We start from the raw sequence: 59,040 nt of genomic DNA on the forward strand, positions 1-59,040 counted from the left end.
GTTGAGGCAGCGGCCCCATCTCATTTGTCCCCAGTCACTGCCAATGATGGGACATCTACAGGTTCCTTGGGCAGCCTCTTGCAGTGTCTCACCAGTTCCTGCAGAGCTGAGAGGAGCACAAGCTCAGCTGGAGGTGTTCATCTGCCCACACATACCTGTAAAATGCAAATGCCAACATCTGGTTTGCTCATCCCAGGATCTTTATACCATCAGTGGAGGAAAACAGCTGCTTTTAGGGAGTGCTTGTTCTACCTTTCAAAAAGGTTGGGATAAAACCAGTCAAGGTAATGGCACCACTGGCAAGGGAGTTTCTCCTTGTCAACTGCAAAGAATCATCCTGCTGGAATGTGATTTTTCTGTATCCAAGCTGGCCATCATGCTGCACCCAGGTACATCTCACCACAACTCAGAAGAACAAAAGAAATCCCTTTTTCCTCTCTCTTGGGGCACATACAGAGCTAAACTTGCTGCATGAAACCCCTCAGCTTTTACCTACATATTCTGCAGCTTAATAAATTGACTCTTAAAGTGCTTTGAGAGAGGAAAGGTGTTTTAAGAGCACAGAATGGCAATTAATATCAGATGTCAAGCTGTAACAAAGAACAACTGTGCTGCTGGTGCTTTCTTGATTAGTCAGGGCTCCCCAGGTTGCATTATCTCATTTGCAACTGTGACAGAAACGTGATACCAGCCCCTCTTTGGAAAATTAACTTTTATTTTGTTGAAGTCATGTGTTTCCAAGGATAGAGTAAAGCTCAGAAGCCATAAATCATGCCCAGATAAGAGTAATCTCAAACAGTTGTTAAGTTTGTAGCAGGATGTTGCTTGTTCTGTGATAATTGCTCAGGTTTGGAGGCAGATTTCCCATCGCCTGCCCAGACACACAGCACAGAAGGGAACGCCCTGTGCTGGCTGCAGATCTCACTGCTTGAAATACCAGCAAGTTAAGACAATTTTAATAACACTGTTCCACATCTGCCCAAATCCTACAGTGCTGCAGCCCCATGGATTTCAAGGACAGAAGACACAGAGCACAGAGACCTGCAGGCCTGTCCTGAGCTGGGCTGGGGAGCAAAGACAATGGAGATGCTGGAATGCAGAGCTCCTGAGGTGCCTCAGCTTTGCTCCTTCTCAGCACATGAGTTGTCCCATCACTGCAACTGGGAGGGTGCATGAGGATGCAGGTGAAGCTGGGATGTGGGGGATGCTGGGTTAAGGTGTGGGGAAGTTGCTCTGGGTGCAGGACCCCTGAGAAGTGCATCACTGGCCACTGCACAGATGAGTTGGGTCAGAAATAAGGCCAGGAAAAAAAGGCATGAGATGGGCAGCTGTGAGGGAAAGCTGCCTCCTCCCCAGTGCCTGGGCTGCACTTGAGAGCATCTGCCACCACACATGTCCTGGGAACTCAGGGTCCCCCTGGACCAGGCTGGCACCCCAGTCAACCCACCTTGGCATCTCCTGGGACACGAGCTGGCTGCACTCTTGCCTTGATGGTTCCCATGTAGCCTGAGAGGAGTGCAGACTAAATGGGCAGGGTCTCCATAAGTGGATGAAAAAACAGCTCCACCTCTGCAGCAGGGCAGGCATGTTCAAGTGGGCAAAGATGCTTGCAAGCAGCCCCTCTTTTTCCACAAATCATCCATGACACACAAAGGGTGAGACAAGGAGTAATCTTCTCTCCTCGCTCATCCCATCATCTCCCCACTTCGTCCCCATCACTGGCATCCCCAGCAATGACATAAACATCACTGCCAGCAAGGGTGCCACCTGGTCCAGGTGTGCTGTGCTGTGCACACAGCTGGCAACCCCTGAGCTCAGGAAATGACTCTCTGGCAATGCCAGCCCTAACAGTAAAGCCTTTTGCTGGGCATTTACCCTCCATGGCTGATTTTAGAAATGTAGAGAAGGGAAGAAGAGGTTGAGTTGCCCTTGTGAACTTTCCAAATCTCCTTTTCTCTCTGACTCCATTCCCCCCAGCTGGCAGTAGGAGGCAGAGAGACAAAGCTGCTGTGATGAGTAACTGGGCTTTCTGCATCACAGGACTGACCACCACCACCACTGGGTCCCACCCATGGCTGGCAGCACCAGCCTGCACACCCCTGGCACTCCTTATGGGATGCTATGGCAGATCAGAGGCCCACAGCCACCTGGCACAGGAGGGAGGGACAGGGCTGGGGGTGAAGGGAAGTATTTGGGCACTCCCAAGTGCCCCTTGGAGTCCAACCAGAGCAAACACTGCTGAGGTACAGAACCTCCCTCCTCCAGGCAACTGCACCAAGAGATCCAAAGCCCCTTGCTGAGGCAAACCCTGAGGAAAGGCAGCACTCCTGTGCCCTCCTCCAGCAGCAGGTGTCCATGTCTCTGTGCCCCTCATCCAGCTGCAGCCCCCTGATGGGGTCTTCTACAAAGCCTCCATACATGACCCAGCTTCAGTGTCCCACATGGAGGGTTCCTGGCTCACACCAGTGGGGAGAAGAGATGAAGAATGATCAGAGAGGACAAATCATGGAGAAGAGGGGTTGGGTTCCTCTCTGACATAAACGTGTCTCCTTACACATGGGCTCACCAAACAGGGAATTTACACAGCAAAATAAGCACAACAGATTCCCTCTTCTGCCTCTCATCCATAGGCCCCAAGGGAGACAGAGGAAACACAGCCTTTTCTTCCCTCCTACAGGTTTCCGGAAGCAGCTAAGGAGGGGGAAAGCAGGTTGTACTGTTAGGGCTGTCACTGACCCTGGACATGATGGATGCTGCAGCTGCAACAGCCACACAAACCTCTCTTCCTCTCAGGGGTGAAAGAGGCCTCTTCCATGACTGCTGCCAGGACCTCCAAGTGCAAGTAACTCACCTCAAGTATCCTATTTCCTCTGTCTTTTCTCTTCTGATTACAAGACCACTTGCCCTGACATCCCTCAGGCCAGCTTCACTCAAAGCACAGCACCAAGGGGACCCACCTGCCCTGCCCAGGGCTGGCTCCTGCCCAGCTCTGGCTATTCCTCCAGGCAGGGACTATGAAAACATCAAACTGCCCTGTGCAAAAGCAGCAAAATCCCTGCCCATGCTCCCCAGACATCTCCTCTCCCATGTCAAAGAATCATAGAATGGTTTGGGTTGGAAGGGCCCTTAAAAATCCTCTAGTTCCAACCCACCTGCCCTGTGCAGGGACACCTCCCACTAGATCAGGCTGCTCCAAGCCCCATCCAACCTGGCCTTCAACACTGCCAGGGATGGGGCATCCACAGCCTTCCTGGGCAACCTGTGCCAGTGTCTCACCACCATCACAGTAAGAAATGGTAATGTCTAAACCAAATCTACCCTCTTCCAATTTAAATGCATTTCCCCTTGCCCTATCACTCCATGCGCTTGTAAAAAGTCCCTCCCCAGTTTCCTTGTAGGCCCCATTCAGATATTGGAAGGTTGCTATAAGGTCACCTCAAAGCCTCCTTTTCTCCAGGCTGAACAACCCCAACTTCCTCAACCTTTCTTCACAGGGGAGGTGCTCCAGCCCTCTGAGCATTTTAGTGGCTCTCCTCTGGACAGGTTCCAGGAGCTCCATGTCCTTCTTATGCTGGGGACTCCAGAACTGGACACAATACTCCAGATGGGATCTCACAAGAGCAGAGGAGAGGGGGAGAATCACCTACCCTGACTGTCTGTGCTTCTTTTGATGCTGCCCAGGACCCAGTTGGCTTTCTGAGCTGTGAGAGCACACTGATGGCTCATGTTGAGCTTCTGGTCCACCCCCAAGTCCTTCTCCTCAGGGCTGTCCACATTCCTGTCTCCTCCCAACCTGTATCTGTGCCTGGGATGCCTTGACCCAGGTGAAGAACCTTGCACTTGGCCTTGTTGAACTTAATGCAGTTTGCATGAGACCACTTCTCAAACCCGTCAAGGTCTCTCTGGATGTCATCCCTTCCCTCCAGCTGTTGACTTCACCACACAGTTTGGTGTTGTCAGCAAACCTGCTGAGAGTGCACTTGATTCCACTGTCCATGTCACCGACAAAGCTGTTAAACAGCACTGGTCCAAGTACCAGCCCTTGAGGAACACCACTCCTCACACATCTCCATTTGGACACTGAGCCACTGATCACAACTCTTTGGGTGCAACCATCCAGCCGGTTCCTTATCCAATGAGTGGTCCATCCAGTGAATCCGTATTGCACCAGTTTAGAGATAAAGTTGTGTGGGACAGTGTTGAGTGCTTTGCACAGTTCCAGGTAGATGATCTCTGTTGCTCTGCCTTTGTCCACCAAGGCTGTGATCTCATCATAAAGGGCCACCAAATCAGTCAGGTAGGGCTTGCCATCAGTGCAGCCATGTTGGCTCTCACCAGCTTCCCCTTTGTTATCTCCTTGCCTTAGCAGAGCCTTCAGGAGGATCTGCTCCATGGTCTTGCCAGGCACAGAGGTGAGACTGACTGGCCTGGAGTTCTCTGGGTCTTCTTTTTTTTCCATTTTTGAAAATGGGGGTTATGTTTCCCCTTTTCCAGACAGCAGGAACTTCACCTGACTGCCATGACTTTTCAAATATGATGGACAGTGGTTTTGCAACTTCATCCACCAGTTCTTTCAGGAACTGTGGGTGAATTCCATCAGGTCCCATGGATCTGTTCACCTTCAGGTTCTTTATGTGGTCTCAAACCTCTTCAGCTACAGTGGGAGGATCTTCCCTTTCCCAGTCCCTGCCTTTGGCTTCTGTGACACAGAGGGTGTGACCAGAGTCCTTGCCAGTGAAGACAGAGGCAAAGTAGTCATTGAGTATCTCAGCCTTCTCTACATCTTGGGTGACCAGCTCTCCAGTTTCCTTCTGGAGTGGGCCCACATTTTCTCTAGTCTTCCTCTCATCATTTACACACCTATGTTACACACCTATGTCCTTTGTCCTTAACCCCCCTTGCGAGATCCAATTTTCTCTGTGCTTTTGGTTTCCTAACCTGATCTCTCACTTGTCTGACCACTTCTCTGTACTTCAGAGAAGCAAATGTTCCCTCTTTCTGTAGGACACCAACCCAGACCAGTGGAAAGAGAAGAGCTGCTTTTCTTTTGCCCTGGGGGGGAAGCCCAGGAGGACCATCTTTCCCCAGCAAGGTGTGTTTCAGTGCAAGGCTCACAATGACAGCTGTGGTGTCACCCATTAGCAGCCTGGGAATCATCTTATGGAGGTCTCAAGCACATAAATACTGCTGCATGACTGGGGAGCTGTCAGCAGGTGGGAAATGATTCAAAGCCAAAAGCGTGACTCCTGGATGCTGCTGGACTTCAGACCAGGCACAAGTACTCCATGGCTGGGACATTCAGAGGCTTAGAAACATTCCCTTCAGGGAATGCTGTATCTTAAAGCTTCAGGACTTAGACCTTCAGTGGTCACCAGAGAGCAAGGAAGGGTTGAGAGAAGATAACCTTGGGATAGCTAAGGGAAAATGTTTTCCCAACATGTGAAAGACATGCAGCAGGTCTTTCCTCACAGCGAGATCCATGTGATTTCAGCTGCAGGGAAAAGCCTGAGGACTGGAAGATACATCCAGTCACATCCCCTCCACCAGAGGGACCTTGGTACAATGAGCAGTGCAACAAAGAGCAGGATCTCACCCCCATCAGTCCTGCTCCCTGCTGTTTCCCAGCCCCAACCCTTGCACTTTAATTTCCTTCTCCTTTCTCTAGATCACAGAAAACCCTCCATAACTAAAATCATCCCCAGACCCTAACAGGCTCCCTGCCACCTCCTCCCAGGCTTCTGCAGAGCTCACTGCATGTGTCTCAGTGTTATCAGAGCTGAAAAGAAATACCTCGTACCACATTTAGCATGCATCTCCCAGAGGAAGCATCTTGACATCTGCAAATCACAGGAACTTTGTGGCCTGCACCCATAAGACCCAAACACTTAACAACAGACAGAACTTGAGCTACAATGGTGGCATCCCTGGTGATGTTACCTCAGCCCTCCCTCTTCCTCCCCATTAGGTTCATTATTAATGTCACTACAATAAATACCAGAACAAAATTGACAGCATTTGGCCACATCTCTTAAAGCATTTCCCCACTCCTCCTTCAGTCCATGTCTCTGCAGCCTCGGTTTCCATCCCTATCAGTCATCAGAGGAGATTTTAGGGACAAACCGTTTGACTATGTGAGCAGCCAGGTAATAAAAGCCATGCAGAAGTGCAGCTGTGGCATCAATGACCAGGGACAAGGTGCCTCCGATCCCAGTGGCCAGGTCTTTGAGGACAGAGGGAATGGCACAGATGGATTGGTATGGGAAAGCAGCGAGGTGAAGGGCAAACCCCACAGGGATGCAGAGGACCCTGTAGGTGAGGAATAACACATCTTGAACAATCTGCAGGCAGCCCAGGAAGATGTTGATGATGACTCTTCCCAAGTCATAGGGGATGCTGATGAGCACCAAGCTGATGGCTTTAAGGTAGGACACCACCCCGTTCCACAGGCTGTAGACTCCATCCAGAACTGTGCCACCAAGCCGCTTGATAACAAGCCACAGAAAATAAAACACAAATTTCACCAGCTCCACAAACAGGTAGATGAGGAGTTCCAGAAGTTTGATGAAAGGGGTAGCAATGATGCCAACCACTTTTCTCACCAAGCCACTGTCTTTGGCCTCCTCGTTGTCACTTGTTCCTACTTGCTCTCCAGCGCGGATCTGACTAACAGCTTGCAGTATTGCTTCTGTTTTCCCCTGGCTTCGGTTGTCTTCCCCACAGCTGCCTTTGAACAAATGAACTCCTGATAGAAGCTGCTTTTCCAGCTCTCTCACCGTGAGGTCTGCCAAGCTCTCTTCATCATTGGTTTTTTTCACTAGCCCCAGGGACCATCCATCTGGAGCATCACAGCAGGCTGCCAGCCAGAGCGTCTCTGGCACTGACACTTTGCCTTTGACTCGGACACTGGAAGGAATTGCACCTGCAAGGAGATAAAGATGATTCTGCTTGGAGCAGTGGGGGACCAGAGCTTGCTCCACCACCATCCCTATGTCTCTATGCCAGCTTTTGCTCAGAGATGGGCTCAGAGGGACAGCGTTTGTGAGCGTGTAAGTGGCCATCTGGAAATCCTCCTCATTGAGCAAGCTGGGGTTGAGCATCCCTCTCTCATAACCAGAGCCCACATAGTCTGAGGTCAGGGCTTGGTTTGCACCAAGGTTAGACACTGTGCCAACAACATCAGCTTCATGCACCATCTCATGCAGGTCATTTCCTGGATCATCTATCTGAAATGACAGGAGAGAGGAGAGTTACTGAGTGCTCTTTGCCTTCCTAGAAAGTGAAGTGTAAAATGGGTCTTGAAGAATATTTTCCATTATAACTGCTACTGCACGCTGTGACCACATCCTCCACTCCCTTTCCCTGCAGCACTTCAGAGGAGCACACAGTCTGCTTTGCAGCCTGGCCAAACACATTGCTTTAGGCTGCAAAGGATGCTTGCAGCTCTCCAGTCCAATCTGCAACACAACATGGCCTCCAGCAATCCTGCACCAAGCTGCCAACTTGTGGTTTTCTTTCTTGAAGAGTTTTTTTCAGACCAACAGATTGCTTGATTCAGGGTGACATTCTCACCACTTACGGTGGTGGTTCCTTCAGTTCATTTAAGCATCTACCATGGCACCTTAATTCAGTCCTCCAAATTATCAAATCCAAGCCATGAAAAAAACAAAAAACTATCATGGTATATTTAGAGGTCTAGAGAAGGCATTTATCTCTCACCACCAGTTGTGTAAGAAGCCAGAATGAAGCCAGGCACCATGGCAGCTGACGTGAACTTCCCTGCCTTGGACACAAGAAAGCTCCTATAGCTCTCTCAGGGCCTGTCATTAGTACTCTAAACCCCATCCTTAATGATGGTTACACCTCCTGGTGTAACAAGGGCAAGGACAGCATGACCACAGGTCCTTGATGGAATCTGTGCTACCTACTTGTGTCTGCCTGTGCTGCAGAGCTGGAGGTAGTAATTGCTGCAGCAGGAATTCATCCTGGAGCCATGCAAAGGAAGGTAATGAGCAGGAGCACCAAATGCCAGGGTGTGCTCAAGGATTTCTCAGGTGGCCACAGCTCTGTCTGCTCCTTAGGCACATCTATTGACACTGCCTGCAGCTGTCTCAGGGGATGTGCCAGATAAATTGTAATTTTCATTCCCAAATTAGAGGGTGAGCATGTCAGGAGAAGCTCAGGGGTGGCAGACAGTGTCTGGCAGTCACAGCCTCCTGTAGTCTCTGTTCCAGAGGCCATGGCCCTCAGCTCCCAGGACTGTGCTGGCCCAGTTAAACAGACTGTCCTTGTTCCTGACCTATGGATTGCTTACTGCACCACAGGATATGTACTTTGGAGACATTTATGGCAGATAATTCATTTTCTACCTTGAATCACTTCCCAGTCATCCTTCCTTGTCCCTTGGCTGTCCTGCAATGCACTGAGATGTCCAATTACATCCTTGCAACCTTGACTAGAGTTTGCATCCCCTTAATGCTGCATCACCTCGCTGCAGCGCTGTCCCAGCCTGGGCTGACAGTCGAGGTGGAAGGGCCAATCCCAGCGACTGCCAGCAGGGATCCATCACTCTCACCTTGGGATTGATCTCTGGCTGCCTCCTCCATCAGCCAAGCCCCTGCAGACCAGGGTTGGTTGGTGCCTGTGCCAACACTGCCCCTTGCAGATGCTGCATTACCCCCCTCTTCTGCTAGGAGGTCTCTTGCACTTTATTTCGAAGCAGCTGATGTTTATTGCTTCAGAGCTGGAAAAATCACAGCAAGTCCTACATGCTGATGGCACAAGTCACAGCTTTTTCTAAATACACCTCTTTAAAAAAAAAAAGACTTATCCTGTACTGTTTCTGCCTTATTCTGTGCTCCCTTTACTCAGACACCCCAAACCCACAGGGTTTGGCTGATGAGGCCAGACATTTTGCTTTCCACAAAAATCACTGTCCCTTCTTGGCCCCCCAACCCATTCTCCCTGTTCTGATGGGATGACAGAGCTGTGCCATGGCACAAGGGATGCACTCAGTGCATTTAATCCCACTGTGCAGGTGTGGAGGGAGTGGAAATGCCCCCCAGGCTGTGGCCCTTTTCAGCCTGACACCCTTCCAGACACACTCAGCCCTCCTCTCCCATGGCACCACTGCAGCCCTGTTCCTGCTTCAGGATCCTCCCACCTTGTTGGGAAGTGAAGGGAAAAGGTGGAGGATGGCAGAGCTGCCATGCCACAAGGAAATACCAAAGGCAAGTCAGCTCTGCCTCCTGGCAGAGATCCATAGCCTGCATGAAGCAGATGGTAATAAACCTCTTTTTTTCTGCTTAGGAGCTGACGCATGCAAACCTTGAGGTGCCTATCAAGAAAATATGTCTGCAGTTACCTGTTCAGCTGCAGGCTTCTGCACATACCACTGGGATTGGTTAGGTGCAATTAAAAAAGGCCATGATAAAAATGTGGCTGTGCGCTGTTCATGCATAAGACTCTGACATCACCGAGTTGAGCTTATAATAACTCATATTATGGTTTGTAATAACGCATGTGTAACTGAGGTTTTCATGCCTACTCCAGCCTCTAAGGCAAGCTGTCTCCAGCACTGCCTCTAATCTGCATTGCAAGCTCCCTGCTTCAAAAAGCTTTCAGTTTGTGTCACTGCCAAAGCATACCTGCAGCCAGAGTCAGCCACAAAGCCACCTTTCCAAATAACCTGGGAGAAATAAGGGCAAGATCCAAGCAGACAGGTAAACACCCCATTCATAGGCTGGGGATTTAAAAATAAATAATGCATCTCAACACCTGTGTAGATGTGAGCACCTAAAAATATTGGCATGTTTCATAAAGGGGGGGGTTACAGGTTCACAGAAAGGAGAGAGGGGGATTGAAAGTAATACAGCACCCAGTCATCAGGGCAGACAGCTTCCACAAAGCCTGGTTATTAACAAGGCAGGACACCCTAGCACTTCAGACCCCAGGTGAACTTCAGCTTACACCTTTGATTGCAGAGCGAATTTTTCATCAAGCCTCAGCATGGGACTCATCTGTCAGGGAGCAGGCACAGTACCTCTTATGCCAAGGTTTCTGTTGTAGGACAGTCACATGGGTGGCTCTAGAAGTACCTGTTTCTCTTGACTGTCTACACCAAGACAGATGGCAAGAGCAGCTCAGAGGTAGCTATACTATAGTTAGGCAATGCCAATCCCACCTGGCTGGTGGTAGTCATCAAATAAAAGAAAACAGAAGGTGATTCATCCAGGCAGAAAATACAACTCCAGATTTTTCCATCTCTCTCTAAGATACAGAAAGGGTCAAAACCATAGGCTTTCAGACAACCAAAATGAAATGAGGTGAAAGCCACCTACATGACTTGTTCTCAAACCCTAGAAAATCTGTGGCAGAGCAGATTTTCATACCTGACCCTGAGGGAGTCCCACTGACAACCTGCTCATCAGTCTACCCTTCCTGCTCTCTAATTTTTCATTAATTGCTGAGTTAATTTGCTGTTTCCAGCTGTCAGTTGGCAGTGGGTGGCAGTGACATTACTATCACTTCTCACCCAGTTCCTGCCTCTGTACTGCATTTTGTCATTTGTTTCTCAGGCAGACATTCCTGAGGAGGTAGGCAGGCAGGGAGGGAGCCTGTGTCCTCACCACTTATATCATTACTCAAAAAAAGGCACGTGACAACTCTGAGGCCCTCACGAGAGTGCTGAGAGGTTTTTTTATAGTGATTTCTTTCTGCTTGCTGTGTTTCTGCATCTTCATGTGCATATACATGTGCATAAGCACATGCCACTGTGTAGCTGAGCCTGCTCATACCCAGATATCCATGTCTTGGCAAGGAAATTACCCACGGAACAGGCAATGTAACCTCATGGGGCTCTGCTGCAGAGCAGGTGTTACTGTGGGTTTCCTCAGCAGCCATCTGACCTTTCCTAACCATCTGACTTAGCCCTGATAAGAACACACATTATGGATGTGAAATCTTTTTACCCCTTTCTCCTCCCAGATCTGTTGTGGCAGTGCCTGAGAGGGGTGTACATCCTTGTTTCTTGAGTTACAGGAATTTGTCATAGTCCTCATTTCTTCCCCTTACAGATTCTTCTGCCATTTGCTTTTTCCCTGTATTCTCTGTCCCAGACTGATGTTCACCCAGTGAATGGCAGAGCTGCTACCTCCCACTTCTGAAACACCTGCATTTCTGCAACAAGTGAAGGGGACCCATGAGTGTAACCTAAGGATAGACCCACAGAAACCCACGGGGGTGCTCTGGAGAAGACAAAACAACTAAAGAAAGCACCTGACCAATTATTTCTGGGGCTGCAGTAGGTTTTGGTGGCAGAAGACACAAGATCTGGGGCTCTGCAGTGCTGGCAGGGATGATGACAAAATGAGGAGTGAAGAATGATTGGGAAGGGCAGCAGAGCCAGCTGGATGGAGGTCTTGGAGAACCAAAGCTGCTGTGGAGATGCTGCTCCATGGCAGGAATGGCTTCCAAGCCTCTCTGGGCAGCTCTGGTGAGTCAGACCACAGAAAGCAGGAGGAGATATGGGGCTAGAGGTGACAAAGGGTGTCAGTAGGCAAGGTATATTGGAAAGGATTTCATCTTTGCCTCACTGCCTCCATGGTACTGGCAAAAGATCCTCAATTTTCTAGGTCCTCTTTGTGCTTTAAAAATTCATCATCCTTCCTCAATTACATAATGGCAGTCTGACAAAAAGCTGCCCTCTGTTTCAAAAGGACAAGCAGACACCCCTCATCCCCATACCTGAAGCAGAAGGAGAGCAGATCAAAAGGTCTTGGAAATCCCTGCAACTCAAGACCCAGTCCTGAGCCAAGAGAGAGTCCAAGGTGAAGACAGGGATGTAGGATCTCCTGTCTTCACTGTCTACGATCTTGTGGTTCTAGGATCTCATCACTCCACATATGGAAAATGAGCAAGGCAGCCATTCTCCTGGGATAGGAGTGAGCCTTCATTCCAGCTCCCAACCTGCTGCTGTGCCACTGCAGCTGTTCCTGCCCTGACAGAGCTCCCTGGCATTGCTGTCAATCTTTCCTCAGCTCAATAGATGGGAGGTAGCTTAATGTTTGCTAAAATACTCATCACTGCTGCTGAAAAACCTGAAACTTGGCAAAAATTAACATGAGTGGTAAAGTGTACATATCCTTTTAGAGCAGCAGCCATTATTAAGAATGTCCTTTAAATTTAGCAGCCTGAAGGACTTGCTTAAACATGCCAAGTGTCAGAGGAGACAAAAAACACTGAGGGCCTAGGAAAATTCATTTTATCCTGCACACTCCTGACTTGACTGGAGCCTGCATGCTCCAGGACATGGCAACTCATTTCCCTACCAGAATCTGCAACACAGGGACACAACAAAAAAGCTGCAGCATCAACTTGGTGAACCATGAATGGATGTTTTATTCCTGTGCACTGAAGCTAAAACACTCCTATCAACACTGCAGTCATGCTGGCAACAGGGCAAACTTCAATTTGACACTGCAATGTTTAACCCTGCTACCCACCAGCTGAGCTCCCTGCCCCTGGGAGCTGGCTGGCCAGGACAGGTACATCCTGGTGTCAAAGGCAACTTCCTGAGATTCCCCCCCCCCCCCCCAGCTTTCATTAAGAGCTCTGTGGGACAAGGAACTAATTGTTCACTCAGTTCCAAACACAAGAATAAGTTCTGTTTGTGTTAAATTAATATCAAACTAAGTTCAACAAGCAGAGCTCCTTTGCAAAATCCCATTCCCAGCTTCACCCCAGAGGAAATATTCTCCGGGAATATTTGCTTCTCAGCAAAGGAAAAGCTGACTTACCTGCGGTTCGACCAGCCAGGTCTCCTCCTTGGTTTGGGCTGGCTTTGTATACTTAAAAGCTGAATAAAGAGGGATTTTGTCCTTAGTGCTGTAAAGGGTCGCAAAACGTGGCTCTTTGTTATACTGCTGACAGATTTTCACGTGGAACTGCTCCGTAAATCCTTCGGGTGGGACTTGTCCAGGGAAGAACACGTTACACTCGGCAAAACCAGCTTCATCCTCGCCAACAACTCTGCCCTGGGAAAAGCCTGGGAAAACCGAGACGCAAAGCAAAACTACAATTGACGTCTTCATGGTCCACTCCCTGGAGCCGAGGGAAGCCCCGGCTGCCTCCGCTGGCTGCGTGAAGGGATCTGTGCTCTGAGTCCATGCAGCAGCGAGGTCAGAAAGCCTCTGGAATTCGGGTGTAGCGTGCGAGGGAAATGAAACACGAAACCAGAGCCGATCCTTTCGGGGAGGCAGCGCGTTGGGAAAGCGAACGTGCGCCGGGCTGGGCTGACAGACGCTGCGGACGCCAAGTGCCCTCAGGAGATAATGCCGAGCAACCGGGAATCATCGGGGCTCGGTGGGAAGAGGCGGAGGGAATCCTGGAGCCGTGTGGGGCTCCGGCACCGGCTGCCCAGGCTGGGGCTCAGCGCCCGCGGGGGGTGTGGTGTGGTGTGGTGTGCTGCATTGCAGCAGAGTCCCCGGCAGGAATTTTGGCTGACGCAGCCAGAAATGTTCCTGGGGCTGCCAGGGGGATGCTGCAAAGCCCGATTCCCCCTCCCGAAGCTGGAGTTAGCTGCCCTCTCCAGACGTGAGCCTGGCTAAGGGAGAAGAAGAGGGAAAGGGAAAGAGAGGAGGAGAGAGGTGGCAGGATATCGGCACTGCTGGGAAACCGCTTTGCTCCTGTTTTTCAGCTCTGTTGCTGCCAGCCCTGCGCTGCTGAGGCACCCGGGCAAGGCACGGTCCTCCCGTCGCTCCGGGAAGCGCCGAAACCCTCCCGGGGGCAGCATCACCTCTCTTGGGCTGACCCTCTCTCAGGAGAGATTAACAAGAGGCAGCAGGAAGAAGACCCTCGGATCACATACCCCCAATTAATACCCACTGCCAAGTATTTTGATCAAAACTATAGAACTATATATATATTAAAAAATCTACCTAAAGAGAATGAAATCGCTCCTCTGCGTTTCTGATCAGGACTGGGTAAAGGCTGTGTTCCTTCAGTGACTGGAAAATTGATATTTTCAGAATAGTGAGGATGCAAAGATGGAAAGGAGACTGCAGAGAAGTTCCTCAGAGTCAAGAAAATGTGTTATTCCCACTCAAGAAATTAAATATGATCAGATATGTTGCCAACAATTTTGGATGCCAATAAGGCACAGGTCCCTTTTAGCCAAAGCTGTTTTATCCTCTTAGTGTTATTTCTAAGCAAAAATCTCCAAGTGCTACCAACCCTCAAGTGCTTTGCAGACGAGGAGGAGTGGTCTATATTGCAGATGGCAAAATGGGACAGCAGGTGGTGGTTAAAGTGCCTGCCCTGTAAAAGCACTAAAAATAGACTGGACTCTAATACTATAATTCCTCTGCTCAGGGATAAATTCTAGTAATATAAAGGCAGGGAAATAAGCCAGCACCTCTTGGTGTGGTGCTATCAGCTGGGAGAGACAGAGGCAGGGTGGACAGGCTGGAGAGCAACAGGAAACGTAGTTAGTGGGCTTGGTTATGGTGCTGGCAGATGCCTGGTTACCCAGCCATGACAGAAAGAGTTAGTCATGCTCAGGAAAGATGATGGAAATGAACTCACAGATACAGCCTGATCTGAAAACATTGGCTCCAAAACACAAGATTAAAATTTCATTTGCATGGATGTAAAAAGGCTCCTGGGAAATCAAGAACTGAAGGTAAACCTTAGCTATTAAATATTTTTTTATCTCAGATTTGCAACTATCTGGGCAGCTGAAGAAAATACTTTTGTAAGCCCTGCTCTGCAGGCAAACCTGGGGCAGACGATGTCTTTACACACTCCACACGTTACCCCAGGATTAGCATGGTCCCAATCCAATGAAAAGGCCACATGAGGTGGCTCAAAATGAGCAGATCAGTGCCTTTCACCAGGAAACATCCTGCCTCTGTCCTAGATCTATGCATCAACCCCCCTCCCTCAAAGCATCACCTCTGTCTCATTGGGATACACAGCCCCAAGTTGTCTTCCAAGCCATGAGGGCTGCCTACTTCCTTTTTTGAAACTCTGAGCAGCTCTTTCATTTCAGGCTGTGAGGCTGGGTCTGCCTGCCTGTTTTGCTCTGTATTTATAAGCAGATAACTTTTGATTCAAACTGAAGAGCAAGAGCCTGAGGGTTTCATCTCCAATGAAGAGCATAAATGTGAAAGCCTGCATGGAGCTCCACTCCCCTGCTCCCAATCCCATTTTCTCTCCAAGAGAGGCCCCTTCTAATTTAAGATAGGTGTTGTGACCCTTGAAAGTGGAGCTGGGTATTTTTTTCTGGTTTGTTGACATCCCTATTACTAGAGAAACTGGGTGTTATCACCACAGCATGGCAGGCACTGTGCTTGGAAGATAAAGGCCAAAAGACTGCCCGGCCCAGGGAGGTCACACTCTCAGCCAAGGGATCACAGACAGAAGAGTGAAGCATAGTGAGACAGAGCTGGTCAGAGGTTTTGCCAACTCAGTGCTCCAGTAGCTTATCTGCTATTACAGGCTTTTATACAGGGAATGATGCAAAAGGCAACACTAATGTTGGACTTAAAAAAGCCCTAAGGCTGTTGATGTGAGCAGAAGGAATCTGGAAAAATGCAGATTGAGTTGGAAGCGAGCAGCAGGAGGCAGCTGCCTCCTCCAAACCCACTGACAGGTAGGATTGTAAGAAGCCCAGCAGTGAGAGCAGTGCTGGCAAGCACCTTGTTGGATGTGATGGAAGAGAGGGAGTCCAGGGGAGCTGTAGAGAGGGAGGTGATGTGGTCAGAGACCCAAGAGAAAAGTGATCTGTCAGTGGCAGACAGAGGTGTGTGGGAGGACAGGAGAGGCTGCAGGCAACTGACAGAGTTTGCATGGCTTACCAGAGATAAAGTGTCTCAGGTAAAGAGATTAAAACCAGAAACTGGAGAGAGGAAAGTGCAAGAAAAGATGTAAGGATCCAGAAAATGGTTTTGACCAAAAGGAAAAGCAAGATGTTGGGCAAAAACTAAGAGTTAATTCCTGAAAAACTGGGGTAGTTAGGAAGGACAATGAATAGAAATAGGTGTGAGGAAACCCAGGAGGTGGATTGTGATGGGTCAAGTGAGATGAGAGCAAGCTGAGGAAAGCTGCCTCCATCTTCCTTGACAAATTCTGCCCTTCCCCAAGGGTCTCAAGCACCAAGAGCAATGTCTCAAAGAAAAGATTAGCTCCCTGCAAAACTCATTTGGATAAGTATGCTATCCAAACCCTTTAGCCACCAAGAAGCTGCTCAGCTTGTTTGCCCACTTTCCCACACTGTGCCTCCAGCCCTGTCTCTCTGTTCACATGGCTGACACTGGATTTGCTACAAATAGCAGATCTTTCTCCTCATATGCCTGACCCCTCTAGTTTAGTCTTTCAAAACATTCTTGACTCCAAATATTTTTCCAAGCTAGATCTCCTGCCTCTTACCACGACCTCTGTGTGGGACCCCAGTGCTCTATGTGACTGTCCCATTCTTCTGCAAATGAAAGGAAGAAGAAATTGTCTCCAAGGGCAAGGAGTCCCACTGGAGAGCCACCATATGATTCAGTGGAGATACCAAAGACTGGACTTGGCACAGGGCAGTGCCAGCAGACACACCAGGGCACATCAGAGAGTACATTTGCCTCTTCACTGTCTCATGGGGAAAGACTTTCTTTGTAAAATTAGATTAAAAACTGGGAAAGAAGCCCAGTGCTGTGCTAGGGAGAAAAGCAGGAATGAAACAATTTTCCTGCTAAAACTAAGAGATTCAAGGGCCAGGGGGGCAGAGGGACAATAAACAGTCCCCACCAATAGTACTGCTTTATTGCTCCCTTTCTGCCATGATGCAAAGACGGGTGGGCCAGTGAGAGGTCACTAACCCCTTCAAACTGCCAAGGATGCTGATCTGTCAGCTCTCCTTCCTCACCTGCCTTTCCTCCTGGCTGCACTTGCAGTCTCTGCCCCCAGCAGCCAGCACATGCCTCAAAGTGGATCACAGATGGAATCTGAAGAGAAAAAGATGGGGAGCTTTAAGACATAAAATGATAGAGGAATTTGTCTGTGGTGCACAGTCAGAATGACAAGAGAATGACAACTGGGAATGGTGAAGCACCCAAACATACTGCTCTCTGGCTGGTAACACCTTTTGGACCAGGACTGAATTAATTTAATAAAATCCAGAGGCTATGTCCTTTGTCACTTTCTCACAGCCTTCAGACTCAAGAGTTCCCTGTTAATCTTTAGGCTACTAGAAACAAGCACAGCAATAACAGTAAAATAGATTTAGAACAGGAGTTCAACAGAACTTTTTAATAGTGCAAATGATTAACTACCAGAATGAATTCTTTAAAGATGTGTTGAAAGCTCAAAACCTTTCATTCTTAAAATTAAGAGAGGCTTTTTAATACAAAAACAACTATGAAAAAAACCTGATGCTTCAAATGCAATTGCCTTTGTTTTACAGATTGTTAGCTGGTCAGAGTGCCAGCAGTTTTTTCATACCTTAAAACTCTTTTGGGCAGGAAAGTTACCCACTTGTGTGCTTTTCTTCTAGGTATTAATACTGACTAAAAAAAAATGTGTGTTGTGGTTCAGTCAATGCTGAGAGCTCCCTGTGCTAGATCCTGCCTGACAACAAGGAGTGAGATCTGCACTGACAGACTGATGGGTGGGAACAAAATTAGAGGTACAGACTTGTTAGGCTTGCATCATCTCAGAAGAGGGAATGAGAAAGCCAGAATACTTGAGAAAGCTAAACCTGCTGGCCAGATCCAGAAGCTTTAATCTAGAAGCAACATAGCAGCCACACCCAGGACTGCCTCTCTCCAGTGTGTATTGGCACCAAGGAGTGAGATGTTCTGTGAGAGGTTTGGTCAGATCCAGTGGATGGAGGTGAGGTCCCAACAATGCACCCCAGCTCTAACGCCCTCTGTGCCACTCAGATCAGCAGGGGAGATGCCTCCACAGAGCCCAATCATTCCAGCAGTGAAGCAGAACAGCAGACATCACAAGGGTGTGACTTACAGCATCCTACATGGTCAAGTGAGGACGTGATGGCATCCTCCAGATATGCCTCTGTATCTGCACCAGATGTAATGTGAGCCCAGGATGTCCATAGCTGGTCAGAAAAACCTTGGACAGAATCTGAAGTCCTCCTGCCACCACAGGGATTTAGCTCATGAAAATCTGAGTGTGTTGTCTGTGTGAGGAAAGAGCAAGCAGGTCTTTCTGCATGCTCCTTTTAGACCTTGGCCTTGTTACTGAAATACAGATTGCAACTGCTGCTAGGCATAAATGTAATATCATATTTTCCACATCTGGTGCTTCTTGGCCAGTACTGCCTGGGGAAAGATTCAGATGTGAAGAACACAATCCCCAGTCCCAGGATCCTGTCACTACTGTGAGTACAGGGCACAGCTTCTGTCCTTAGGAGTTCACAGAATAACTCTGGTGTCAGAAAGCCAGGACAAAGTCTTTTCTCTAAAAAACAAAAGCAAAAGTGCTTTTAGTTACATGAACTAACAGTAGAGTGAAAGGAAGTACAAGCCTTAAATTAGTGCTTTAAATAAACAGGTGGCAAGCTGGAACTGCAGGTTAAATTACAAGTGCAAAACCTGAAGCCTCTTTAAAGCAGACCTGGGAGCCTCCTGATTTTGAAAACTGCTCAGAAAAAGAGATGGGTCAGACATTTCAGTGTTCTACCTGAGATCTATTGCAGAGCTGTCTGACTTGACTTCCATGGGAGATGGTATTAACTTGTCTTGGGCTGTGTAACCCCTGTGGTCCCTAAAGATGTGGTGGTTCATCAGGTGGTCTTCAGGGTGCACTCAGCTTCAGGGCTGTCGTGTCTCATGTCTGGATCTCCTTCCACATAGGAAAACTCAAGATCTCAGGGTAGGTGTTACAGCTCCCCAGGTGCACCAGAATAGAAATAAATCATAGAAGCTGGCACATAACACTGGGACCCTCATAAACTGCACTAATGACAAAATACAAGGCTTTGGCAGTGCTTTGCAAAGAAAATTAAAAGCCTGTGTATCCTCAAGATCTGTAGCCATGAATCCCCTCCCAGCTGCAGGCACTCAAGGAAAGGTAACTTTGTTCTGCCACTCTTAAGCTCAGTGTCAGCATCTAGGAGATGGAGCTCTTAGTCTCACCTCCATCAGGAGGCAGAAGAGGTTTGGGGCCAACTGTGTCACTGCCATGACAGTGCTCCAGTCACTGTCCTGCTGCTCCAGGCTGCTTGCTATCACACTCTACACAAACAGTCACAGACTCACTCTGCCTTTTAGTTCTTTAGTGAAAGCACAAGAGTGACACTCTCATGGTCCAGCCTGGACCATGCTGCTCACAGTGCCCCTGAGCAGCAGCCCCTGTGCCTATGACCTGGTGATAACAATCACATCCTCTGGGCAGCACTCACATGAACCAGAACCCCCTGGAGGGCACCCCAGCCCTTTACTCCTCCACCAGCACCAGGCAGTGCATAGTTTTCTAACTGAACATTCTTTACACCTGATTCAGCATACTTGGAAGCCTACCTAGAACAGATGATGAGCTAACAGCTGATAAAGACTGCAGGAGCTGGAGTTGTTGCAGTAGGCAGGCTCCAACGCAATGAAAACTTGAAGGGGGGAGAGATGTGAGAAGTGCAGAAAATGCATTCATTGCACGCCAGACATTCCTCTGCAAGCTCTACCCCCACTGGCATCAGCTCCATTGGCCCATCCCTCTGCAGATGATCAACACCCTGCAGTGGTGGGACTGCCTAACAGTGAGACACAGCACCTTGCACAAAACTGGGACTCATCCCTCTATTTCTGCTTAAATTTTCCCTTACAGGGATGGCAAAACAAAGTTACTAAGGGCATGCTAAGGTGGTACTGGATAGGAGCAATGAATTCCTGCTGCTTCATGTGTGTGGTTTTCTCAGGGGCACACATGAGATGTGGCTGCTTGCACCATCCCCACGGCAGGCGACAGGCCAAGGGGAACAAAAAAGGGAGGGAGGGGAATGCAAAGTTTGGTTTCAGTTACTAATCCTCAGCAGCAATGATAAAGAAACAGGCAGAGTCTTGCCAAGATGAGGCAAGTCTGCAGAACACACCTTGCTGTGCCCCAGGTCTGCAGGCAGCATGCAATGCCCTGTTCTACTGGGCTCCTGCTTCTGCAGGTAGGGCCCTGCTTACACCCCCACCTCAAATGGCTCTGATGGCAAAATGACACAGCACAATTGCACCAGGAATCAAATTCCATACCCTGCCTTTACATGGAATATTGCATCTACAGATCACAGAGCAAGAAGTTTTGTTCCATCATACCATGGTTTTATAAAGAAGGAAGTGCACAGGACGTGGGGAGAGGGGGTTACTTTTTCAAGGTCCTCAGGCTCATGGCAGTGCTGGGAAGAAAACACCAGTTTCCTGACCAGCCCTCTGCACTGACACAGCCCCATAGAAGCAAAAGGGTCCCCTGAGGCCTCAGCAGCTAAAATACTGTAAATTTCCAATCTACAGCTAAGGGGGAAACCAACCATTTGTGGGTGAAGAGTTCATTATTTCCAAGCTGCTTTTCTTTGTTTTCATCTGAATCAGAGTAACCTCATTTCTGCCCACGTCTGAAAGAATTAATGCAGAGGGTTAAGACCCTTCCAAAGCCAGAACTGCCTCACTGCTGGACAAACCCCTTGCACAGTGTGTGTGCAAGCTAAAGGATAGCTAAAGGTTACTAAGGGTAAGCTAACTAAAGGCTAACTAAGGATAACAAAAGGTTATACCAGTGGTTAAGTGAGCTTACTGCTGGCTGATAGCAACTAGAATCCTCTTAGGTAGAAATGTTACATTCATATGGAATCTTTGGAAGAGGTGGGGAGTGGTCCTACAGCTGACCTCCTTTTCAATGAGTTTGAGGACTGCACTACTAAGATACTGCTGGAAAGGAACCTGAATTAGGTTCTAACGTGGGTTTTAACTCAGCTATTTTACTCTTCTTACAGACTCTTCCTTGTATTCCTGGTTTGGAGATAAATTAGGAGAATCTGTGTTTTCATGGTGGCTGCTCTGTTTCTAACAGCCCTGTTTATAAAAGGACTGAGCTGCATTTTGGAGCTTTTAGTAAGAGAAATCTTAAATCCAGAAAGATCTCATCTAACATAACTTCATCTTTAGAACAATATTGTTTTACCTCATAATCTCAACATCTTACACCTACCACTGTAATACATTAATGTAATACAGGGAAGGATTTTCTGAGATTGCTCAAGACAAGTGAGATAATCACCTCCCACAGGAACCTGTCACTGTCCCTGTACAGCAAAGGAGCCTTAAAGATTTGGCTAGACAAGATACCTCACTTACCTGGAGCCCTGTGAGAGTAATACTAAAGTGAAGGGAGAGCAGCACAGAAATTTGTGACTCAGACACAAAACGCTGATAAAGAGCTAAAACTGAGAAAAAAACTTGTAGAGCAGTACAGGTATCAGGTTCTGATGCCATTGGTAAAACTCACAGATGCAGCTGGTTCTTACAGAGATGAGTGCATCTCCACTCCATCCCACCCTATAAGCTCACTTGTGGGTTACTTCACTGGTTCTACACTACTTGGAGGACACAGCAAAAGAGAAGGTCCAAATCCAGAGACACTGTGGTGTGTGGATGGCCAGCCCCTTCTTCCACCTAACACTGATTTTCCACAATCTGGGCCTGGGCACTGTGCTGCTCAGACTCCTCCCAGCCAGACAGAGTCATCATCAGCCAGAATTCAGAAAAAGATAAAATTAGCTCAGCTATTAGTAGAAATGTTTGGCTAATAAATAAAAGAGTGGGACATATTTGTTTAACAGTGGATGCAACCACAGACAGAGGTATGTCCTGGCTGCTTGCCTGGATGTAAATACTGCATGGCTAAAATTATTTGCTTTGTCCAAGCTGAAAAAAAAACAAAAATCAATTTGGTACAAACAAGAAAGTCTCCGTGGAGCTGAGTGCACATCCAAGGCTGTGGTGCCAGGAAGTGTGAGCTGTGTGCATCTCAGGGCATCACTCATTCCTCCAGCACCCTCCCTCCCCGAGTCCCCCGAGTGCCTTCCAGCTGACATCACCTCTCACGTTGAAGGGCACTGGGATGTCAGGGAGCTGGGCACTGGGATGTCAGGGAGAGATGGGCACTGGGATGTCAGGGAGAGCTGTGCACTGGGATGTCAGAGGTAGCTGGGCACTGGGATGTCAGGGAGCTGGGCACTGGGATGTCAGGGAGCTGTGCCTGTGGGGAAGCAGACAGACCCAGTAAACAGCCCAGGCATTCAGCACCAGTGTGTCAGACCTGCAGCACTGGCCCAGCCCGTTTAAGGCTGGCAAAGGAGCTGTGGTGGCTGATGAAGGTCATCACTGCCTCGGGCAGGATCCGGATCAAGTCCTCACTCTGAGCCTTTTTTTGCAGGGAATTCCTGCTGACTCCTGGCATTTTCCCTCCTTTGGGAACAGGGTAGAAGGTTTCTCCCACACTGAACTGAAGGCATCAAGGGAGACAGCAGCCCAGAGAGAGGAATGGAACAGAGAAGCAGAAAGCTGCAGAGATGGGGTGGTGGGAGAGAGCAGGGCAGAGGTTAAGGGCCAGGATGACTCCGTGAGGATGGAAAAGCAGCAGGACAAGGGTTTTACTGCCCAGTGGCAGCAGGAAGGGTGTGCACAGGGAGACCCAAACTGTGCACCATGGCCTCATCAGCAAGCAGCCCCTGCTGACTCACGGGCTGAGTCACAGCCCTGCCCAGTCCCTGTGCTTTTCCCAAGCAAGGAAACAGCAACTTCCCACAAACTTCTCCCCAGGCTGCTTTTTGATGCTGGGCATTCCTACACCAACCCTCCACTCCTGAAAATCCCCTGTGCCCTTCCCTGTCTGTACACCAGCAGGAAGCACACGGGAGTCCTGAGGGAGGAAATGTGCTGCAGCCTCTCCTGAGCAGGAATGGGATTTAGTGCTGCTCAGCCCATGTGAGCTGAGCCCTGGATGGCAGGAGACAGACTGACAGGAAGGGAGAAAAGGGGAAAATTCAAACTGGGAGATTTCCACTCTGGCACTGAACTTCTCCCCTGCTGAGGTAAAAAAGCTCATGTTGAGGGTACCACGCTGCTCTGAAAGGGGAGACTGCATTCCCTGAGGCTGGACTTTAAGGGTGGAAAGAAAATATCCCCAGAGTTTAGAGTGGGAGATCCAAGACTTCAGGAAAGAAAACTGCCCCAACTGAATTCCCATCTGGATTAATAAACAATCAGTGAAAAGCAACAATTAAGGCTAATGGAAGATGGAAGAAAAGGGAACCAGGTAGCAAAGAGTATAGAGAAGAAGCTTTAAGGAACAGAAAATTTACATAGGAAATAGGGAAAGAGATCCCTGCATTGGCAGCGTCAAGAGGGAGTTTTCAAAGTCACGACAGGCCGAAAAGTAGTTAATACAAACATTAAAAGGTGACAAACAGGCACAAGGTGACAAACAGGCATTAGTATTTCTGTTCTCTTTCAGGAAATGATGTTTTTTGCAGTCTTGCAGTAACCTCAGAGAAGGACCAGCACTTAGGACAGAGCTGCATCCTAGAGCAGGGAGATGACCAAAGGATGTTGTTCACCTGGTGTGATCTGCAAGCACTGAAAATATGTACAGGTACCATAAAGAATTTGGGACAGTCATTAAGAGGCCATGCCAGTGACACCAGTGAGGGATTTCTTTTCAAACAAATGCCTTTAATACAGCCAAACATGTTTATTTGTCTCAGTTCAGAGCCTTTGGAGTTTTCTGATGCAGAAAGGAACAACCTGAGAAGGATTCAGGAGTCACCATGGACACAGACCTGGACTCAAGCACCCAGTGTAGTGGTGTGGGTAGAAAGTCATCCTCAGATCAATAACTCAGTAGGAAGCTGGAGGAGGAAAGTGATTTAATGTATCCAGTTCACATTGCTGGAGTTTATACTGAAATAGTTCTTATATTTTTGCTGTTGATAAATTAGAGAGTAAGAAAAGGCCCCCAAGCAAATGGTGGAAGAAAGGAAACAATTGTCAGAGACTTCAGAAGAGTCCAGTCTGCTAATATCACCCAAAGGCAACTGCAGGATGAGATTATGAAGTATGTGGTGAGAAAACAAACTTTTAAAATTACCAGAGAAAGGCACAGCAGGAACCCACGGCTGGGAATAAAGCCAACTGAAATTAAAAATAAGGTGCAGTTTTAGACTGTCAGAGTAATTAATCACTGGAGGAAATGCTGAAGGGAAGCAGTGAGCTGTGCTCTTCATGTTTTCCAGGCAGCACACAATCCCTCTCTGAGGGCTGCCTCACCCAAACTGCTCAGCAGAGGAAGAGCTGAGGGTGCACCCTTGGTGCCAGTTACTGCGTGGAGAGAGCTCAGGCTTTGTGTGCCCCAGGAACAAAGAACTCTTCAGCCCTGAGCTGCTGTGTGATTGGAGCAGCCACGGGAAGGGGGAGCACCTGGGGTTTTGTCACTGCCTGGTTGTTTGTGTCATCTGGTGACATTTGAATGCCTAATTCTGGAATCCAGCTTGCCACCTGTACCACTGCCCCCGACTGCTGCTCCCTTCCCTGGGTTTCCCCTTCCTTGACAAATCCCCAATTCCTTCCCTTACACTCAAGCCACTCAGCCTCAAAACCATGCTGAGAACACCCCAAACATCACAGCATGCACAGAGGGTCAGCCCTGCTCAGGCTGTGCCCCAGAGGGACTGACAGTGACAGCCATGAGTGCTGGGCATTAGAGGATGAAGCCCTCTGAGCTGGGGGATGTATCTCCTGGCTCTCTGGAAGCATGAGGAGAAAATTCTTTGACCTAAATATAATTTTTACCTAAATTAAGTCCAAACAAAATCAATGTTTGATGGTCAAAACTCTCTGATCTCTCACCCCAGAAGGTGCAGCCCTGTGAAGGTTGGGTGCCTCTGCAACACGACTGAGTTGGGATTTTCAGGAGCCTGGACTCAGGCACTTCACCAATATCCTTATTTTGTGCCTAGGTCTTCTAAGAAAACCCAACTTTTGGCCATAAAAACAGCAGCAGCTTCTTGTACTTCACATCAGCACACAGTGTTTGGGGGAAGGGAAACACATGGGGGTTGTGGGGAACCCACAAATTGGCCAAAGGCACTAAACCATGGCTTTACTGCTGGAAGAATCAGTTCAGAACAGAAAGTGTGCTGATTTTTGAGCTCTCATCTTCCAGTAAAGCTCCAGACAGGCAATGCTTGCCATCAACTCTGACCAAACAGCAGGGGAAGTCTCTTCAGGTCTTTAATCAAGACTTCTGCCAGGTGGGTGTTACAGCTGAACAGCAGGCACTGCCCTCAGGACAACTCACTGAGCAGAACAGAACCTCAGTCAGCTCAGCCCAGCAGTGCCCCCTGATTTAAAGGCAGGAGCTGCACTGCTTCCAGGCTGCTGGGATCTGCAGCCCCTCCGTGCTGAGTTCCTGACAACCCAGACAGGAACCCAGACTCCTCTGCAAGGTTTGATCTTGAGTCTTAGCTGCCTGTGATGAAATCAAGAACCCCTTTCATCAGGGCACAGATTGAGGCTTGTAGGTAAGAAACTGCAACAGTGGCTGCTTGGTTACTGACAGGTTAGAAAATGTTACTTGAACTCTGAGTTCAAGTAGAAGCTTAAAATTTATGACAATTTCCCTAAAATAACCGTTTTCTTTATATACCAAGGGCCCACTTCCAAGTGCTTTCTCTGGTGGCTTGCTGACCCTAAGGCTGCAATTCAGTATCTGCAGCTCCCCGGACAGAGATCTCTTCGGGGACCTCTTGCGGGCTCTTCCTTAAATTGCACGCTCAGGAAAACGCTCCGCCTGATTTGTAGCTGCATAAGAGCCTTTTGCTCATGTGGATTCGCAGTTTGATAATAAAATGCATCTAAAAGCAACAGCAGACACAAGAAAGTACACTTTAAGAGAGAGAATTTAATCCCCGCGTGATGCTCAGTTGTAGTTTGGCTTCTTTTAGAGACAGCAATGGATACATCCCATGAACAGGAGTTCTCTGTGAGGGGGGAGCTGGCTGGCCGGCAAGGAGGGGCTTAAGCTAATGTTAATACCGACCTCTGAGCAACGGGAATGACTAAAAAATAGTCCCTTTTTCTTCCTCTGCCATTGTTTCTGTTCCTATCACCCCTAGAAGGGGTGATATCACAACTATCACAACTTTTATCTCCTTTATCTTTTATCTCTTTTATCTCTCCATTCCCTCATTCCCCCTCACACTGACATCCAGGGTAAAAACAGCACACACTGCCCTTTCCCAAGCCTCCTGCATCAAGTGAGCACCGTCAGGGTAGACTGCTCCGAGACCCACAACTTCTAAGTTTATTTATCAGGAAATTTATCAGTGGGTCCAAGAGTGGCTCACAGCAGCAGGCTACACTTACGGCTGCCCCATGTCCCTCTCTTTCTGCCTACCTGTCCCCTCAACGCAGCAGTGAGAGCCCCGCGGCCCGCACAGCCTGACAAGGAGAGGCCTTGCCCGGGCGGGACCAGCCACAGGGCCACGGCTTTACGGTACCTCAGGGCAAGGGCCTCCTCTGGGGCAACCCCGGGACATAGGCGAGAGCCCCAAGCTTCCTGTTCCGCGCTCTCCCAACCTCTGAGGAGGAGAGCAGGAGGAGAGGAGGAGAGGAGGAGGAGAGCCGGGGGAGGCCGCCGCAGCAGCACAGCCCCAGCTCCGCCGCCACCATGGCCGCCAAGTTCGCTTCCCTCCTGTGACACTCCCGCAGACTTCTCTATGGTAGCTCCTCCCTCACGTCTATGGTAAGTCCTCCGCCTCGTCTCGATGGTTCCCGCGCGGTGCACTGTGGGCGCTCGGCGGAATCATGGTGTTGGCGTAGGGCCTTGCTGCGCGGGGAGGGAGGAGGCCGCGGTGTGAGTGCCCGGGCAGGCGGGGGGGTGTCCCGCAGGGATGTTGGGTGCCCCGCAGGGCTGGGGGTGGGGCTCTGAGGGGGAAAAGGCGGCCCTGGGGCGGGGGGTACCGCCGGGGGCGTTCCTGGGGAGCCCCGGGACGGGGGGGAAAGGAAGGGGGGGCCGTCACGGCGCAGCTCCGTTCCGGCGTCGTGAGGAGGCTGCCGGGCTGCCCGCTGGAGGCGAAGCAGCGCGGGGCTGCGGCTCTGGTGTCGGCGGGGGGTGGCCAGGGATCCGGGCCGGGCTCGGCCCTGCGGGCGGCTCGGGGGGGGCTGTGAGGGGGCAGTGGTGCAGCCCGGGGAACTCAGCTCTGGGGAGAACCCGGTCACTGTCTGCCGGTCAGTAACTCCGGCCCGGCTTCGTACCGCCCTGACCAGGCTGTATTTCTGAAGGTCCAGAAGTCACTGTGACGGTGCCTGAGCCGTGTCAGGTTCTGTTTGGGTCCTCCAAGGCCAAGCCAACTTTAGACTTGACTTCAGAAAGAAGCAGGGAAAGTTTCTCGGTGATTTGTTAATGCTTCGTGAAGTCATACAGCCACACTGGATCTTTTTTCTTCACCTGAGTTCATGGATCTCCTGTTACATAAAATTAGCACAGATAAATCCTGAGAGCAAGTGAATTTCTTGGATTATGAGCCTAGCAAAGTGTGTGCCAAGACAGCTAAAATGTGCTGCTGAGCTACAGCTGACTTTCACAGCATCACTGAAGAGCATCAGCAGTCCTTGGTCAACAAGTTACTTTGTCAGTTCTTTTTAAAGGTGTTTCTGTCTGTTAATTTTGTTTTCTGAGTAGCAGTTCAGTAGCAGTAAATGTGTGCTGCCTGATGGGATGTTACTTTCAGTGACAAATTGTTTTACATTTTTAACAAGTAATGTGTTTTGTGATGTGCAAAAACAACAAATAATGCGAGCAGAGCATAAATATCTTTTATCTGTGTATCACAAAAGCATATGAAGCAATCAATCTCACTTCTTTTTCGTTGCTTTACTATTGTTTAGTGTGTTCTCTTGTCATCCTTTAGCCCCCAGCTCTCTTGTTGGTAGGGCTGATGCCTGTCTGTGTCTCTGCAGGTGAATCTCCTGTGCCTGATGTGCCTTTAGTCGGTGGTTGATGTCTGTGTGTGTCTTAGTGAAGCAGGAGTGAGCACAGTTTCAGACTTCAGGTGGCTCTGGTCACCACAGGGGGATTTTTGGTACTGTTTACCCATCTTAACTCTTGGCAGGGTGGTTGAGGATTGCAGGGTCTCCAGCTCCTGCCTGGCAGTCCTGAGCACAGTGCTTGCTGTGTGTGCCTGTGGCTGGCTGGAGTCTCTTTCACTCCTTGACCACAAAAAAAAATTGTCAGAGATTTGGGGCATCAGCTGGTTCATTTTTTTTAGGATGTGCTGGCAGCACAGGAGTCCTTGCAGTTTCTAAAGGAGACCTGGTGAAGACTTCTGCATTTTTCCAAGCTACTTGAGCTGCACTTTGTTTACATACAGGTGGAGCTGTCAGCCTTGTGCTTCCAGGGCAGCCTTACCCTTTGGAAGGTTTGCTGGAGCTGTGTACAGGCAGGTCCCAAAGAACCATCCTGCAGTATTGATGGCAGTGCTGGGACTGGGGACCTGAACAGGGCCAGGATGAGTGGTGGAGCATTCAAATTGCATAATCTTCATCAGTAACTAATTATCAACACCACCCTAGGGCTTGCTGCTGTCTGTGCCAGCCAGGATTTCTCACCATGATACCTACCTGTGGTTTTGCAGAATCCTGGGGGGGTCATTCCCATTAGACCATAATTTTTGGCTGTAATTTTTCAGGAGGTGAAAGAGTTGAGTTTCAAGAGTGTGCCATTTGCCTTAAGGGTGGGAGACTCACTCCTGGACAGCTGAATTTACTTTCTAAATATCATTTTATGGTCTTATTAGAGTCTGTGTGTCATTTTTCAGACACATTTCTTTGGAAAATCTGAAGAGACTCTGTCAATTCCATCCATAAAAGCTCCTTTAATTTCAGGGATTTTGAGCACAGTGGCAGCTGCTATTCTGCAGTGGGGCTTGATGCCTGCACAGGCCCAAGAATAAAGGAACTTTTGGTGAATATCTTCCACTGTAAGGTGCAGCACCCACTGTTTATAACTTCATTCTGTTGTAGTTAAAATGACGACAGCAGCGAGGCCAACGTTTGAACCTGCAAGAGGAGGAAGAGGAAAAGGTGAAGGAGACTTAAGTCAGCTCTCCAAACAGTATTCCAGCAGAGACCTTCCTTCTCACACTAAAATCAAATACAGGTTGGTATCAGGTTTTTTGGTCTATGGTGAAACACTCTGGGAATGATTTTTTGGTGTGCATGGATTTTCACAGAATATAATGATGTGCTTGACACTGAGCAGAGGTTCTGCAGTGCTGCTGAGTGAATGGGCTGAAAATCTGAAGTCTCAAAAGCAGACTTAGGAGGCTGAATCCACTGCAACTAATTGGAGGGGTTTAATTTTAGTAGTATCTATTAAGAAAATAATTGGGAACAACAGGAGCTGATGAGTGTGCTGTTGCTTGCAGAGCAAGATGGGATAAAGAGGGTGAAGTTGGGTATGTCTTGAAGGCAGGAATTGTGTCATATATTTGACAAAGGAGCACTGGGGCAGGGGCATGAAGAAGAAGCAGAGAAATCATGGAATAACACTCAGGCCATAGCATGTGTTATAAGAGCTGATGTTAAACCCTGCAAGTGGTTCATGCAGGTCCTGGGGGTGGAAATTGCTTTAATCATTGTGAAAGGTCGTGGGATCTTGTGAATATTTCCCTCTGTTTGAAATGCATAATAAATCTTCTGTATAATTTTGAAAGATTAAATGAGAGGTGGAGTCAGTGTGATTCTGATACCTAGAATTTAAATGAAATGTCTCAGTCTGGAAAAACCTCAAATCATCTAACCTGTGTGACTCTTGTCAGTGAAACTACTGCTAAGGTTTTGTGTTTCCACTTGTTTGTGCAGAAGCTGACCCTTTTACCTCCCCTCCTCCTCCTGTCCTTTGGGTTTTGAGGAATCTGTGTGGATAAGGGAGCTGGAGTGTTTTGAAGAATACCAAGATCTACAGCACTGTGCTGTCAGATGCATTTTGGTGTTATGGGAAAAATTGCTGGTGGTTTTTTTCTTTAAACAAAAGTGGGGTTTGGAATACCAGTCTGTTGCCCTGAAGGAAGCCTGTGGGGATAAATATGTACAGAAATATACAGTGTATGTTTTAACAAGTCCTTTTGTGTTCATGAGAGAGAGATGGAAGAGGCATCAAGTGTCTTCTTTCTCACAAATACCTAGAACAAAGTTGTCTTTGTTAAATTGCCAGGACTGCATCATTGCAAGTGAAGTTCAGTGTTTCAGTCCTACTCATGTTTGTTAGAATGACGTGGGGCTTGGGGGGATTTTGCAGCTATATCAGGGCTCTGTTTACAAAAAGGTTTTAATTACAAAAGTAAATTAAATACTTCATCCTAAGGATGGTCTGTGCACACTGTATTTACAGTGACTCCAGTCTGGGTTTCCTCCAGGGACTCCTATTTCCAGCACTGGGTTCATAGAAAGGTGAAAGGAATTGCTGCTTGGTTTTATTCATTAGTTCTTTTCAGGATTTTCACAGAGAAAAGCTCTCTCTAGGTGAAACTGAGTGTGACTTAAATATAAATAGTCTGTTGCTTTTGGCCAGTGTGTGTTGTATAGAAGAGGGAAAACCATGTATTTGCATGTTTCACAAGTGTTTTCCCTGTTTCCCCAAATTTTTTTTGTTTTTTTTTAATTAGAAAGTATCTTACATGTTTGTTGGAGGGGAAAGGGTTTGTGAACCCTTTTTTTCAGGAACAGCGTGGCCAGCAGGTCTAGGGAAGTGATTCTGCCCCTGTACTCAGCTCTGGTGAGGCCACAGCTTGTGTCCAGTTCTGGGCCCCTCAGTTCAGGAGGGAGATTGAGGTCCTGGAGCAGGTCCAAAGGAGGCAACTGGGCTGGTGAAAGGACTCGAGCACAAACCCTATGAGGAGAGGCTGAGGGGGCTGGGGCTGTTCAGCCTGGAGAAGAGGAGGCTCAGGGGAGACCTCATCACTCTCTACAACTCCATGAAAGGAGGTTGGAGCCAGGGGGGTGTTGGGCTCTTTTCCCAGGCAAGGGGTCTCTTTTCTCAGCAAGACAAGAGGGCATGGTCTTAAGTTGTGCCAGGGGAGGTTTAGGTTAGATATTAGAAAGAATTTCTTTACCGAAAGGGTGATCAGACATTGGAATGGGCTGCCCAGGGAAGTAGTGGATTCTCCATCCCTGGAGATATTTAAAAAGAGACTGGATGTGGCACTCAGTGCCATGGTCTGGTAACTGCAGCAGTAGTGGATCAAGGGTTGGACTTGATGATCTCTGAGGCCCCTTCCAACCCAGCCGATTCTGTGATTCTATGAAATCTTGTAGTCTTGGTCTTATCTGTAGTCCTTAGGGGCTGTGTTTCAGTGACTTGAGGGTGAGGAAAGGTGACCATGGTGCTGCTGGGTGTCTGCTGAGACACTGGGCTTGGACTGCTGAAGAACAGGAGATGCAGCTTAGGCAAGGAGTAGGTGGGGTCATTCTGTTATTGCAGGAATTTGTGCAGGGTCTTTTAAGTAGTTTGAGAGCCACTGAAAGGAGCAAGTGTGTGTGTGTGTGTGTGTGTGTGTGGCAGAGCACATGTGGGTGTGTCTGCCCACGGAGAGGGGATTGGTGAAGAAAGAAAAAAAGAAACATTTGACTTCATGATACCTCATTCTTATTCCTTATACTTACCCATTCAGTCCAGGATTTATTGACATCCTTCAAAATCTTGCTCCCAGCTGCAGACTGTCAGCTTCCTTATTTTTTTCCCTCCCTCATGTTGTTATAGGCAGACCACTCAGGATGCTCCCGAGGAGCTGCGTAACCGTGATTTCAGGAGGGAGCTGGAGGAGAGAGAACGGGTTGCTGCCAGAGAAAAGAACAGAGACAGACCAACCAGAGGTAAAAACAGAGAAGCAAAAAATCTTAATACCACTATGTGGCATTGATCTTGCACAAAGCTCAGCGTTGTGAGAAGTTTTCAGGTTGCAGACAGCATGTCATGAGAGTAGAGTTTAGGTGTTGGCCTGATAATTCGGAGCTGCTGACCTGCAGAGGAATGTCTGCTGCCTTTCAGGCAGGCTTCGTGCTAGCAAGAAATCTAGGCCAGCCAGTAGAAGAGTGTAGGCCATTGTGCAGGCCAGCTGATACAGGATGATTGTAATGAATTGGCAGCAAGTATGTACAGCTAATAAAGGGCTTTTCTTGTACCTACTACAAGTACTTTTCTTGTACTTAGACAAGTGAGACAGGAAGAAGATGAACAACTTCAGCACTGCAGCACCAGTGTCACAGTAAATGTGTTTTTAAAGTGTGGAATTCTGTTCAGATATAGTGAAGTGATAACTCAAATTAATCAAATGTGTGTTGTTTGAGAAACAGTAATTTATAATATTAAGCTTGACAGAATTTAGGTACTTGAAGTTTGGGTGTGAAGGTGGTATGGGGATTTCAAGTTACAGATGAAAGCAGATGTGATTTGGGCCAACCTATCCAACAGTAACGTTTATTCTCCAATGGGATATATAGAATAAGGATATTTCTTCTCAGCTTTTTCTTTTGTTGTTCTTTCTTCTTCAAATAATGACATCATAAAAACATCTGGAGGTCAGATTTTGAGTTTAGGGGTGTTACTGCTGCCCTTGAGCATAGCTACAGGGGAGGGATAAGCATGGGCATCAAGATTGGGAAGTGAGGAAAAAGTAAGCATAAGGTTGTATCTAAAATGCCATCTTTGGGAAGGTATTTGCTTTCTGACAGTAGATGCTATTAAATGAAGTGATGTAGTCACTTTTGTTTGTTCGTTTTTAAATCCTGTGCCATAGAACACACAACATCATCTTCTGTGTCTAAGAAGCCTCGGCTAGACCAGATTCCTGCAGCAAATCTTGATGCAGATGATCCACTTACTGATGTATGTATCTGTCTTCTTTCCTTACACTGTTCTGACTTCAGGATTTGCTGTTAATAGAATACATACTTATATTCTGGGTCTAAAATTGAAGACAGGTTCCAGCATATCTTCCTTTCACAGTTACTCTACTGTGGCAGAAGTTACAGAATGGTTCAGAGGATTCTGGCCCATGCTCTAATGGTGTTCTTGGAAAGCATAAAAAAATTAGAGAACTGAAAATGCCACCTAAAGTATAGTGAGTTGGGTGGCTTTTTAGAGTGTCAGCTGCTGGTTTACTTAGAATTCCCCTAGGGTAGAGCTGTTAAAGAGACAAAGTCAGCATGAGAAATGGGTTTTTGCTTTTGATTCCTCTCATCATGCAGATGTCTGTGTGTTAGGTCTAAGGCTTGTCAATAAGTTGAGGTATTTTTTCAACCCTGTTACACTTGATCCCAACAATTCTGGATGGGATATTTGAGCACACTATTCTGATGACTTGAATTACAATGGTTAGAAAGTGATTGAGTACAATAAATCTCTAGAATCCAGCAGCTACATTGTATTTGATTATAAAAAATTAATTTCAGTAATCCAAACGTCACAAACTTGTTTTTTCTTCACATTACTGTAACCAAGCAAACAAACCATTCCTTTTTTACTCACTCCTGCTGCATGCACCCAAGTACTCCAGAAATCAACCATCATCAACCAACCAGCATCAAATTGCAGCCTTAGCCGCACAGACCAGGACTGTTTGAGGGGCTTTTTTGGTTGTTGTTTTTTTTTTTTAATTTATTTTTTTTAGTATGCAGTAGCCTTTAGAACTAAAAGCTATTTTTGATAAATGAATTAAGTGCTTCTTGTTTTCACTTGTTTTTAGGAAGATGATGAAGATGAGGACTTGGAAGACAGTGATGATGATGACACTGCAGCTCTTCTGGCTGAACTGGAAAAAATCAAGAAGGAGCGAGCTGAGGAACAGGCTCGAAAGGTAAAACCTCACCCTGTGAAGAGCATCTGTTCTTTTGCAAACTACTGTGCCTTAAGTACTTAGGACAAGCAAGAACTAGTAAACAAAGTGCCCTTCAGAGCTCCTCTCAGACATGATGTATCTGTTCTTCTAGCTAATAATTGTTGTCAGGAATTCTTTTTATTAGCAGGCATACTGAACCTGTAAAAAACCCTGTATTTACTTTCCCAACACTTTGTAGAGACAGTGAGTCAAGGTCTTGCAAGTCCTTCTCTGGGGACTGCTGTTATACCAAACTGTGTTGTGGCATTAGTGACTTAATTTGTTTACTAGCTCTTATGAAACAAAAAATAAGATTTTTATTTGTGAAAAAAAGTATGTGTGCTTTTTGATGATCTTGCTTATGGCTGCAAGTTTCTCTTTCACTGGTGCTGTGTTGCCTTGGTAAGGAGCACCAGCTGTAACTTTGTGACCAGAACTGTTTTCATGTTCTTAGACACAGGCAAGTCAATCTGACAAACATCTTCACAAAAAGGAATTAATAATACAACAGTCTGTCTGTTTGGAACTTGAAAAAGTCAGTTCACGTGTAGCCTTCATACCTCCCTGTAATTCCTCTCTCTGCAGAAAGAAACACCATGTTCTGCCCTTAAAAGAGAAGTCCCTGTAATTAGATTGTTTTCCCATGAGGGGGATCAAATCCCATGCTGTTGGCTCCCACTCCTCCTCAGTATGAGAGAGATTGTTGGGATGGAGTGTATTAGCAAAATCCCTGATGGATATATGGACTTGTAGGGACTGTTTCTGGAATAGTCTGTGTTGTCAAACTGATCACGACCTTGGATGAACTCTTCTGGCTTTCACATTGTATTGCAGTGGAGTTTAGAGTCCAGATATTTTATCTACACTGCTGAAATGCCCTGCCTCTGGTGCTGCAACAGAAGTGATGGGGATGTGCAGCATCCCCTCTTCTGCTTAATAATGAACTATTTCTGTTGGTTTTTTTGGTTTGGTTTGGTTTTTTTCCTTAGAGATGGGCTTAAATAATTTTAAGGTTTTGAAAAACATTGCATAAATTAGTTTGAGTAGTTTTGTGTGCTGTTACACATAGGTGTAAAAAAATAAAAATGAAAACTCAACCTTGTCATCTTTCTATAAGGTAATCTGAGATGGTTTTAGAACATACTACATAAGCATATTAAGTGTGGATGGGTTCTTTGTTGCTGTGGTAAATAAATGTTTTGTTGCCTTAGCACTGCTCATAACCTTATCAGAGCTTAACAGGCATGCTTATAATTTCATGTTTTTCACAAATGCTCTCCAGTAGTCACCTGACAGTGAACAGGGTTTAGTTAGTGTCCTGCAGACAGGAGCAACAGCTAGGAGAGAATAATGTTTTAAATATTAGTGGGCAGCAATGTAGTGCTTCACCACTCTCTCATCTCTTTATCTAGACATTTGAAGCACATCACAGAGCAATGGAAATGTGTTCTGCAGTAATAACATGGTGGAAATTACTGGCAAAATTCGTTCGTGTATTCTGTGTGGAATGTTCTGAACTGGAAACTGAGGGTAGCAGTGCATGGGAAAGATTTCTATTTCAGGTGTCCTCACATGGTGCTTAAAATTAAGCTTAGATTTGCCTGGATTTCTCACTTGGCCTGATAATTGAAATTATAAATCTAGATTAAACGGTGGAGCTTTTCACATTTCAGTGTAGGAAACTTGCATTAGGAAAATAATAGCAGTACAGACAACCAAGGCAGAGCTTTTCTGTTCCTTTGGAGAGTATTTTACCATCTCAGTGAAATTTTGATTTGTCACTAGAGGGAGCTAAAAGCTATGAAGTAATGGGTTATTTTGGCCTCAACTGGTATTATTTTTTACCTTCATGGACGTTCTCCTTCTCCCAGCAGCAAGGTTTGTAATATCCAATGCTACATGCATACTGAATACATGCACACTTATCTGAAATGAATGCTTATTTCTTCCTAAAAATTCATATTATTTATTTGCAATATTGCACACTGTTGCACACTCACTACCTGCTGTTCATCCTTTCACCAGTTGGTGGCAGATGGGCTCTTTTGTGGTTGAAAACTTCAGTGGATACTCTGCAGGTACTTGGGATTTTATTTTCTCGAGGGTTTTTTTAAGAGTAGGAAAGTAAGGCTATGTTGATGGAAAAAGTGAAAGCCAAGGTGGGGCACAGCTTTGGAAAGAGTCTCTAGGACTCAGGTTCTCCTTAGGAAGATCACTTATGTATATTGACTTTAGGGGTGCAGTCTGTTTAGATTATGCCTGGTTTTCCATGGCTTTGAAATAAGGCATTCCTGGCAAAGCTTTTTATAGCCAGTTTATATAAATCCCCTTTCCCTTCAGATAGGTGGGATTTCAGATTACCATGCATTGCAAACCCCAACTTAAACCTAATTTTGTAAGTAACCTTATATCCAGCTGACTTCAAGATAAAATCTTCTTCAAAGTCTTAATTATGTAGTTGTTGTTAGTCCTAATCCACACACACAGAGAAGGTTTCTCTGCTGAAAAGCTGTTGTCAGTACTCAGCAGCATGGGGAACCCTGTGGCAAGGCAAATGGGAGTGTTCACTCTTCTGCACATTATTCTCTCTGCAGCTTCTTGAATGTGCCAGGGTCTTAACAAGGTAAAGTGGGTAAAAACAGTAATAAATCTCAAAACTTGTGCCAGATATAATTTTTTTCTTGAGACTTTATTTATTTTGATTTTAAAATGCCAGCCCAGTTATCGCCAAGACTTCATTTAAAGTAAATTGTATTTGTGTTAATTGTCTTCATTAATCAGTTTGGTGTGATGTATTTAATTTTCCACAAAAGGAGGATTGCTCCTTTTGAAATGCATCTCTGTTGAGCCAGCAGTTAAAACCAAAAAAATGAGACTCTCTTTTCAGATCAACATGTTCTCTGTTAACTTCCCTTACTTGGTAGTAGAAATTTACATAGAAATCCTATAAGTCTAATTTTTACAAATATTAAGAGGTTTTAACTTCCTTCAGACTGACATTTCCCTATAACTGAAGCAAATAGTTTGTCAACCACATAAGCAATATCTGTCAAAGTTTGTTAACTTCTCAAAATGTTTAAATTTCCTTAAATTCTGTAGAAACATTAAATAAGTCCAGTTAATGTTTCTTAAAAACTGATTGAGCATGGGAGGTTTTTTTCATTAAAAAGTCTCCTGACTTTTTTTCATTATTTTAATCTCTCAGGTTGTTTCTAGTAGACACTGAACTGACCAGGAAATTTTAGTTTCAAAAGCTTTTCCTATGGAATCATCCCGGGCCTGTTTCAAACAGGACAAATGCCAGGTCTGCTGTCCATGTCAGCTATCCATGGGTGGCTTTCATGGAAACTTGTCTCAATATTCCAAACCAATTTGCAAGCACTTCCTTAAAAGGTCAATGAAAATAATTAAAAACAAACCTCAAACCAGTGAGCAGCTGAATCTATGTGTGCAGTTCCAGCAAAACTCATTTAACATCCAGTCATACTATTGCTTATCTGAAAACAGACTTAAAGTTTTTTGTTTGTTTTCTTACAGGTGTATTTCACAGTGTTTATAACTGCATATATTGCTTTACCAGTGCTCAAAGCAGATCTTAGCTCTGTCCTGTGGTTTAGCCATGTCGCAGACTTTGAAATAAAACAGTAGAAAATGCATCTTGATAAGGATTAGCCCTTTTTAAGAGTCTAACTAAAATATCAAATTGGCGATTAAGACAGACTTTTAATAAAAAAGCAAAAGCAGATTGTAGATATTTCTTCATTAATTGTTTGAGACATGCTAGCAATACCCAAGAACTAATTACAGTGTCCCCTCCCTTGTAGGCAAAATTACAAGTATGCTTGTAGTATAGATACTGCAGTTGTGATTACTCTGTGCTCTTATTTTTTGCATTTTCAGTTGGTTACTTGTGTAGCTGTATTGCATTTGGTTAGTAATTTGCATGGGATCAAATAATTGGGGTGGATCTCTGCATTATTAAGTTCTATTCCCTGCTACTAAGGGCAGTTCTGACATAGTTTGTCATTCAGAAGTTAGCATTGAAATCATGCTTTTTTGGCCTCAAATGAAATGTGAGTATTTGGGGTTTTCTGTCAGCTACTCAACATCTTTAAAAACTAAACAGAATGATGCAATGGATTCACTTGAGGAATTTCACACTTTCTGTGAAAGTAACCTTGCTCTATGCCAAGGGTTAAGGTTATACTTAAATAAAAAAATTAATAATAATAATAACAACCAGGGCAACAAAGTTTTTCTTTCCTTGATGATCAGAAATGAAACTGCCAAGGGAGGTGGCTGCATCACCACCACTGGTGTTTAACAGACATGCAGATGTGGTGCTGAGGAATCTGGTTTAGCACTGGACTGGTTGGGCTCAGTGATTTTAAAGGTCTTTTCCAACCAGAACAGTTCTGTGATTCTCTCAGCAGAATCTGGTCATCTCTCAAGGAGGTACCTGAAAATCAGTGCTGGTTTTGTCACTTGTACCAGTGTACCTGGGTTGTGCTTGGTGTGTGTATGCTGTAAGGTTGTCTGAGGCTGCTTCACTTCTGGAGGGAGCAGACTGCAGTAAATGGCATTTCACTGCTGTTGGCTCCTCCATCTTACAGGGAAAGGTAATGAGAGGCTGGCATCCTGTGCAGCAGAAGCTGTACACATTTCTTGTCTGTAATCCACAGAGGAAAGAAATGTGTAGTCAGAAATTATATTTCTAATAAAGAGGTGGAAATCACTGTTCCATGTAAGATATACTTGCCCTTTGTGTTTCCTTATTTACAGGGGTGGTAATAACAGCTGAAGACAGAATGCAGATGTTGAGCTTAGAGCTATGTTTGAAAATTTAAAACTTTATTTGTGTTACTAACTTCTAACTTCAGCAATTTGTCTAAAACTTCATGGATACAACAGCAAGGGCAAGTTTCTCCTAAGCACATGTTTTAATACAGCCAGGGGCTTGTTCTGAAGCTGTGCCATGCTTTAAAGCATTATGTCCTTCTGAGGAGCTTTTCCCTTCCCATTGGCAATTAATTGCATCTCATTTTAAATTTTATTTGTGAGAAACAGGGTACTGGTCAGGGTTTTTTCATAAGTAAAACTTGCGTAGATTTTGAAAAGTAAAATCTTCACTGGTGATCTGGCATCATCTGGTATTCATGTCTGTTAAGTTGGTATTGTTCTTAGGAAGGTTGGGGTGTTTTATATGAATATTTCACATACCTTATCAGTCCAGTTGAAGGCAATTGTAAATTGTAGATATTTCTAATAGTGTATTACTTAGCACTGATTTAATGCGTGAAGCTAGAGAACTCTGGCTACACATCAGTGTTCAAGTTAGGCACTTAAACCTTGTAGCTGCTGTCATCAAGAAAAACATTTTAGCACTCAGCCCATGAGGATTCTGCATTTTGAAAAAAAACCAACAAAACAAGCAAACAAACCAAACCAACCCAAACACCAATCTTGTGATCTCTTTGTCATTAGTTTCTGTCATTTTTTGAAGCCATGTTTTGAGTCTGCTGCAATGCTAATGGGACTTCAGTACATTTTTTAAAGTAGAATATCTTCAGAACATACTTCAGCATAAGGGAATCAGGAAACCTAGTTAGTTAGTCATCCAAATTAAAGGAATTTTTTTTCCTTCTAGTGCTTCCATCAAATAACAGTCCTTGTAGTACATATGAAAGGTTGTGGAAAAATATGGTGTAAATTATTATTATGTATTCATTTTGAAGTCTGTGAACATTTTAAGTCACTGAATATATTAATAGAGCTTGGAGTGTGGGCAGTGTAATCTACCTTGTGTTGCCTCAAGTGCAGGCTTGAGTAACATGCTTTTGACAGTACAAGGAGTAGAAAATTTTTCTGCTCCTTAGTACTGGAACTCTTAAATCGTCTTATGACATCCACTGCTCAGTTTCACCTTAGGTTTCTCAGTACTATTTGAAATTGTAATTGTAAAACCCAAGCAGATTGCTGAAGACAGAGAAGTTTCAACATACTGTATATAAGGTTTCTTCCACTTGATGTATATAGTATAAAGTATTCTCTTTCCTCATGAAGATAAAAAAATCCTTGCATGCAGTTTTTAATACAATAAATATGTAAATGGTAAAGCTAAATCTTAACTGAATATTTATTGGCATATCAGAGGTAAGCAAGCAGATAGGAATGTTGCTACATTGACAGTTAATTAGCAATGCTAAGCTCTTTAGAGTAGCTCTGCCTCTGTCCTTATTCTACTTAAATGTGTGTCAAATGCTCTGAAAAGTCAGAGCTAAGAATTAAAATCTATCTGTGTGAGTGTCTGCAGCTGAGTGATGTTGATCTCTACCAACTAGATGAGAAAAATGGCCCAGAAAAGTAATGTATCCATTATTTGGTTTTAGGAACAAGAGCAAAAAGCTGAAGAAGAAAGAATTCGGATGGAGAACATTCTGAGTGGGAACCCCCTGCTGAACCTCACTGGCCCAGCACAGCCTCAGGCAAACTTCAAAGTGAAGAGGAGGTAACTGTGCAGTCAGTGCTGTGATATCCATCCCCTTGCTCCCTCCTGATATTCAGGGTCAGAAAATGTCATCACTGCCATACTGTTTTATTTCCTTCCCCAGATCTTGTTGGAAATGTGATGTAGAATTGTGATACTGATGGATGTAGTGATTGTTCTCTGCATTTGCTTGAACAAATCATCCTGCTACTTTCCGTTTTCTTAAAAAGAGACTGAGAATTTGTGTTTTGTCTTACACTGTTCCAAATGATACAGAAAGTAAACAGGACCAAAGTTCCTCAGGAAATGCTCTCCTTTAAAATCTAGTTGATTTTTTTTGTTTTTTGTTAATTTGTTTGGGTTTTTTTTAGTGTCTGGATTTAATAAGTAACAGGCTTTTTCTGAGTACAATTCTTGTTTGCAGATATTCCAGTTACTGTTGTGTTTATCATAATTAGGGCCATTAGATTAAAGTGGATTTTTTCTGCTGTGTTTGAATGGTTATTTTCTGCAAAGATACATTGACTTTTAAGCTCCCTATATTCATCATATTTCTAACTCAGGAGCATGTAGGAAACAGCTTAGATTAGAAAAACAGATCTTTTCTTCTTGAAGACTAAAATCTAACCTTGATGACTAATTGTTTTTAGTACACTTAATTAGGAGGGCCAAACTTCATTTATATACTTTTCTACATTGTACCTAATTTTCATACAAATTTACTGAAGTTAAATCTTCTGTTTTCAGGTGGGATGATGATGTTGTCTTTAAGAATTGTGCCAAAGGAATAGATGAAACAAAAAAGGACAAAAGATTCGTGAATGATACTCTGAGATCAGAATTTCACAAAAAATTCATGGAAAAATATATCAAGTAATACAGTTCTGTGTGCAGTGGTGCTGAAGGACTTGGAAGGTCATGGTTGTTCCCTCCCTCTCCCTCCGAATTCAAAGATGAATACTTGGTCATGAATTCCCAAATGCTTTTCCAAGATCATCAACAGCTTCATAATTAGTAATTGCTGTGTACCTGGAGGTTTTATTCCTGAAGTGTGTTTTTAAGTTTTCATTAAACCAGTTTGTGTATCATGAATGTTTTTCTTTTCACGTGCATTTACTTTCACTGGCCACCTTGTAAATGGTAGAAGTTTGGTTTGCAGTAGATACTTCTAATTGTTCAAATTGCTTTCCAAAAGAACCTGTATTTGTAGTGATGGTGGTTTGTACCTTAGGCAATTTAAATGTCAGTATTAGCAAAGATGCAGAACAGCTGAGTATGATAAGCAGTGTGAACAGGAGAGACCTATACTTTCTGTAGTAAACTGGATTTCCTCTTAACAGCTTGTTAGAAACTTGGTTAATAATCTTCTTTTTCAGTTTCTTCTCAGTGTGATCCAAGGAAAGCCTTTGGAGGGGTAGCTCCAGGTTCTTAGCAGCCCTGCTTTCTGGGCTCTCTTGGCTCAGCACTGCTGAGAAGGTGAACTTTGAGAGGGAAAAGCTCTGTGGAACCATGTTGTTTGTGGGTTTTTTCCTCAATAAACCATTGCAGTGCTCAACCCCTCAGCCACAACCATGTGGCTACAAGGCTCAGTCTTTGTGTGTGTGCGGTTCATTAGTGTTATTAGAAACTTGCAGCTGAATGTTTTTAATAAATGAGAGTTCTCTACCACAGTTCAGTTTGTTTACTTCTTAAATGTCCATTGTAAAACTCAATTGGACAATATAAAATAGGAATGACTGAAAAAAAACCCCTCAGTTGTCAAATAATTCCCCCCTCCCTTCTGTTATCTCAGGTGTATTTGATATCTTGGTCAAGTGATGCATTGGGTATGGACCTAACATTTGCAAAATAAGGAGTTAGCTCTGTACCTACAGTGACAAAACTCAGATCTGTTTTTATGTAAGAATTCTTGCCCTTTTCCTTGTCTGTGGTATGCTCTAACCATTTCGTTCTTACAAACACTTGTGTAGTAATAGTACTATTTTCAAGCTCTTATTTTGAAAATATATCTGAGTTTCTGTGTAGGAAGTGCAGAGCAGAGTGTTTTAGATTTCTTTTTTTTTTTTTTTTTTTAGATTTTAGACTCCAGTATCCCATAAAAGCTTTCCTTAGCTACAGCTGTATTTTCCACCCTTTCATTGAGCTATGCATAGTGCACCAGTGCCAGCAGCCAATGCCCATATTTACTTGGAAGCAAGATTTTCAGCATGCTTAAGGTCATGTGAGCTCCTACAGCTACTGGAGAAATAGGTGGTTGTGTTACTTCTGTTCCCAGCCTCATGACAGTAATGGCTCTTGGGAAGCAGAAAAAGTAGGTGTCATTTGTAATCCTCTCTTTTTAAATAAAAGCTATGAGAATCTTGGTAAGTAGGCATCATATTTAAGAGGGGGGAAAACCATGAAGAGCTGTACTTGTCAGGATCTGGCAGTGGTGAGGGCAGCTGCTGCCTTAGATCTGACCTAACAGCATGGTTGTCATGGCAACAGCAAAAAATACACTGGTGTTGCAGTGTTACAAGATGTAATCACTGTGCCAAAGTGAGCAAGTGAGGGAACAGTTTTATTGGAGAGGGGGAGACATAGCTGGAATGCCAGATCAGTGCCTTCATGGAAATCATACGTGCATAATGCCATCATTTGTGTTCTTGCAGTAATGTAACTTAGAAAAAAAAAAATTATCCTTCTAAGGTGGCAGGAATTGGATTAGGATTTCTTCAGCTAAGCAGACAGTTGTTCTCCATACCTGCAGGAACATCCCTTTCCCCAACCTTTGCATGATGCCTGTATAGGTGTACTCAGTCATTTTTTCCAGTAGCTTTCTCCCTCTCTGCCTCTGGAGAAAGCTGTAGGGACTGTGTAGCTCGGGGCTGCAGCTTTATTTGGGGTTTTCTGTAGGCATTGTTGTTCAGCTCATTTACAGAATTTGCAGATCCTATCTCTAACCTCCCCCCTCTAAGCTTTTGTATTTTAGCCTCCTGCAGTGTAAGCTGACCCACAAGCTGAGGACTCAGCAATACACAAACGCAATATGATAATTAGGGAATCTCAAGCCTTGGCTCTTCGTGGGTTTTACATCACTAACTACTGAGTTTTCTTCACCAGTGCTGGAAAACTAAAGTGGTTTGTGCTTTTTGTGGGAAGAGCCCAGTATTGATGCTGTATTGGTGTTTAGCTTTCTGTTGTGCTGCTGATACTCACCTAGAAAAGGACAAACAGATCATTTGTTTTTGTAAAAACTGCAGCTTGAGTGTTTAAAAAAATCAAGACTGTGATGTTCTACACCTCTGCTCCCAGCAGTTTTTTTCCAGGACCTTCTATAGAGTGACAAGTAACTTCCATTAAAGGCAGTGGAGCTGGCAAGGCAGCTGTTCCAGGAGGTGAAGTGGAAGAAAGGTAACATTTGGCAGCTCCAGGAATGTAATATTTTACCGTTCTTAGGAATCAGGATTGTTTAATCCTGTGTTACTGCAAGCAACACCTGAACTCTTAAGTAGTGGCTGGAAACAAAGCTGCTTGCTTTGTAGCATTTCCTCCTCATCTGTGGTTATCTTTGGTGTAGTATTGGAACTGAAAACCAGGATCTGTTTTCCATGGGGACCAACAGTTAAACTTCTAAGGTTTCTTTTAAAAGCCTTGTCTTTCAAATTTCTTTCTTGGAATATGCTTTATAATTCTAAAGGGATTAATAGTGTGAGGAATAAATGATACTCCTGCAGCTGGAAATAATTGTGGTGTGTGTGTATACAAGGTTTGAAAATGTTTGGCATGTGTTTATCTCCTCGAGTAGATGGCTGAATATTAAAGGCTTCATACTGCAACCAGCAAAATTATCTGCATCTGGGAGGACTTCACATATTCATAGGTGTCATGGAGGCATCCCATCCTATGAATGCCTAAAGGAGGTTTGTGGTTTGTTTGGTTTTTTTAATTAAAAGAAAAAAAAAAAAAAAAAGAAGGCACCTTTTTTTGTGAGTTCCAGTCCCTTTATTAACTTGGGTTTTATTTGAAATAAAATCCTGGGTCAGAGCTGACCTGGTACTTGCTCTGTTTACCTCTGAGTGGCTCCTGGGCTGCCCAGCAGTTCCTGGCAGCCTGGTGTCTGCTCTCAGCCATTCACACAGCACTTCCCATAGAGCTGCTGAAACCTCTCTGTTTTTTCCTGCAACTACAAATACCTTAAAGTCTTTCATGCTGGAGGTGAGATCTGAGCACAGGATCAAACCATCAAAGGGATGGGGGATGCTGCCTTGAAAAGCTTCACTTCAAAGGAAGTTCAAGCCTTGAAGGACTGGGCTGATGCTCAGAAAGTGCTTCAAGCTCAAGTGTTATGGGGATCTGTAGTCATGGCTATTGGAGCCTGAAGCTTCAATTCTCACCTAAGGAAAGTCAGAATAATTCTCTGATTTTCTTTCTTTCTCAGTTCCTGGTGGTCTGCAATTCAGGGGGAGGGAAAGTAAAATCCCCACAGAAATGTCTCCATTGGTGGAATTCCTCCTTACATCTACCAACTTTTTGAATTAAATTTAGTCAGTTGTTGGTGAGAGCAAAACTTCCTGCCAAATGTGGGCTTGATTATTTGGGAGAAAAAAATGGGGATGCTTAAAGCCTGTGTTTTGCTTTACATTTAGCTAACCAGCTACTTTTTCTACTATTCAGCCATAAAAGCACATGCAATCCGTATTACCACGCTTTATGTCCTCCAAGACGTGGTTCAAACAGAGAGTGAATAGGAACATTTGGAAAAACATTTTCTAAGAAAGGATCCTCTGACCTTTTTTTTTCTGAATTGGGCATAAACATAAAGAATGGTGTTTCTTGGCTGGACCAGATGACCTTTAGAGGTCTCTTCCAACCCAAATCACTTTATGATACTATGATTCTTTCCATTGGTGTCTGAGACACCCATTAAAAAAAAAACAGCCAGAAACCCCAAACCTGATTTCCTGTGTTGTTCCATCACAGATATATTTTACTGTTATGCTTCTTGCCTTCTGACTGAGATCACAGGTTGGCTTTTTTGAATTCCAGCCTTGACTTCATTTTTTTTCCTAGTGGGACATATCATGAGATAGGAAGAAAAATGAGTGTGATATTGTGATTGGCAGGGAAAGAAGATTGAAAGTTAAATGGTGACTGTATCTTGCTCTCAAATTGCTTCAGTTCAAATTCCAGTTCAGTTTCCTCTCTAGCCTTTGACCAGCAGTTCTGAAGCAGAAGCTTAATGTCATTGATCTTACCAAAATTTGATCTATCAAGTGGGAGCTGCAGAATGGTGATTTAAAAAAAACCACAACAAACCACGAAACACAATACTGCTGAGAATGCAGCAGTTCCTATTACAGCTTTAACCAGAGGGGTTATCTAGGTCTAAAGAAATTGTATTTCCTGATCCAAATCCTAATTTGCCACCAAACTTAAGAAATACCTTCTGAAGGGGAGGGAGGATGCTGTTCAGCTGGTAGAAAAATGAAACCAAGAAAATGGGTTAGTCTGGCTGCTTTGTTGAAATCAGTAGCATATGGATAGGAAAAGAAGATTATTTCTAAATTGCACAATAAAATTATTTTATAGCTGAAAATGGAGATCTGTTATGACAGATTTTGTGCAAACAGAGGCTTTACAGCAGGCTGTATTTTGAAGATCCAGAATACTCAGAAGTCTGTATGAAAGGCAGCACAGAATCAGACTGTTCAGTCTCAAAAAAAATTGTATTTAGGTGTTGAGTTGTGAGCCAGTCTCCCCTCAATACCTGGTCACTACCCTGCCTATAGAGCTGGCCCTCCTTCTGGCTCTTTTCTTAAGAACATTCTTGTTAAGACGTTGGGCTATTTCTGTATTTTTTTAAACGGAATTGTTTCCACTGGACGGGGTTTCAGGCAGCTGGTCCTCCTCCAGTGAAAAAGTTTTATTTTTACTGTACAGGGAGAATGAGTTCTAAGTTCAAGCTGAATAAAGGCAGAAGGTGAATCTGCCAGTTGGTCTGCTTGCTTTCCAACAGGATCTCCTGGGGTCCCTCTCTGTTCTTTTGGGGTGGCCCAGTTGGACTCAGTGCCACACAAGGGCTTGGTGGGGTGCATGTATGTTACACCCTGCTGAAGCATCATGTGCTGAACAACCTGGTGGATGGTTGGATCCTGGCACTAAACTGTTACGTATTCTTGTTGTGGGACAGATTAACTCTTGAAAGAAAAGTCAGTGTTGATGGAAATTCCCATGAATCCTTTCTCTGCTGTGCATGCATCTCAGGTGCCCCAGGTTGGAGCCCCAAGGTGAGAGCAGCACAACTCAGAGCTCTGTCAATGTTCTTGCTGAATTTGTCTTTTTGGTGCAGGCCAATGTCACAAAAATGTCACAGTCCCATTGAGAGGAGGATGACAGTGAACAACTGTAGCCAAACTCATGAACTGGTTTGCAAAGGCTGATACTGCTGTGTGCTGCTTCCCAGCCCTCCAGCTTGGTTTGTGACAGTCTTGGTCTTGTCCCTTGATCTGAAGAGGCTTCTCTGAAGCCAGACAGCAATGGAGTTTGTCAACACCAGCAGAAAAGCAGAAGAAGCTGAGGTCCTGTTGGGTTTCTTTCTTCTGATAAAGTGAACTGCCACTTGCACCTCTTGAAGGACTCTGTTACATCTACTTTTCTCAGCAAAACCTCCTGCTAGCAATATATGTGCTCATCACATCTGTTACTGTGAGACCTGTTTTGGGCTGTGCAGGGAAGACAGTGAAGGTTGTGATTTATTTTAGAAGATGATACTTCATGGGGACGTCTTCCTAGTTTGAAACATTTAGGGCTTCATTTGTTTTAGTTGGTGGCAAAGGTAGGCTGATGGTAACAACAGTAAATCATGTTTTCTGAGAGCTTTAGAAATTATTCATAGATGTTGAAATCTTTATCTGTTCTAGGCCCACTTCTTCTATTTTATTCTTGTTTTTCAAACAACAGCTTCTTAAAAATGTGTATTGTCTCTTTCAATGCAGACAGTGAGAGATGGAATAACTTTAGAAAATTCCAGAACCAAAGAATTTTTGTTTTTAAAAGCAAATTAAATCCTTACTTATATGATAGCCCTTTCTGCCATGTGTTCCAATAAAGAATAAAAGCAAGATGGTTCTATGGAGGTGTAAGAGCAGGGGATGGTAATCAGGACTCTGGAGTCTTATCCCCACACAGTGGTCCATGGAGAGGCTCATCCAAAGGCAGAAACTCCAGCTAGGAAGCAGCAGCCCACGACAGGGCTGTGGTTGCACACCAGAACAGGGTAGAGGCAACCAAACTGTGATGTGAGACAGCAACCAGTGCTCCAAATCCCAGCCGAGCTGCACTGCTCCACTGCACCAGTTCACTGCTTGGCAGTGGCTCTGTGGACATGGTCAGGATCTCAGTTTGTGAGAGAATCACATTTCCTCCTCACTGCCCCCAGGTTATGCCTCTGGTAAGAGCAGCAAGGAAGAGGCTGAGGATCCATCTGCTGTGAGCTGGAGTCCCCATTCCTGCTGCAGCTGCTGTGCCTGCTTCATGGGCACTCACTGGTACTGCAAAGCTCCCTCCTGCCCGGGTGCCCGATGCCAGCTCAGGGTGTCTTGCACAAGGCAGTGCCTGCAGATACCAAACCTTCCCCAGTTCCTGGTTCACAGTGAAAAGGAAGGGAAAGCTTGGGAGCATCTTTATACTTTCTGAGCTCCATGGATACTGTTTTAAAATTACCAGCTATATTCTGTCCTACTGAATGCTGGATGGAAAGGGAAAAAAAAAAAAAAAAAAAAAAAAAAAAGCCCACACTGCTTTTCTTTTCTTTAAAACTTCAGCATTACAGAGGAAAGAAGAGAATTAAAAGCCAGGAGTGGAAAAGAGGCTTTGGGCATCTCTGCTGGCAGATTGTGGCTTAGCTGAAGACCCAGTACTGGTCCCACCATGTCCCTCCCACCCCCACTCTGCTGTCCCCACATCTGCTCAGTTTCTCCTGCATGGGCAAGGAAAACTTGTTGGGAGTTTTCAACTTGCTGACACATCTCTTTCCTCAGGAAGAGCAGCTGCTAGGTTAGCCCCATAATGATGACTTTCAGCATCAGCCCATCCCCTGGAGCCCAGCTTGCCCCCTCGGATTTGCAGCTGGTGCTCTCAGGCACTCAGTTCCCCACTGTCTCTGCAGCAGGCAGGGGTGGCTCATCCCACCAGACTCCCTGCACTTGGCAGGAAAAGGTGCAGCTGACTCTTAGGATGTTCAAGATATTCCAGAAAAGTCTTTGGTTTATTGTTATTTCCACTTAGAAAACAAATTTCACTAAAAAAAGAATTCCAAGTATTAAGAAACATCTTGGTCTTGCTCTCCCATTTGCAGCAGTGAGAACCAAGAATAACTCTCTCGCAGCCAGGGGTGTAATGTGGGATAAAACCAGAGCCATGCCAGTGACAGGATTAATCTCTCAGAGCCCTGGTTTTCAAGCATCCTGGGACATAAATCAGATCTTCAAAAGCTTCCAGCTCCCTTTTAGACACTTCTTAGCTGATCACGATTTCAGATTGTCCCAGGTCGAGTGTTCAGACCTTGTGATGACTGATGTGTGGGTGTTACAGTGTGCTGGATGGGCAGTCAATTTGGGATGGGGTGCCTCTGCAGGTCTATGTGGTTGCTTTCACCCTCCCTCCCTGGCCACCAGTATAGTGGTACTGGAGAGTGATGGGAGGCACTCACAGCTCTGAAAAGCCTCTTTGCAGTTGTTCTTGAAGGCAGCAAAAGGAGCAGGATTTGTGATTTGGGAGCAGATTGGGAGTTTCTAATGCTGCACATCTGGGGAAGGAGGAGAACCCCCCTCAAGCGTGCTGCCTGTGCTCTTTGCTTCTCAGGGTTTGTTTTACTGCAGCTCAGCAGCTCTCAGAGGGCTGGAGAGATGAAGGCAACACCCAAAACTGGGTCTGTGGAAGGAGGACAGGAAATGCAGCTGTGCTCCTCTCTCTTGAGACCTTCAAGTCATCACATTGGCATCAGGAAGAGAGGCCAACCAAGCCACTTTCCAGGACACCCTGTACCCCAGAGGACAATGCCATTCCTGGGGCAACATGTGCCAAAGCTCTTCAGCATGAGTACAGTGGTGGTGAGGACAGCCAGCACACTGTAACCAGCCCTGCAGACCTTGGCTCCACACCCAGCAGGAGCACCCATTTCCAAGAAGCTGCCCTGAAGCCTTCACATTTATTTTCTCCTGGCCAGCTAGTAATGAAGTTTTAACAAGTTTTGAGCTGCAGTGTTTGAATTACCCCAAATCCATGTGTTCATCATGATGCTAATACCTTGTTTCTTCTCACAGAATTTTCACCCAGGGCTGCCCACAGGGTTTCCAGTAGCCAAAGGCTCCCACAATGAGCAGGGCTCAACTGGGGGTGCTGCTGGAGGGACAAAATCCTCCACGGAAACACAGGGTCACCCTCCTCAGTGCCAGGCCTGGGGAGAAGGAGCCCACAGCTCCCCCAGTTTTGTTTTCCTTGCTTTGAAGCCTTCATATCCCAAAGCCAAACCTCAGCTCCATCAGCTGAATCCTCACGATCCTTTTTTGCTGCCCTGGTGCAATGCAGGGGTCATGGTGAAGACAACACAACCTTGCTTGCCCATCAGGGATATCTCCTGCAGCAGCCTCTTTGTTGTTCCAGCCCAGGGAGCTCTTACACATTCCAGGCTGTAAGACAGAGTGATGGGTCAAGGAAAGGCCAGAGATCCCAAGGCAAAGAAATGAAAACAAAGTCCTTTAATATAAATTATAGATTTTTCTTGTCCCTGCTCAATTTACACACTGCATTTCTGACTTGGCTCTGGCAAGCAGAGTTTATCTGGCAGGGGACAGCTCTCATTAGCAACAAAGGACAGCACCAGGTTTTTCTGTCTTCTGTTTAAGCAGTCTCTTTTGCTTGTATTTTCCTTTTAAAAGGATTGAGCAAATGGCTCAAAAGTGACTGAGGTGACTGAGACTACATCACCCTGCTCCCTTCCCATGTGCCTCCAAGTATTTTATAGGTTTGAAGGGAAAATAAAACATTGAATCAAGTACAACATTTTGACTTGCTGAATCAGAAAGGTAAAAGAAAACTCATCTCCAGGAGACAAAAAAGAAGAGAGCTTTCAGCTTCTATTAAAACTGGTGGCTGGTATTTACAAAAAACATTGGGTGATGATAACACAGGCTAATATTTTAATAATATTTTGAATAATCTCTGTTTACACAGAAGCTGTGCTTTACATGAAGGTCATTCCTATGAAGTCAGTATCTTTTCCCAGAATAGCATTCTCTTTCTTTGGAAAACCAGAAGTGCAAAAGCTTTTGTTTATATAAGACTGTCCAATTCTATTCCTCTCCTCTGCCCTGGCTGAGGCAGTGAGCAGGGCAACCATTGCCCCACTGCATTTGCACATGTCCAGTGCTTAGCTCACCCCCTTGCCTGCTTTTTTGGGGGGCTGTAGCATCCCAGGTGGGGCAGTTTTAGTGTTTGCAGCTGATGGTCAGGTACCTGCCTGCTGCTCCTGTGCAGAGATACCTCCTGCATCTGGTGTAGAGGGCTGGGTAAAACAAGGTCCCCCAGGCTGCACGTGGGATGTGGTGGCTGTGGGACACACAGGGGAGACATTGGTGGGAGTGAAAAGGAGGGTCCCAAACTGAGACTTCTCCAGCAAAGAATCACAGAATCATCCAGGTTGAAAAGGACCTCTGAGATCATCAAGTCCAACCCTTAATCCATTGCCACTGTGGTTACCAGACCATGGCACTGAGTGCCACATCAGTCTCTTTGTAAAAACCTCCAGGGATGGAGAATCCACCACCTCCCTGGGCAGCCCATTCCCATGTCTGATCACCCTCTCTGTAAAGAATTTCTTCCTAATATCCAACCTAAACCTCCTCTGGCAGAGCTTAAGTCCGTGCCCTCTTGTCTTACTGATATCTGCCTGGGAGAACAGACCGACCCTTCCGGCTACACCCTCCTTTCAGGTAGCATCCTAGAGATCATCTGCAAGGATTATTTTTATGGCTTTGTAGATGAAACATTAAAGGATCACCCAAGACAAGCTGAAGGGCTGATTCTCCTTCCTGGTCCCTGGTGACCGGAGGAAGTGATTTGGGCCACTCTCAAGGACAGCAAGTAAATCCACTTCAGTGATGGCCTTGCTTCCAGCCCTGCTGACTGCCCTAGGCATGGAGGGGAGCTGGTGGGAGCCGGGACCTGTTCTATACCTTCAAGGGGACAACATGGATTCAAGGATCTGGCTCTGAGCACTTCCCTCCCTGGGAATGGCACTTCCCTCCAGGAGACAGCAGAGGTCTGTCACTTTGCCTTGGAAAAGTGCTCAGTGATCCTTGGGTGGGTTTTTGCTCTGGAAATATTACACATCATGACACACTTGCAACTCCCTTTTCAGTTCTGCTCTGCCAGACAGCAGATCCCTTTGTCATGTTGCCTATAGCAACATCTCCTGGTTGGAAATAAGGGAGCTGTGACAAACAGATAGGTTTGCTGCTAAGAATGGCTGATATAATGATGATGATGATGATGATAACTATTATTAGCATTATTATAATTATTACTATTACTATTATTGATATTATTATTTTAATTACTGTTCATATTGTTATTACTATACAGTATTACTACCACTATTATTAATAGCTCTGAGGGCCTTGCAGCAACTATTTTTGGTTAGGGATGCAGAGGTGTGCACTTCAAAATCAGCATCACCCAGAGGGCACCTCTGCAAGCTTCAAGCCACAGCAGCTTGGGGCAGGGGGACCAAGATCACTGCAGAGCCAATTCTCTCCTCTTGCTTAAACAACTCCATGAGGTTCCTACTTACCAGCTCCTGACCATTCCTGCTCAACACACAAATCAGAGGTACCCATGAGGATACTTGAGTTTTCCAGGTCACCATCATGCCAATGGCTCAGCATCAGCATCTCTTCAGCATTTGAAACAGGTGTGTATATGGATATATAGATGTACAGATATATATGCCTGTCTGCTAGGGGACATTGCCATTATCCCTTAATTCAGGCTTTTTGTCCTAAATTTCATCCCATTTCTATTATTCCACTCCCCAGGGCCATTTAGTTCCTCCAGAATTATGTGCAAATCCTTTCTATTTTTATTTTCAGGGAAAGCTGTTAGATATTTATGTTTCCACAAATTCATTAGGATATTGTTTCACGTGCCCCTGGCATTGCCAAAAAATACTAAATCATTCCCAAGATGGATCTTTGAGGATCTCCAGGAGTTACCTCCCTGCAGCCTGAGAAAAACCTTTACCGATCCAGAGCACTGGTATCTCCCTTAGCCCATTTGTTACCCATCTCAGAGTTTCCTCCCACCAGGCAGTCTCTCCCATTTTAACAATTTCACACGGGACACCATAAAAATAAAGTGCTAAAGTCTAGCAGAAGATGACTGAAAGCCTCAGCCTAGAAAATTATTTAGTTACTCAGGAAAGCTTGCAGAATCCTCTGGCAGTGATTTCACTTGGCAGCCCTACTGCAGACAAGTGGAACTGGAGTTGCCTGGGCATCTTTCTTGCTTTTCTTAAATTACCATTTTCCAGTACTGCTTCTAAACCACCATGGATTCATTTCAAATGTTTGCTGCTGTCCTTGCAATTTCATGGCCATTTCTTCCCTGACTCTGAGGTGGAGCTGGCCAGTTCCTCCAATTTGCATGCACTCAGGATCCTTGAGATTTTCTTCCCCTTTAGATGTGGTCATCTCCATCTCCATCTCCATCTTCACTTTGTCCTGAGATTGAGCATCCTCCTTCATCCCAAAGCCTGACACTGAACAGCCACCTCATTTCAGGGACACAGTTTCAGTAGCTTAAGACTCCACCACACCCTGGGCACACAGAAGCCACATTTCTCTTTTTTTTTTTTTTTTTCTCCTTTATAACTCACAAACATTTTGCTACTTGTTTCGATTTCCTTTGCAAGATCCAACACAGCTTGGCTTTGGCAATCCTCACGTTACCCCTGCACTGCCTGACCTTTAACATAAACTTCTCTTTGCTGCTTAAGCCCTTTTTCCATCCATCACAGGCTTGTGGTTATTCCTAATATTCTTTTTGTGGTAATTCTTCATCCAGTTAAGGTTTTGGCCTTTCCCCTTAGAGGTTTCCTCTCTTGCCTGGGATTGGGTTTCATTCCAGATTGGTGTAAGTTCAATCAGTTTCTCTGATTAATTCCCCTAATTTCTCAAAGTTCCTCCTTTGAAAAAGCTGGCAGCAGACTAACTTCTTCTTTGTAAATTAAGTTGAAATATCATGAGGGCATTCAATCCAAAGTATTTTCTATCACAAATTCCTTTATAATGTCCTTACTTCCTAATAAATCCAAGCAAATAAAAGTCAGCTGGATTCTTCAGTGAAGAAGCCAGACTGTTGTGCCCAGCAGTACCTGAATGTCACCATTACCAGCATCATGATGGGAAGTTCAGGCCTTCGTTAGAGACACCACTGCCATGCCTGGCAGTATCAGCCCTATGACAACAGCACTGAAATCCTTCTCCATACCCACATCTGACCCTAGAATCTAGAGGAAAGAGCCAGCACTCCCCTCACATGTTCTTTGAGGCTCCTGTCTCCTTCCTGTCACTGCTGCTACCTCTTAGATGCTTCTAGCCAAAGCACCATAGGCTGTGATTCCTCTTTTCCAAGCTTGTCTTCTCATTAGATTCTATTTCTGCAGAGCCACTACCAGGTCCACTTCCTCATCTCCATCCTCTGCCTCTCCCAGGCACCTCTTCCCACAAACTCCCTCAGCCTGGCTCAGCTGTTTGCCTGATCTCCAGAATCACTCTGGAAGCTGCCATGAGTAGCAGCTGGTTTGCTTGATATGAAGTTAACCCCTTTGAAAATTCTTCTATTGAGTCTCCCTTTCCTTTACCAGGAGTCTCTAAGCTCCTTAGCTCCTGCTTTATTTTAGACCCCTAAAACCAATGTCACTTGGAATCACAGACTGTCAGGTTGCAAGGGACCTCAAGGATCATCAGGTCCAAAAGTGTTTGTAGATTCCTCATTGGAAGCTGGGCCCCATCCTCAATCTCAAGACCAAGGGTGACTCCAGTCCAGCTGCTCTCTCAGCTCATCTTCTGGACTTGTCTTTTGCCTCTTGTCCTTAGCATGTGAAGCTTTGTAATCCCCTCAGCCCACAGGAACAGGAATGTCTTGGGAACTTTGAGGCATATAGATCATAAAATGCTGAAGTCTTTGGGACTCAGGTACAAATGGGGTGTTGAACAGGTACTGCTGCTCTGCTGAGATCAGGAGGGATAAGCCATGAGTCAGGATTTTTGCAGGTGATGATAACACAGCTGAGGGGCTCTGGGACCCCAGTGCAGTCCCACCAGTGGATGCCCAGTCCAGTGTGACATTGGAGCTGCTCCCAGGGCAGGTCTCACATTCCTCTCCCCAGTGAGCTGGGGTGAGTCTGTGCATCAAAAAAATCTCATCTATTAAGGACTTCAAGTGCATTTTTCACATGGGAAAAATCTTGCTGCTGGTGCAGGATCCAAGGAGAAAGCCAATGTGTGCTGGGTGAAGGCTGCCAAGTGCTGGGAAGTGTTTGCTCTAAAGAGGTGTATGAAATTCCTCTCTAAAACCAAAATGAACCCATCCCACGGTAGCTGTTCCGGGTCTGAACAGATTGACTCCATGATGAGGCAAGGAGGCTTGTAATAAAGAGGCTATGCAATAAAATTAAGAGTTTTCAAGTGCATTCCAGTCCCCACAAACACATCATCCCATTTTTTCCATACAGACTCAAAGCGCTGTTATTGGGTTGAACTTTTTACCTAGAAAGGTCTAAGTTTGAGTTTAGTGGCCACAGGGAGAGAACAGACAATTTTCCCCTTCCATGGACACACAGCACATACTGGAATCAAATCCTTCCCTTTCAAATCCCTCCTTTGCTACCAGTGGTGAAGAAATTTATTATTTTACACTTACTTTTAAATTTTCTTGTTCCCTGTGATGAACTCAATTTCATATTATTTAATTTGTATTATTATTCCTTTATTTTTTTTAGTTATTTTCTTATTCCTATTCTTATTCTTTTATTCTTGTGCCTCTGTTTATTCCTCTACTACTTCTGTTGCTATTACTATTACTATTACTATTACTATTACTATTACTATTACTATTACTATTACTATTACTACCATTACCATCATGATTACCATATTGCTGTTACCATTACCATTTCTATTGCATCATCATCACCTTTGCAGGCTGGAGCCACCTTTTGCACCAAAATCTGACCATGCTGAGTGCTGCACAAACCCAGACTGTCCCTGGCCCTCATCCTGGCACCTTCCCAGTCCAAGCTGCAGGGCAGAGTGGGCAGGATGGGGCTGTAGGGTTGAGTGGTTCCCACACTGCTCCATGTGGAGCTTTGCCCAGGAACTGGCACGAGGCTGCTGGAAAGCATCACTGGGGACCTGGGGATGGTGGGTGCAGCTGGGGATGAGGGGGAGTTGGTGGTGCAGCCCCAGTCAGGGTCGGGTGAGGCTGCAGAAGAGGCACAGCATCTGGGTAACACGATAAGGAGCTCAGGGAGTCTGAAAATAAAGGCTCATCCATCTAAAAAAAGCCCCACAGTGGGGGAGGGGCATTATTTAACACCTAAGTGAAAGGGCTCATACTTCAGCACCAGATTTAGGCTTGGGGAACTCATACAACAACTTCATTTCAAAAGCAGAGGCACATCAACTATCTACCTGTATGCAGATAGTAATTATAGTGATAATGATGATAACAACAACAGCAGCAACAACAACAATCATCATCACCATGGTCAAATGTTATTATTTACAGCTTGAGACAGTTTTGGGTCAGGACACATGGTCCCAGTGTGCAAGACACTGTACAAACACATAAATGAGGGTAGGCTTAAGACTGAACAGGGAAAAGGGGGAAGGGGTGGTACAGGAGGACCTGAAGGCCTGGGCTTTCCCTGCTTGTTTCTGACAGGGTTGAGTCAGAAACAGAGTTGGGAGGCAGCAGGGTGAGAGGGATGGAGCAGAGAGGGAGGGTGGGATGGATGCTGTGAGGACAAACCTGCCAGCAGCAGCATGGGGGAGAAGTATGGGGGACCATGGACGTGTCCTGCAAAGGAATAGGGCATGGGAGGGGAATGTTTTCCTGTGGAGGAGCAGGGCATGGATGAAGAGGAGTCTCTGCAGAGGAGCAGAGCATGGCTGATGATGATGATGTGACCCTGTGGGGGAGCAGGGCATGGATGGGGCAGTGCACCCCAGCCTCTGCTGTCAACCTGCTCCCTGCTGTCTCCCTGCTCCCCATTGAGGAGCAAACTGGTTACTGCTGCTCCTGGCATCATGTCCACCCCAGACTCAGCTTTGTGCAGGCACTGGCTTCAGATCCCTAACTACCTTCAAACCCAAACTTGACTGGGGCCAAACCTACACAACATGGACTCCCTGCAGGTGTGAGCCAGGAGTGCCCTGCCCCATCCCTGCATCCTGCTTTACCCAGCAGCAAAGAGGCGAGAGGCTTCCCACAGCCCAGGTCTGCACCTGGATGATGGGCTGATCCTCCTCCTTCCACAGTCCTAGAGAAGCTGGTTTGGGTGCTCCATGTTCCCCATGGGCTCACCAGGTCCCACCACTGCTTTGGTGGGCTCAGGACTTAGATAACAACAGAGCAAAGATGAGGTGGCCACTGGTCCTCCAATAAGAGCAGAAAACCACTGGCTTTGGTGCTTGGCCTGCTTATATCTGGATGTTATGAATTCAGGTGGAATTAATTCCCAAAGCAGCATTTTTTTTTTTTTTTTTTGGCACTCCAAATTGCAATGTGATGATAACAGTGAGCCCACCAGAAAAAGGTCTTCTAAAAAAAACTGTGAATTAATGGACCAAGGAAAGAAACCTCTGTCTCCTCATGCTCTGTCACATCCTTCTCACTCCTGGCACTTCCTTCTAGCAGGATTTCTCCAGCCCAGGCTGATCATGTGCCAAGCGGGGGAGTGCCAGGGAGATGTTGGCTGCTGCCAGGGTCCCCTGTCCTCACCCCAAGCCCAGCTGTCCCGTGGGAAGCTTTGCATGCCTGGAGAGTCACTCCTGCCCACCCTGCAGGGCCCAAAGGTGCTCCCAGCAGACACGGGCACTTTGGGTGTGTGTGTGTGTAAACAGGGTGTCAAAAAGGCCACCAAGCAGCTGGGGAAGCCATCATGATGAGCAGGCATAGGTATGACCTCCTAGTCAGGACAACGCTGGGGTTGCCATCCCCCAGCTTTTATCTTGCTGTTGGCTCTGCACTGCTTCTCACAACAGCACCCGGGAAAACACAAACTCCTGTCCAGCACCCAGCTCTGCAGTGGGTCCTCAGCCCCTCACAGGATGGATGTGTCCCCTGGTCTCATCTCTCATCACTGCCCTGCTCTGTGTCAAAGCAGAGGGCACTGATGAAGGAGGGAGGTCTGGGCTGCACACGGCCGTGCAGGGTTACTCCGGAAAATATGCACACTGATATTTTATTCATCTAAAGCTGAAGTGGTAGGTATGAAAGAAAATAGCTTGTGGTCTTTCAGACCTCGAGTCAATGAATTCCTGGGCCTTTTATAGCTCAGGAATGCCGGGCACTCTCGGTTGGTTTTACAAGGCTGTGAAGCTGCAGCTTAAGGTCTGGATGAGCATTAATCACAGCAGGGACGATGACAGCTGCTGGTGTTTAACTGGGCTTCTGCACATTGCACTCTGTTTTCTATACTGCTCTGAGACATTTGCTTTGGGCTGTGTGTTGGGGGAAATTCTACCTTCAGGCCTGGGGGACCACTGGGTCCATCAGTTTTAGCACTGGGATTCGAGGGGGTCCATGCCCAGCAAACCAGTGCAGTGCAAACACAGGGAGCAGCCTGGCACCAATCTCGGGCACATCCCTGCACTTTGCTTGCCCCCAGGCTGAGACCTCTCTTGCACCACGGGAGTGAGGAGGAGCATTTCCCAAATTACCTTGACCTTGGTAAATAAAACTACAGACTTGTAAGAAGATGGGGCTTGACGTCCATGTGCAGATGATATCTCAAGCCCTCAGCACTGCAGGCTGACAGCTGGGAAGGGCAGCCCAGCACAAACCCCACCAGGAACCACTGACCCCCCAGAGCTCCTGCACCTCCATGCTCTCCACTTTCTGGATGAGAAGCCCATCTGCTGCAGGATATTAAAAAACTGGCTATGGGTGGTCCAAGAACACAGCAGGATGCTCAAACTCAGACTGGTTTGTTGGGTTGGATCCAGACCCCAGAGTGGGGATCCCAGGGACAGCACCCTTCATGCTGGTGAGGGATTTAACAATGCAAGGAGTCTCAGCTCTTCCTGAAGAATGTTTCTCACCACTGCTTGTATGTTTGTTCCTAAGATGTACAGAAGAGAAAGTCCTGAATATGGTAACAAATAGGAGCAGAAGAAACATCACAGCTGGATAGTGCACTGGATCCAAGCAAACCCTAAAAAGGTCTCATCATCCTGGGAGGGATTGGACTCGTGATTTTTTAATGCATCTACATGGCAATTTTGTTAATATTTTTAGCTCTTCTGAGCTCTCTCCCTCCCCTGTATTCACTAAGTAAGGAGACCACTGTTCAGTACATAGTTCCATAGTT

General features: G+C 45.8%; 2 protein-coding genes across 4 annotated transcripts; one reads left to right on the plus strand and one right to left on the minus strand.

Moving 5' to 3' along the window:
* Nucleotides 1-2,187: 2,187 nt before the first annotated feature.
* On the minus strand, nt 2,188-13,778 carry ENDOD1 (endonuclease domain containing 1). Its single transcript, XM_008500523.2, has 2 exons — nt 12,795-13,778; nt 2,188-7,223 (listed from the first exon to the last, which is right to left on the minus strand). The coding sequence occupies exons 1-2, from the start codon at nt 13,086-13,088 to the stop codon at nt 6,090-6,092; spliced, it is 1,428 nt and encodes a 475-aa protein (XP_008498745.1). The 5' UTR covers nt 13,089-13,778; the 3' UTR covers nt 2,188-6,089.
* A 12,830-nt stretch (nt 13,779-26,608) lies between these two features.
* Nucleotides 26,609-41,958, plus strand: CWC15 (CWC15 spliceosome associated protein homolog). Of its 3 annotated transcripts, none has more exons than XM_030458915.1 (7): nt 26,609-26,784; nt 29,064-29,199; nt 31,801-31,913; nt 32,837-32,925; nt 33,785-33,895; nt 40,306-40,424; nt 41,151-41,958. In XM_030458915.1, exons 2-7 carry the CDS (start codon nt 29,069-29,071, stop codon nt 41,278-41,280), a joined length of 693 nt encoding a protein of 230 aa, XP_030314775.1. In that variant the 5' UTR covers nt 26,609-26,784; nt 29,064-29,068; the 3' UTR covers nt 41,281-41,958. The 3 variants fall into 3 exon arrangements, with proteins under 3 accessions (XP_030314775.1, XP_030314786.1, XP_030314764.1); XM_030458926.1 differs by having other exon boundaries at nt 26,741-26,761; XM_030458904.1 differs by lacking the exon at nt 26,609-26,784 and adding an exon at nt 26,834-26,893.
* Nucleotides 41,959-59,040: the final 17,082 nt, after the last annotated feature.

Source organism: Calypte anna, chromosome 1, assembly GCF_003957555.1.
Source record: "Calypte anna isolate BGI_N300 chromosome 1, bCalAnn1_v1.p, whole genome shotgun sequence".
NCBI classification, from domain to species: Eukaryota; Metazoa; Chordata; class Aves; order Apodiformes; family Trochilidae; genus Calypte; species Calypte anna.

Excerpts from the sequence above, each read along its gene's own strand:
- ENDOD1 (XM_008500523.2), bottom strand. The coding sequence starts at position 13,088 with ATGAAGACGTCAATTGTAGTTTTGCTTTGCGTCTCGGTTTTCCCAGGC. Across the intron at positions 7,224-12,794 it reads CCTGGCTGGTCGAACCGCAG|ATAGATGATCCAGGAAATGA; the intron begins GTAAGTCAGCTT and ends CTGTCATTTCAG.
- CWC15 (XM_030458915.1), top strand. The coding sequence starts at position 29,069 with ATGACGACAGCAGCGAGGCCAACGTTTGAACCTGCAAGAGGAGGAAGA. Across the intron at positions 29,200-31,800 it reads CACACTAAAATCAAATACAG|GCAGACCACTCAGGATGCTC; the intron begins GTTGGTATCAGG and ends ATGTTGTTATAG. Across the intron at positions 32,926-33,784 it reads CAGATGATCCACTTACTGAT|GAAGATGATGAAGATGAGGA; the intron begins GTATGTATCTGT and ends ACTTGTTTTTAG.